This window comes from Impatiens glandulifera, chromosome 4, assembly GCF_907164915.1.
Source record: "Impatiens glandulifera chromosome 4, dImpGla2.1, whole genome shotgun sequence".
Taxonomy (NCBI): Eukaryota; Viridiplantae; Streptophyta; class Magnoliopsida; order Ericales; family Balsaminaceae; genus Impatiens; species Impatiens glandulifera.
The window spans coordinates 53,095,795-53,167,883 of NC_061865.1; the positions used below are offsets into that span (position 1 = coordinate 53,095,795).

Below are 72,089 nucleotides of genomic sequence, written 5' to 3' on the forward strand. Positions count from 1 at the left end.
AAAAATCTGATGATGATGAAAAAGTCTTAAATCGGAATTACATGAACTATTGTTTCAAGAGAATTTTCGTAATAAAGAATTTTGGATGGTATAATTTTGATTACTTGGTGTTTGTTTGGATATTTTGGTACTCATTGGTGTTGATTTAGATTACTTGACATTTGTTTGGATAATTATATCGTATTGTTTAGATTGTTTATATGGGATGGTTGAGAACCTTATCAATTGCATTTTGTGGACAATTTCTGTCACTCACAGTTTTATTTAGTTTTGTACCGACACTTATTTAACTAGATTATCAAATTATCGACCGTTTTACCCTTTCACATCAATGTGGATGTTTTCAGTCAAAATTAAACTTACGATTTCAAGTATGACAATAGTTTAATTAGATTTGATCTTCACATTCTTCCAATAGATTAATTGATTATTTGTAAGGTCAAAGCTATTTTATGGACAATGATCAAAACAAAGGAATTGATATGGCATTAAGGTGTAGTCTTTAAATTAGATTGTGAGAAAGTACTCCATTTTAATTTCTAGAAAGGTGTAGCACTAAAAATAAGTCTAAATAGTTGAATTCAATTTGTTTGTACACTAAAATGCATAATCAAACTATTGACTTAGGTTTGAGTTCTAAACCCGACTGCTTCAGTTTATTAGTCGATTAAAAAAATGGTTTCATCCATAAAAAAATATTACTAAATAATATATATATATATATATATATATATATATATATATATATATAATCTACTTTAGCAAGAAGAGTAATAATCAAAAGTTGTATATAAATTGGTTAAGTATAAAAGAAAGTCATTTTAAAAAAAGAAAGTTTTTTTTACTATTATTATTTATATTTTAAAATATATTTTTATTTAATAATTGAATAACTTAATTATTAAGAGATCGAGTTCTAAATATTAATTATTGGTTCTGAACTAATTAAGCAATGTAGAAAACTAACAAAATGATGTTTAACGATTTGACTGTCTCTAAATCAACCAACATAACCCGTTTAGTTTGTCGCTTTGATTATTTTTCAATTTGACGATCCAATCATTTTATTTAGGTGTTAGCACATCCTTGCACAAGTTTCTTTATAAGTGTAAAGAAAAGTCTTTAAATAATTTGCAAAGAACATGATTTCTTAGTAAAGTGTTATTTTGGGGGTTAAAAACATGGAACATGTGTTGTGGTGGATGATTTGGATTGGGGATAAGATCAATCACACTTTTGAAGAAAATAAATAAATAAAAGAATTGTGATTATAAAAATGCAGTGAGTTGTTAGCGGATTCATGAGTAATCCAGGTAGACAACATTGAGAAGTAGTAAAGTGGATACTATGATACTTAAGAGGAAGTACGGGTCTCGCTTTGTGTTTTCGAAAGTCAAATATGGGTTTGGAAGAATATATTGATGCTGACAATGGTGATGATGTTGATAGTAGGAAGAGCACAACAGAGTACATTTATACTCTGGGAGGTACTGCAATCAGTTGAGTTTCAAAATTGTAGAAGATTGTTTATTTGTCTATTTATGAGGCAGAGTATGTTATTGTGACATAGGCTACTAAGGAGATGATGTGGTTACAACCCTTTTTGCGAGAATTGGGTCAAGACTATGAGGGAAGTGTGTTACGATGCGACAGTCAGAGTGTCATTCATTTGGCAAAAAATCTTGTTTATCATAGCAGGACAAAGCATATACAGGTTCGTTATCATTTCATCCGGTCAGCTTTAGAAGATGGAGTATTAGCTCTCTTAAGAAGATTCCCAGGAGTGAGAATCCAGCTGATATGTTGACGAAATCTGTGACAAATGAGAAACTGAAATTGTGTGCAACTTCAATTGGTCTTCTTCGTTAAGATACCGAATAGAAAGCCACTACCGATCGAGAGATGATAAAGTTAGTCTCCAAGTGGGAGATTGTTGAGTTATGGAGCCTACACTTATAATAAACTCTACATTGTTAATTAGAGTTTATTGAGTTTTCTTTTTGTTTTTGGGCTTGGGCCTGACTAAAGTTATTTAGGTTTATTACCTGAATGTTTACCCTATAAATATGTGATTATTAAGGGTTTACATTGTTAAGACAGAATTTTAGAAAGATAAAGTGTGAGGCAAAAACTTTGTATTCATTCTTCTTTACAGTGAAATCCCGTGGTAATTGGAGTGAATTTAGCTCAATTTGAGTAAAACACTATAAATCTGTGTGTTTTTGTATTCCTCTTTCCTGTGTTTTTTTACAGATTGTTTCAAGCTGATCGGATTTGGGAGATATAAATCCTAACAGAAATGTCAAAAAGTCTTTTATTTGCTCTGCCGACTATAGTTCCGAGTTCATCTTCAACGGGAAAGTGGTTGATCGGTGACCGCCGTTCTTTTGGAAATACCAATCCGTCTTTACCTCCTCGCCACATAATGCAGCCGCTATCCCGGAAAGTTCTCCGACCCTTTCTTCCTCCAGTCTGCTGTAGTAACAATCTAACTTTGGAATTCAAGAGTGGTCAAAGTAACAATCTAACTTTGGAATTCAAGAGTGGTCAAAGGTACTTGTATTTTCTTCCTAAATTAATTAGCTTTCGTTTTTTTCTTCTGCAATTTACCTGAATGAAAGGGTTTTCAGTATGCATGGATTCCATGAAATTGAGCTACAAGTGCGAGACTACGAACTCGATCAATTTGGTGTCGTAAACAATTCTGTCTATTCAAGTTATATTCAACATGGTAACAACTATCATTGTTCAATCAATCTAATTAAATATTGCTGTGTTTTCATGTATATAATATAAATGGTTTGTTATTCCCTCCTCTTAAAGGAAATCACGAATTGCTGGATCTGATAGGAATAAACCCAAATGATGTTGCTAATTCAGGCGAGGCCCTAGCTTTCTCTGAGATGACACTAAAATTCCTCAATCCACTAAGAGTAAGAACTATATATGATGGGGATTTTTCGAAAATTGAAAAGTAATCTGAATGACCCTTAATCAATGTATATGTTATCTAGAGTGGAGACAGGTTTGTTATCAAGGTGAGAATATGGAATTCATCAGCAGCCCGATTATACATTGAAAACTCCATCTTCAAGTTGCCAGATTATGAGGTTTAATTTCTTCAATACATGTTTGTTGATTAACATCTTTTGTTCAATAACATGAATCATGCTTAATTTGTTTCTTTTCTTGTTAAACAACAGCCTATTCTTGAAGCGAAAACAACTGTAGTTTGGCTTGGCAAGAACTATCGACCTGTCCGATTCCCTGCAGATTTTAGGTCCAAATTCGTCAAGCTTATTCGACAAGAGGATCAATCCAACTAAAACTAACATCTGCATACTGAAAAAAGAGCTATGTTATTAATTTCATTGTATTAGGACTGAAATATTTCAAAATAACATCATCTATATTAGGATTATAAAGAGAATTGTAAAACAATAGGATTACAAAAGATGTGTGATATTTATCTGGATATTGAGAATCTGGAGATATTGTCTTGATTTAGTTCTGACCTGTTTATTTTTGTATTGTCTTCTGGTTTAAGCAATGATCATTGATTAAAAGGGATCAATTTGGGTTTGAATTATTGTGACACATGTTGAAGATCATTTGGGTTTGCATTAAATTGCAAAGAAATGGCTGAGGAATATATTTTTTGGAGTATAAACCAATTCAGAAACCCAAGGATACAAATTCAAAGGATCAATGATATTGATTAGATTATTTATTATTATACAGTCTTAGATAAATTTGGCAATAAGTTATAAGTCTTTTACCTAAAACATCAAATTTCTCATTTTTAATAAGAACTCTCTTATATGATTTAAAAGGGATAATGCTGACCACTTGAGGAATAAATCTGATGATGATGATGAAAAAGTCTAAAATCGGAATTACATGAACTATTGTTTCGAGAGAATTTTCGTAATAAAGAATTTTGGATTGTATAATTTTGATTACTTGGTGTTTGTTTGGATATTTTGGTACTCATTTGGTGTTGATTTAGATTACTTGACATTTGTTTGGACAATTATATCGTATTGTTTAGATGTTTATATGGGATGGTTGAGAACCTTATCAATTGCATTTTGTGGACAATTTCGGTCGCTCATAGTTTTATTTAGTTTTGTATCGACACTTATTTAGACTAGATTATCGTATTATCGACCGTTTTCATCTTTCACGTCAATGTGAATGTTTTCAGTCAAAATTAAACTTACGATTTCAAGTATGACAATAGTTTAATTAGATTTGATCTTCCCATTCTACCAATAGATGAATTGATAATTTGTAAGGTCAAAGCTATTTTATGGACAATGATCAAAACGAAGGAATTGATATGGCATTAAGGTGTAGTCTTTAAATTAGATTGTGAGAAAGTACTCCATTTTCTTTTCTATAAAGGTGTAGCACTAAAATTAAGAGTCTAAATAGTTGAATTCAATTTGTTTGTACACTAAAATGCATAATCAAACTATTGACATAGGTTTGAGTTCTCAACCCGACTATTTCTTAAAAAATTGATTTCATCTATAAAAAATATTACTAAATAAATAAAGTAGATTAAATATATATTTATATATATAATCTACTTTAGCAAGAAGAGTAATAATCAAAAGCTGTATATAAATTGGTTTAGTATAAAAGAAAGTCATTTTAAAAAAAGAAAGTTTTTTTACTATTATTATTTATATTTTTAAAATATATTTTAATTTAATAATTGAATAACTTAATTATTAAGAGAGTTCTAAATATTAGTTATTGGTTCTAAATTAATTAAGCAATGTAAAAAAATAACAAAATGATGTTTAACGATTTGACTGTCACTAAATCAACCAACATAATCCGTTTAGTTTGTCGCTTTGATTATTATTCATTTGTTGATCCAATCAGTTTATTTAGGTGTTATCAAATCTTTGCACAAGTTTCTTTATAAGTGTAAAGAAAAGTCTTTAAATAATTTGTAAAGAACATGAATTCTTAGTAAAGTGTTATTTTGGGTGTTAAAAACATGGAACATGTGGTTTGGTGGATGATTTGGATTGGGGATAAGATCAATCACACTTTTGAAGGAAATAAATAAATAAAATCATTGTGATTATAAAAAGATTTGTGACATTGGATATTTATAAAAGAAGGCCATGAAGCCACGTTGCTAGTTAAAGTATTTTAAACTCCATTGGTTACAAAAAAAAATATTAACTTTTTCCTTTGTTGTTTTAGTGGGGTTGGACTTTCTAGTTTCTAGCCTAATAATTAGGTAGGAGAAGGGATTCATGTTACTTCATATAATTGAGGTGTTTTGAACTCTAATTAATTTTGTATGCTTAATGGACTGTTAATTATAATTAATGAATTAATATAACCTCCTATTTAATAGTAAAATTATTGACTTAAAGGGAATGTATGATAGTTGTTGTGCAAAGAACCAAAATCATAGTTAAATTCCTGAACTTTAGATATTTGGTGTCTTAAATAACTTTAATATTAGTGTTGTCACAAAACCGGTATCACATATGTTGTGTAACATGTGTTTATTCATGCATTACCTGAAAGATGTGCACATGCATGCATTGAAGCGCATAGCGCTACATTCAGGGTACTCTTGAGTCTTGACCATGGTCTTCACTTGTATTCATCGTATACGGATACTCTAGTTTCGTATACCAATTTTGATTATGGTGAATGTCTAGATACCTAACTGTCCACCTCGGGTTATTGTGTATTTTTATGAGATAATTTAATCTCTTGATCCGCTAAACGTCATACAATCTTATTGTATTCTAGTGTAGAGGTTGAGTACAAAGAGTGGTTTCAGAATCATGTTAGTTGAGGAACCTTCTAGAACTTCATTGTCTAATCGAGAAGTCTACCTTTTGTTATCGTGAAAATGTTAGTGCGGTGTATCTTAATGAAAACCTGAATAAGCATCAACGTATTCAGTATATTGAGATTGATATTCATTTCGTTTGCAAAAAAATGGCTTGTGTTCAAGTTCGGGTGTTACATGTCCTATCACGTTCTCAAATTACCGACATCTTTATTAAAATTCTTCCAGTTGTATTATTTGAAAATTTTTGTAACAAACTCAGAGTTCGAGGACTCCCCATTTTTCATGTATACATATATAAATTGGACATTTGTTTAATTTTTTTAAGAAAATACATAGCAACAATGACATGGAATAATGAATTATTAGATAAATGATGATAAAGATAAAAGAGAGATTTTAAAATAGTCACGATAACGTTATTTGTGTCCTAAATGTGTGATAGGGAATTGGCCATGATTCTAGAAATATATTTATTGCGTACAAAAATATGTCACGGCAGTCGTATAAGGGATGGATGGACCATCAAAATAAAGGTCTTTCTCCAAAATAAATATATAAAATTAATCTTCCACGTGGACACATCTGAGTGGTCGTTCATTCTTCTACAAACCGATTACCACAAACAATTACTTTGATTCATTTAGGATTTTATCGATCACACACCGTCCTCGTCGTCTTTCTATTTTTATTTATTTCCAAAGATTTATCCTCCACTCATTCATTTTAATCAATTATAATAATAAAAACAAACAATGGGTTTCTTTATTTTTAATAATTAAGAGTATTTATTTTTATTCATAATCACATTTAATTAAGAAATTATCAAAAACATAATCTCATAATTATATTTTTCTCTTTAATTTAATTTATTTTAAATTAGAAATTAATTTTTGAAAATGTGTAAAAATTGAATATATTATAATAATTAATTGACTCAAAGATCTTAATATATCCAAGAAGAGCAATAAAATCTTCACACGAATACATAGGTTTTTCGAATCTAATTTCAGACATCGTTATAACAATGAGATTGTGAATCTTTAACGGTCTATTTTCACTGTTAAAAGTTCTTCGATTTTTTTCACAAAATAGTCCACCAAAAAATTATAAAAATATAGACTCATCGTAAAAATATTATAATAATAATTTTTTTCAATTATAGAGAAATAGCATAGCATGACGCCCACAATAATAATATTTCACTTTCATTAAAACGTTTTTAGTGATAATCAAACTCGTGATATTTTGTTCTGTTATGTCAACTCATTATAAAAAATAATAAATTGTATTAATATAAAATATATTTCTAACAAAATCTTATCTTCTCCCACTTTTACTCTTCATGATTAGTTAGGACTTTGAGATGAGATATCTCTTATGTGATAACCCAACAAACAACAAAAATACAATTAAATTATTATCTATGAATCAACTTAATTAATTCATTAGTATTTGTAATGTAATCTCTCTTTTTTCTTCGTTTTCTAAACTAAATTTATTAAAAACACTAATATTCATATTTGTTTTCTAAAACTAACTATTTTATATATAAAAAGTTGAGTCCACATAAAATATCTTAATCCTTGATTATTGACATATGCTATAAGAATTTATTCATTACACTTAAATTTTGTTATGTTTATTTTGAGAAACCCATAAATTATGTCATGACTAATAAAAACTTGAACTAAGACTCAATATTAACTCACTTCAAACAAGACCTTACAATTAAAAAAACATGAAAACATATATAAAAAATAATTATAATTATTGTATACAGATCAACTTGTCTTATGATTGGATACACGAAGAGTGCTGACTCACCAATCCCACCCTTAAAATAATAATTAATTAATTTCTTAAATAAATAAATAATCTTTTCCAATTCCAGCAATTAGTGACGTGTATAGGTAATGTTAAGGAAAGCAGCCAATAATAAACTTCACGTAATATATCTAAACTTATGTATTTACTTTATTACCCTCATCTTCAACCTTTCACCATCCCACCACCACTATAAATACACTTCATTCTCTCTCTCCTCCTCTTCCCCTCTCTCTCTCTCTTGTTCTTGATTTTGTTAAATTTTCAACTATGGAAATTCCTGAGCTTAACCTAATAAGCAATTTTGAAGCGGGTGTTAATTGTTTACAAAACCCATCTCTTTTTTCTCGTTTTCAATCATTTCCAGAAAGTTATAGTTTTTGGAAATGGGGTGCACTTATTCTTGCATTATTAGCAAGTTTCAGATGTATAATCTTTAGAATAAAGTTTTTAATAATAGCTATCTCAAACAAAGTTAAACTCTTTGCTGCTTCTCAACCTCCGATCCAGCTTTTTGGAGACGATTTTGATTCTGACTCCGGCGATGATGATGATGATTCCGGTGACGATTCTGGTGAGGATTCAGACGACGACATCAACTCTTTCTATCGTGTTCCATCCGATGAAGATTTCTCTGTCTGGGATCGATTCTCGTTATCAGATTTAGCTTCTAGCAAAGGGGTTGTGAGATTTTGGGATAGTTTAGGGTTAGGACTTGATTTTGAAGATGATGATTTCTCTGATAATGTTGTTTCGGTTTGGGATCTGAATAAAATTGATAATAGCCGGAAAAGATTGCAGATTCCGGCGACGTCGATGGCGGCGCCAGATGTGATTCTTTCGGGTTCATCGTACGATAGACGGATGGGATTGAATACTTCATCGATATTGGCTGAGTGGTCGCCGGCGACGGTGACGTCGACGGCGGCGCAGTCACTGCGGCGGCGGAGCAAGGTGGGTGGGATTGGTGAGGAGGATTCTGCTTTAAATGTAAGCGATATGAGAAACGTTAAGTCGCCGTTAAAGAAATTGACGGAATCTGACGGTGAAAATTGGTGGCGCTGTTAAATTAATGTTGACAGTTGACTGGAGGGTAAAATTGTCAATTTAAATAATTAGGAAATTCATTTACTGTTGTTAAAACAGACAAGGCAATGTAAATACTTCTTTATTATGTTATTATTATTATTATTATTATTATTATAATCACGTCTTTTACTTTTCATATTTTTTCTTTCTCTGTTTGTATTTATTTTTATTTATTAGTTCGTAAAATTAATTAATTATAAAGTATTTAAGACTTATTTTGAAGGATTTTTCAGTAAAGGTGTTGTGTAAATGTCATATTTTATTATAATAGAGAAGTTGCTTTTTTAAATGTATTTTGACCAAATTATATTGACTCATTTAATACTTTTTTTTTTTTTTAATATAATCAAAGATAAAATTCTAAATAAATTTAATAAAAGCTAATCAAATAAATTGTTTTTTAAAAAAAAAGAGTTAAAATCTTGTAACTATTTTATTTTTTAAAATATATTATTTAAATATTAATTTAAATTAAATATTATTATATAATATATTAATACGTTTTTCATTCAAATTAAATTCTAATGCAACACTAAAACAAAATAAAAATTAATTAAATTTTTATGGATGAATTATTATTATTGAGTAATTTATAACACATTATAATAGTTTAAGGGAGAAAAATGATTTTTAAGAGTTTTATATGTAATATTAAATATTTTTAATTTTACTAAAAACGTCTTAAATTAGAATGATAAATCATATTCTCATGTTGTAAATATGCAAAATCATCTAGTTTTATAAAAAAATTAATTATATATATATAAATGTTAACCTATTGAGTTAATGAATAGTAATTTTGTTGTTTGGTTTAGTTATATGGTTGTTTATTGGATTTCTAAGGATATCTTCATTAAATCAATTTATGTCTTGTATCTACTACATTAATGATGTTTAATAGACAATTTCAATCATTCATTAATTTATTTCCTTTCTCTTATATTTTATATTTATAAATATGAACTTTAGAGTACTGCAAAGACAATTATTTGTTTGTTATTTTAATATGTTTCGGACCAGCTCCAGCTGCACCGGCCAAATCAAACGTCAACAACACTATTATTGAAACTTAAATTATAAAGAAAGTGATATGTCTAGGCTTTATTTGATCTTTGGGTTATTTAAAAAAAAAACTTATTTGATATAAAATGGATTATAAATAAAATCACAAATGTATATATATTGAATATTTAATGATATGATTAAAGAAGTGATAATTGATTAAACAGCATATTATATTTGATTTAATTAAACTTCTATTTAATAAAAGAAGAAATGTGATTTAAGAATTTAAAATTAATTTAATGATAACATTAGAAGTACAAAGATTTAAAATAACACAATAATGTAACTAATTACTAATGTTAGGTAAATCCTTTAAAGGCAGTTAGCAAGCATGGGGAACACAATAGAAACATAATGATTATTGAAAAATTATTGTTTCTTGTGAATTATAAGAAAGGGAAAGTTCAATGTATTAATTGGTTAAATTATCTTCAAGTCATAGGTAGTTTAGTGTAAAAGCTAAAGAAAATGAGAACCAAAATTATGATTACTTTTTATTTTATTATTTTTTGACATATTTATAGTCTTCTATTCCATTCCCATATGAACATTTATTTGGAGATTGTAAAGACTTTGATTTTTATGGGCTTTTGACTAAAAATTATATATGGGTCAAAACTTTGAAAGTAATCACATTATTATGATAACTTTCTTAATATAAATTTTAATATTAATATGATAATTTTGTTCATGTTTCTTTATGGAAGAGGTTGTGTTTATGTTTTCTATCATAATTTGAGACTTTTTTTCCTTGATGGTAACTTATAAAGTAATAGCTTCTACTCAATTAATTTTTGTTGGGTTCTTTTTATATTTTTGGGGACAATTACAATAAAGGTTGATAGATGAAATTGTTATATTATTTAAAAATATAAAAAATAAATGCCAAAAATGAGTTCATATTTGCCTTGGTCTTAATTTTTCCTACTGGATACATCATAAAGGGTTGACACATTAGTTTCAACACTAAAGTTTTAAATTGATTAAAATTGAGTTCAGACTTTTTAAAACTAAATTATTTTGTTATTGTTTTTTAAATTAACTTAATTTACTGTTGGAACGTAGTTATTATTATTTTTTCTTTTTATATTTTAAAATTTTTATTATTAATATGATTTATTATTAAAAAAAAATAAATTCAATTATTTATATATTTAAATTATTATTTTTATATAATATAATTATTATTATAATTTTAATTATATTTAATATCTTTATTTTATTTTTTAACATTTTTGAAATTTTAAATATATAATTATTTTTATATATTATATTAAGTTATATTTATATTATAAAATAAATATTTATTATTTTTTTTTATTAAATTTACTGTTAATAAATAATAATAGATATACAAAATAATAATTTTATAAAATAAGTCCATACATTTTTTTAATAGTTTAGTTCAACTTTCTCATTATTTGTCTCTTGATATTGATCTATCTTTATGTATAAATATGAAAATTTGATATACCTATTTTATAAATATTATTATTAAATTATAATAATAAAAAAAATAATATTTTATAACCAAAAGAGATTAAAAATTAAATTAAAGTTAATTATTGTGATAATTAAATTTTAATTATAAAAATTAAATCAAAATCTAAAAATAATTTGAGGTTAAAATATTGTATTTATTTTACCCAAATTAAATCCAAAAGGGTCTTGAAATTATTTGATTGCGATTTAAACATAAATTATGGCTTAATACAATTAAATAAATACTCCAAAATATCCAAAAAAAAATAATGAACATAATTTTTATTATGTTTCTAAAAATATTTTTTATGAAATTTTTGCTGAGGAAAAACACAAGAAAGAGATTAAAATTCAATTTCAAATAATTCTTTAATTAAAAATATAAAATGATAATCATGTGTAGCCAAAATTATGTTTAATTGTTACAGCAGGATTCAGAGCATCGAATCAGCTCTGAAATTTCATTTAGAACCCAAAAACACACCACGCATTCGGATGTAACAGAACACGCGTACGCCTGGGGCCACACTAGATTGACTAACGGGACAACTAACCCCGTTAGCCCAAACGCCAAACGCCATTGAAACACTGACAGACTTCCAACGATGCATTTTGACTAATCAAAACGACGTCGTTTTGATCGTCTTCTTCGCAATCAAAACGACATCATTTTGATTAGTGATCAAATTGAAGTTGAATTAGGCTAGGATAACTGACATAGTTAAGTATAAATACTCTCTAAGTCCTCATGTTCCAATCTATCAAATAAAATCCCAATCTTACAACCGAATTGAAGAAATTCCAAAATTTCAAACAAATTTTTTTTTTGTAGAAGTTGCTCAGGCGACCTAAACTTCTATCCAGGCTTCAGGAGAGCTACATCATTGGAGTGTTCTCCAAGTGTTGGTAAGCTTCCAGATCATCTGTATTTTAAATTGTGATTGAAAACTGATTTTTTTTTTCAAGTTTGATCGATGTTTTCTTTGTTTAGAATCATTCCTTAGATGATATATGAACTTTCTGTTGAAAGAGATTTGATAAAATCAACCTAAAACAAATAAAAAACGAAAAATTGGTTTGAAAGTATGGATTTTTTGAATTTGATGTTCTTAAGCTTTAAGCTTGAATTTTTTTTATTCAAATAGCTGCTAAACATGTTAGGAGGTTTCAAGATAATTATAACAACATCCCCATCATGTTTGATCCAACTAAAATTTAAAAAAAATGGATTTGAATTTTGTTTTCAAAAGTTATTACAAAGAGCTTGAATGATGTTATTGTTTTGGTTGTGCTCGACTATGTTCATCATTTCAAAGCTAATGGAACAAAAATTATGCATTGAGATGACCTAATTCAAAAGTTCCAAAATTTGACCTAAAAACGGTTTTGAGAAATTGATCTTTGTATAGATCGATTGATCATGATTAGGGTTAGGGTTTTTAATCCCTACAATTACATGAGTTTATTGCAACTTAAAGATAATGATTTCATGATCTGCATCAAAAGATACAAGATATGCAATTCTTGACCAATTCAATAACACTCGGTCCCCGGCGATCGAGTCATGTAGGACTGGGACCAAGAAATAAGACCGAGAATCCTTGGTCCTGACTGAAACCATGGACCGAGAAAATTGACATAGGACCGAGACCAAGGACTAGTGTTCTTGAGTCAAGACCGAGACTTAGGACCGATGTTCTTGAGCAAGGACTGAGGAATCCGGCTGAGGTTTCTAACCTCGAACTGAGAGGTCTGACCTGGGACTGAGCCTTCTAGGTCCACGATCGAGGAAGCTAGACCTAGGACCGAGCCTCCCAAACCTAGGACCGAACAGTTTGAATTCAAGACCAAACCTCTTGAACCCTAGGACTGAGCCCTCTAGTCCCTTGACCGAGCATCCCAAGCCCTGATTCACACCTTCCCGGTCTAGATCGAGCCCGTTCGAGCCCAAATCGGTATGACCGGACCCAGACCCTAGGACTCCGGTCCTAGGCCTGTTTGGTTCCACTTTTTAAAATCTAAAATTATTTTTATAATTTTGGAACCCCAATCAGTTTTTAAATAATCCCGAAAGGTCAAAAAATAATATTTAAATGTTTAGAATATTTCCTAAACAAATATATTAGATAAGGCCCCGTTTGGAATTTATTTTTAAATTATAACACTTTTCTGATATTTTTCAGAGTTTGTACTCAATTTTAAATCAATGCAATCACATGTACACCATTTAAAATAATTTTGTATAATTGATTATATAATTTAAACATATCCTTGTTTAAAACACTCGAACTTTAATTAAAAAAATAAATGTTATAAATAAATCTTGTAACAGACAAACTTTGCTTTAAAAAATAAAATTGTCATTTGACGGGCCCGGATGACATAGAGCGGAAACTCTTTCTCGAGCATAACAAAAAATCGAACCCTTATAGAAACTCTGGTATAAAGTATGTTTATACGCGTATATTTTACTGATTTTTCTAAAATTATTTGGCGACTTTGTTTTCAAATAAATAATATTTTAAGTTAATTATGTTTGATTAATTTAAACTGGGCTTTAATCAAATTGTTATTTGACCATAGATTAGTAAAATTTGAATAAAATTAATTATTTGTATATAATTAATTTCTAAAGTTTTCAAGTATTTAAATTTTTTTTTAAAATAATGTTTTTTCTTTTTAATGCAAACCAAAGTTGAAACGTATCGAATCTGAGTAATGCGTCGTCCACACGTGAAAGAAAATCATGGGATTAGTATGAAGCAAGAAATAACAATCAATGAGGTTGTTTAATATAAGTTTTTTTTTGTTTATTTTATATAATCAATCTCATCGACCGACGCCAAAGCTGCGGACAAGGGAATTACACCGCATCAAAACATGATCTAGAAATTTTCAATTACAAACATCGACATCTAAAATCAACTTACTAGCTAGTAGTCTGGTCACTAAATCTGTGAATATGAAGACAAATATGTCTTAACCGAAGTACCGAATGCGATGAACCACGATTATACTAAAGCTTTCTACATCGTAGTCAGTTTCACAAAGAGTGTGAGACAATAAAGAAGAGTAAACAAATAGTTTACATTCTCTAAAAATCCGAATCCACAAAGCCCTATGTACAAAAAAAAAAAAAGTGGTTTCTCTACTCATTTTGTCATAAATAAATTGAATAAGTTTTTTCTTTCTTTCTATACTTTTTTCCCTATCAATTTGAGTTCATATAATTAAGGTTTTTGTGTTTGAACTTGTATTTTAAATAATTACAAATATTTGTAAAATAACATATAAATTTGCTCTTTTGGGAGCTATAAGAGAAAGAGAGGGATCTGAGTGCACTGGTGAAAAAGGAGTCAAAACCGAGAGTAAAAACTCTCGGTTTTGACCCTATAACTTTCGGTATAGACACTTTACCGAAGGTTTTGGTAACTCTCGCCATCCCTCGGTATTGACTCTCTCGTTAAAAATAATTGGGCAATTACCGAGAGATATCGTAGAGTTTTCGGTTTAGATACCCTAGAGTAAAACAGAGAGGTAATTGAAAAACTTTCGGTTTTTCTCTTTGTGGAAAAACCGAGAGTTTTACAAATAACTCTCGGTTTTCTTCAAACGGAGAAAACCGAGAGTTTTCAATATTACTCTCGGTTTTCTTCAAACGGAGAAAACCGAGAGTTTTCATATAACTCTCGCTTTTCTCCATTTGAAGAAAACCGAGAGTTATTAGAAAACTCTCGGTTTTCTTCTAATGGAGAAAACCGAGAGTTATATGAAAACTCTCGGTTTTCTCCGTTTGAAGAAAATTGAGGGTTATTATAAAACTTTCGGTTTTCCTCTTTGTGGAAAAACCGAGAGTTTCCTAATAACCCTCGGTTTTTGTCTTTGGGTAAAAACCGAGGGTTTGTCATATAACTCTCGGTTTTCTATTTAGGTAAAAACCGAGAGTTTTCTAATATTACTTTCGGTTTTCTCTTTGGGTAAAAATCGAGAGTTTTCTAATATTACTTTTGGTTTTTTCCCGTAAATTTTTAAAAATGTGCGGATTATTTTGTTTGCAACCAAAACCTGTTCAGCCAAACCAATATATCAATGATAAAAGAAATGCCACATCACATTAATTGATCATTATCATTACAAAATTCGAAACCAAACGAATAATCCGAACAATCTGTTATAAATTCAAATTGATACAACTATTAATGAAAACATGTTTTGAATCGAAACAACCTTAGCTTGTGGGGGGAGGAGGTGGTTGTTGCCTCATATACAATTCGATTCTCTCCATTCTTGCGTTCATCTCTAACTTCTTCCTCTCCATTCTTGTCACAATTTCTTCCTTTTCCGCTTCCATTTCTTCCATTCTGCGCCTTCTTTCTTCATCTCTCTTCTCCAGTTCCTCCAGCTTGAGCTTCATTATTTGATTATCTTCTAACAATCGCTCATTGTTTCTCCGTGAACTGTTTTCACTTCGACGATCCTCACGAAAGTGTGTCGGTCGGACGCCTTATCCCATTCCGAACACGACCCCGTGTTTTTGTTGTCCGAACACCCTCTCCGTCAATTCGAAATCCGATATTTCCGGTTCGTTACTAACAACCTCCTCCATCTCAACCTGCACAATGCAAATAAAATATCATTTCTATAATAAAAAATTATGCATATTCAATTCACTTACAATTTTCTCTTGCACGTGTTCGTCCGGGACGGGTGTTGGGTTTTCTTTTGTCGGTTTTGGGGTACGGGTCCTCTTGAATACTTCAATTACAGACGGTGCCCGTCCCATTTCAATCGCCTGTTGAAATAAATGATTTATATAATTAATAACAATCTTTAGATTAAGTTATTACAAGTAATTTACTTACCAACTCGTCTTCAATCTGTGCAAACGGTCTACTTCCCGTTCGATGCGGGAATTTCAGCTTCTTCCTGTTCTTCATATTTGTAGAACTGTTTCTCTGTATTTGAAATAAAAAATGAAGTTAGATTAATTAGTATCAAATTTTATTTGAATTATGAAACCGTACCTTAAATGTTTCTGTGAAGAAATGGTTGCGACACACAAACTCCCAATCATCTCGATCGTAGTCTGGTGGAGGATTAGCCAGTACCGCCGCCTCGTCTCCTTTGTGGACGCGGATATATGTCTTGTTCAAATCCGACCGCCATCTATCCCATATCTGATTGGCGTGTCCCAATCCGGTCTTTCGAAAAGACTCAATACCACCATTAGTAGCTTCGAACGGATCCTGAAAAAAATAACATCCAAATGTTAAAAATAATTATTTAATGACGTAATGTATAATCAAGTAATAAGTATTACCTTGATAGCAGTCCACAGTGAATCCAATTGGTCTGCACTTAAAGCCTTCCACTTTAGAAGACGGTGTGAGACGGCTGCGGGGTCCCGGATAATCGACCCCACATGTCTAGACCACCGTGTTCTTCCCACGTCTGTACCGCCTGGCCTACCATCCTTCTCTCTAAACGTGAGAGGAATCCTTGTCCCCGCTACCCTCTTAGACAACACAATATTCTTGTTCTTCCCCCGTCTCTTGCGGGCAGAAGATTCTTCAAAATTATCAAAATCATAATTAGATATGTCAATCAATTGAAACACTAACTAATTTGTAAACGAGTTACCTGTCGATGATGGGTCGGGAGTGGTCCTGGGCTCCTCCTCGCCATCCTGCTCCTCGATAGGCTCCTCGAGACCCTCGTCTTCAGCCTCATCGCTATCCACCATATCAGCAAATGTGCTCTCTATAAACTCTTGGAGCTCACTAGCCTCAACATCCTCGTCTGTTGGGGGAGGCGCAGTAGCTATCGGGACCACAGCAATAGGTGGTTGGTCTGTAGAAGACGATCCTCGGAGCTTTAAGGACTCGGATTGGGCAAGTAGGTTTTGGTAGCTTTTATCCAATTTCTTGGGTGTCTTCCTCATACTCTTCCAAGTTGTTTTAGGACCTTCAGACATTCTTAATTCACACCATTAATAAAATTGAGTGAATAATTGAAATAAAGTAGTAATAAGAAAATATATAAAGTTAAAAAATATAAATCTACCTAATTAATTAATCTGAACTATATGTTTGTAAACCGAGGTTTTATTTTTGTCACAATCTTCCAACCGGGTCGGGCTGACATATCAGGGGCGTAGAATACTTGTTTCGCTTGACTCGCCAATATATACGGGTCTTGACTTTGGGTTTTCAAAATTCGGTTTACATTTACACTTACGAAGCCATATTTATCCACTTTCACTCATAGTTCCCCCGAGTGTGTATCAAACCACTTACACTTGAATAAAACAACTCGTTTGTGAGAATAGTATTGTACTTCGATTATATCCGTTAAAACTCCGTAGTATGACATGGTTTCAAATCCGTTAAAATCTATGATTATCAATAAAACCTAATATAACTTAAAATCAAATTCAATAACAATCAATCAAACTAAATAACAAAAATAACACCTAAATCAAAATCAATATAAACCAATTTATAACCTTTTTTCAAACTAACCTAAATCAAAATCAATCAAACCTAATAACCAAACCTAATAACCAAGCCTAAATAAAACTCTATAATCATCAATCAAACCTAAAATAACAAAAATTAAACCTAAAATCAAAAATAAAACTAACCAGATAACGCAATTCATACCTAAAATCAAAGAAAAAACCTTCAAATGCAGGGATGGCGGTCGGAGATTGAAGCGGATGGCGGCCGCAGCAAGAGCTTCAGTCAACGGCAGTTGCGTCTTCAATCCAATCGGCGGCAGCAGCAGCGACTTCAATCCGATGGAGGGAGCGGCGTTTTCAATCGGCGACGTCTTCAATCGGTGGCTGGCGGTGTCGTCTTTCCAAACGGCGGCGTCTTCAATCGGGCGGCGCGGCGGAACGGCTGGAGGGGCGGAACGACTGAAGGATCGGGGAGAGAGAGAGGAGCGGAAAGAAATGGGGGAGAAAGAAGGTTTTTTTTTGTTAATTAAACAGGTTAATTCCGAGAGTTATATGAAAACTCTCGGAAATTAAATAATGAAAACCGAGAGTTTTCATATAACTCTCGCTTTTAATTTATTAATGAAAACCGAGAGTTTTCATATAACTCTCGGTTTTTATATTAATGAATTCCGAGAGTTATATGAAAACTCTCGGTTTTCATTATATAAATTCCGAAAGTTGTATCTGAATCTATCGGTTTTGACATATATTACAATTAAATTTAAATACACAAAACCGAGAGAATTTGGTAAATCTGTCGTTTTTTATGCATATTTCCGAAAGTTATATATTTAACTTTCGGTTTTACAACATGACAAATTGTTAAATTAATTGGTTTCTCACTTTCTAATAACGTTGAACAACATTAATTTAACACATTTGATATCCTTAAAATATTTCCCAATCCATATGATCAAACATTACACAAATACATAGGATAATCCTACATAAACATTCATATACACTTCTCTTTATGATCAAACACATTCTTGAACATTTTAACATTAAACACAATCTAAAATTTTCAAATAAAACACACACTTGATAATATTAGTTAGGAGTCTAGATTATAACAAAAAAACCAATTAATTTAACAATTTGTAACATAGCAATTCCGAGATTTAATCATAAAACTCTCGGTTTCTATGGGTATTTCCGAAAGTTTTACTCTAAACTCTCGGAATTACCATTGCACAAATTGTTAAATTAACTGGTTTTTAATCTTCTAATGACTTTGAAAATTAATAATTGAACACATTTAATAACCTTAACACATTACATAAGCCATATGATCAAACTTTATACACATTCATGTCATGATCATAAACACAAACATATAAATACACTTCTTTATATAATCAAACACAATCATAAACATTTTAACATTAAACACAATCTTAATTTTTAAAAAACAACACACACTTGATTAGATTAGTTAAGAATCTAGATTGGAATATATCAAACCAATTAATTTTACAAATTATGATTTGGTAACACCGAAAGTTAATAGTATAACTTTCGGTTTTTATGGGTTTCACCGAAAGTTTTAAGGAAACCTCTCGGTCCTGACCTTAAACAGGAAGGGTCAAAACCGAAGGTTTATTTGAAAACCCTCGGTTTTGACCCTTCCCCATACTTAGAAAATTTTCAGATTTTTTTAAACTAGGGTCAAAACCGAATGTTTATTTGAAAACCTTCGGTTTTTACCCTTCCCCATATTTAGGAAATTTTCAGATTTTTTTAAACTAGGGTCAAAACTGAAGGTTTATTTGAAAACCTTCGGTTTTTACCCTTCCCCATACTTAGAAAATTTTCAGATTTTTTTAAACTAGGGTCAAAACCGAAGGTTTATTTGAAAACCTTCGGTTTTTACACTTCCCAATACTTAGAAAATTTTCAGATTTTTTTATACTAGGGTCAAAACCGAAGGTTTATTTGAAAACCTTCGGTTTTTACCCTTCCCCATATTTAGAAAATTTTTAGATTTTTTTAACCAAGGGTCAAAACCGAAAGTTTTCAAATAACCCTTCGGTTTTTACCCTTCCCCATATTTAGAAAAATTTTAGATTTTTTTAACCAAGGGTAAAAACCGAAGGTTTTCAAATAAACCTTCGGTTTTGACCATTGGTTAAAAAAATCCGAAAATTTTCTAAGTATGGGGAAGGGTCAAAACCGAAGGTTTTCAAATAAACCTTCGGTTTTTACCCTTCCCCATATTTAGAAAATTTTTAGATTTTTTTAACCAAGGGTCAAAACCGAAGGTTTTTAAATAACCCTTCGGTTTTTACCCTTCCCCATATTTAAAAAAATTTTAGATTTTTGTAACCAAGGGTCAAAACCGAAGGTTTTCAAATAAACCTTCGGTTTTTACCCTTCCCCATATTTAGAAAAATTTTAGATTTTTTTAACCAAGGGTCAAAACCGAAGGTTTTCAAATAACCCTTCGGTTTTATCCTTCCCCGTATTTAGAAAAATTTTAGATTTTTTTAACCAAGGGTCAAAACCGAAGGTTTTCAAATAAACCTTCGGTTTTTACCCTTCCCCATATTTAGAAAAAATTTAGATTTTTGTAACCAAGGGTCAAAACCGAAGGTTTTCAAATAAACCTTCGGTTTTTACAGGGTCAAAACCGAGGGTTTATTTGAAAACCTTCGGTTTTGGCCATGCTGTTTTTTTTTTAAAGTGAAAAGTAAACAAAAATAACATATAATTAATTAACAATATATTAAAACCAAACCAAACCAATCCAAACATAATAATAATAATTCATGAAAATTAAAACAAAACACATAAAAATATTGTCATCGTCGTTCGTACGGAAAAACAAATAAACACATAATTAATCTAGAAATTATTAGATGGGGTGGGAGGAGGGGGTGGTTGATTCAGTCGACTCATCAACAATACAAGTTCCTGTTCGAGATTCTCTAATCTCTGGGCCATTTCGGCCCTGTCCGCTTTAATTTCACTGAGCAAACGACCTCTTTCCGCATCCCTTAATCGGATTTGTTCCATTTCCAGCGTCATCTGTCTTACTTCTTCCTCACGTGCCGCAATTTTTGATTGTGCTATCAGATTCTGGTAACACGGATGCAGTTTCTCCGGTGTACGCCGAAGTCTCTTCCATGAATCACCCATATCCTAAATGCATTTCAGATATATATATATATATATATATAAATTAATCAAACAAAATAACGTAAACTAGCATAAATCTAGATAATATATATATATATATAAACTTAATTAAGAAATATAAATCTCATAATAAACAAATTAAATAAAAAAAAAAACAAATGAAACAAACCTGAACGAGAGAAGAGAAGAACCGGCGTGGAGGAGGCTAGGCGGCTGCGGCGCGGGAGAGAGAGAAAGGAGAGATGAGTGGAATGAAAAAGAGAAGGATTAGGGTTTGTATTTATAGAGGTAGATGCCGAAGGTTTTCATATAACCTTCGATTTTGATATTAGTCAAAACCGAAGGTTTATTAAAAACCCTTTGGAAATAACCATTAACAAATTTAGAATTTTTTTTAATTGAACAAAACCGAAAGTTCTTTGTAAAACTTTCGAAAAAGAGAATTTCAAAAAAGGTAAAACCGAAGGTTCTTTGAATAACCTTCGCAATTAAAAATCCCCGGGATTTCAAAACCGAAGGTTTTTGTAAAAACCTTCGCAATTAACCCACATCCAACACTTGGATTTTTTTTTGGTTTTTTGGGAAGGTAAAAACCGAAAATTCTACAAAGAAATTTCGGTAATAATTAATAAACCCGAAGGTTTTACACCCCCTCGGAATCTATTTTTAATACCGAAGGATTTGTTCCTCTCGGGAGTATTTAGGAGAGTTTTACAAAACTTTCGGGAAAAACCGTCGGTAAAGGTCTTTTTTTACTAGTGGTGAGACTTGAAAGTAGAGTTTATCGGCCATCCCTGGACAGAATATATCTTTTAACTTTTTTTAAAATAATATTTATTTAGTATTGCACTTCTATTTTTGTAGCTTTTACTATTACAAAAAATAAATGTCAACTGACTAATATTTTATATAAAATGTCATTTTAAAAAATATTTAGAGACATTTTTTTTTCAACAATAATTACACTAATTTCATGTCCTTTAGATCATTTTAGCACTTTTAAGTTATAAAAAAAATATTTACACTTTAAAAAATATATATCATTATCATAGTCGTAGTTGAAGAATAAGATACTTAAAATAAAAAGGAGGTGTGACATACATGTAATGTCCTATATACACCTAATTGGAATCTTTCGTCGGCTCTTGTGAAATGATTAAGTGAGGATACACAATTATTGAAATTTATTAATATTTAATGTTAGAATTAGTAAAGTTGTAACAATGCTAATTTTAAATATTTCGATAATATCTATATCTTTAGTAATGTTAAGAAGTCAACAATAAAATCACGTTTAATTTTGTTATTTTATTTTCAGGAAATTAAAAAAGTTATAAAAATTTAGAGAGACATTATATCTCTATATCATTACTTGCTTCAAACAAACATTTTATTAATATGAGTGATTTCACTAGGGGTATGGAATTTATTTTACTCTTTAATTATTTTTATCACATTTAAAAACAACTTAAAGTTTAGATGCAAAATTTGATTTGATGTGAGAATAAAAATTGAATTAGATACATAAATATTTGCTTTAGCTTTTTTTATTATTATTTTAAGAGATATAATTTTTTAAAGAGAACACAGTTTTACTAATTCATATATTTGCACAATAATTAATGTATGAAAGTCCAAAGTTAATAATTTCTAAATTAAAAAAATATATATATATTGAAATGCAAGTTAGGATTTCAATATATGTAAACTAATTCTTACTTTCAAATTTTTGTTTTTATTTTTGAGTTTTAACAAACAAACAAACTTGATTATTTAATTGCTGAAAAATATCATATTTAAATATAAATAAATAATGGGTCTATTCTTTCTTCTAAAATAAAATATTCTAAAGTACTACTTTTTTTTTTCTCTTAATTAAGTAGAATTTATTACCTAGTCCCACTCAAACCTAATTCCACAACTTGATAAGAAAGGGGGAAATGACTACTTTAATTATAAAAATGGTCTCAATGACACATATATATGGTCCCAAAATTATTGAAGGCTAGCCAAGGTTCAATATTTTTGGTGTCTAATATAATTATTTTATTTTTTCTTGAAAAAAGAATGTGTAAATTATTTTCTCGTTCAACATGGTATATTTTTATATAAGGAATTTTTTTCAAAAAATAATGATTTTGCAACATTAATTAAGAGGTGGGTTGCTTGGTTTAGGTTATTTGAAAATTTGAATCTCTCTAAGGCTAAACTTAGATGAGGTAGAGAGCATATAGAGTACCTTTTTTTTTATCTAAGGTATAATTAGGATTGAAATTATAAATATAACTATAATTTGAATTTTACAAGAATTAGGATTAGAAGTACAAATATTTAATCTTACTAGAATTAGAATTGAATTATCCTTCAATTTTTATCTTTAGAAAAATTATAATTTTAAATTAAGAAAATAAATTTTGAAGTTCCAAATATTATATATATATATATATATATATATTAATTACAAATTTTAATTATTTATTTAAAATAAACTAATTAGAATATTTCAAATAATATATAATATTATAAGTTAAGTGAAAAACTTGATTCTTAGGATCAGGCTAACTTCTTTAAATATATATTTTAAAGTCAAATATAAACAGACGAATAGTTTTTTTAATTAATGACTCAACCAAACATAAGCTAGATTAATCTCAATTTATATATATATTATTATTTTTTTAATATTATTTGAAAGATTCAATTCTTAGTTTGATTAAGATTTGAAATCCTATTTGAATAAGTATTTAGAAATATTATTATTGTGTTCAATCAATTCAATAAAGTTTACTCTACTATAATATTATAAATTACTTAGAGTTTTCTCTTGAATTTTTCTTATTTAGTTTATTTATGTTTTTGTTGTTTAAGCTAGATAGTGTTCATAACCACTTAATTAGTGAGTATGTTGTTTTTTCTATTGTTAATTATTCGTTTTATTTTAAGTGTGTTTCTTGATATTTTTTTTTGTCACTCATATATATATATATATATATATATATATATATATATATATATATATATATATATATACTTTATTTGTTTAACTATATTTTGTGTCCGCTAGTTTTGTAATGTGTTTTTATATATTTTATCTTAAATAATTGTTATTTTTGTTATGGGTTGATTTTTTTTGTTATATTGTTTGTTTTAAACTTTATTTGTGTAACTATCTTTATTAAATGATAAACTTGATCCATTTTCTTATCAATCCAATCCAACAATATTGGGGAGGCACTAGAACATGAGTTGATATAATCACTTATCTCCTAGTCTTTAACTGGCTCCGGTATCTGAATATCTTGAGAAGTCTTATTTGATGACTAGCTAGTTAATATAGTATGAATGGAAGGGTTGCTCTAGCAACCAAGGGTTCTGGAAGAGGTATGACGAGATAGATGAGTTGTCGAACTGAATAGATGTTTATCGTTTGGTTTGATCGGGTTAAAAGATCATCTCTATCGGTGGTTTGATAGGTTAATTTGATTCAAAATTTATTTACTAAATAATACAATTATACTCCAAAATTATTTTAAAAAACAAATATCATAAATAATTGTAGTTGTAAACATAACTTGTAATTAAATTTTATATATTTAATTTTAAGTAGAATGGTCACGTTTCGACTTCCCTAAACCTACAAACTAAAGATTTAATTCCTCTATTTTAGTTTAGCAACAAAAAAAAAAATGTGGATACCTCTATCTAATATAAACTCGAGCTCATTATACGACCTATCTAGTTAACATCTAATCTAGTTTAATTTGTTGAGTGTTTTGCGGGCTAAATGCTTAATCTGCGGAAATTAAACACACTACACAAGAGTTACGAAACTAGCGTTTAAAAAAATCATTTTGTTTAGTTTAACAATTTATATACCATTGAACATTCCAATTTTCACTTCGGTTCAATTTAGACAGTTAGATTGATTTTAAATATTTGAATAATTACAAATAAATACAAAATAATTGTAATTTTTTTTTTTTTACATATAAAATGTCAAAAGTTAAATAAAATAAAATGAATAAACCTAGATTAGAATCAAAGAAAAATTATTTAAAATAAAAACAATAAATGAGATGAAATCAAAGGATTGAAATAGAAAAATGATGGATTTGCAGCAAACTGTATACATCACTCTGGATCATTTCATAACATCAATGAATTCCCTCTTGACATTAAATATTGAAGAAGATGAAGATGATGATGATTCCATCTTTCCCACGCTTGGAGAAAGAGAAAGAAAATCACCATATCTATGAAGAGGATGAGGTTGTTGAGCTGCTGGAGACAAAAACAGATTATTTGAAGTCGGAGTAAACAAAGGAAAATCAGCCAAAAATTCATTCGGTCCATTCTCCTCCTCCTCCGCCGCCGTAGGGCTAGCACCAGATCCTTCTTCATCTTCAGATTCATCTCCGCCGGCGACGCTTACCTGCCGCCGTTCAGCATTTTCTCGATGACCCGTTAACCTCTGAACAAGAGCCATGAATTCATGAGGTTTAGTATGAATGATTTTTGGAGATTCAGTATAGATTATAACTGGCCCTTCTTGACGCCGCCGATGCTGTTCCGCCGCCGGAGGCGGCTGTTTCTTGATGGGTTTTGATTGATTGTTGATCATCAATGGAGAAGGACGAAGACCGTTGATCATGATTGATCCTTTCCTATGTTCTTCGCCTAATTGATACTTTGCAGGCATGTTGTTGGATTGAAATGTCAACTATTGATTTTCTGATGAAGATGAAGATATATATTATAAAGAATCTAGAGAGAGAATGGGGACATGGAAGGCGATGGGAAGGAGAGAGATAGAGAGAGATTTCTGACCATTGACATTTTTGAAAAGGAGAGAGAGAGGAGAGAGAGGAGAGAGAGTGAGAGGTGCAAGTTGTGAAGGGGTTGGTCGGCTGCAATGGCGGCTGCCGGCGGGAGGAGGTATTTGTTTGATTGACTAATGGAAGTTGGAAGAGTAATATTGAATATTTGAACAATAATTAATTAATTAATTAATAATGTTTGTTTTCGTCAAATTGTTGATATATTTATGTCAAAACATGACACATACATCTTACCTAGTTTTCAAATAATTATTAGGTTTATACATTTCTTTATTAATCTTTTATGACCAACTTATTTGACACACTTTCGTGGCACCTCAATTAACCCTACAAAATTTAAGATAATATTTTATTAGCTAGATACTAAGGTTTGGTTGGAATTGAAGTTTTTAAAAAAGCTTAATTACTTATAAATAAATAATCTGTGATTATTTTGAGGAAGTAAATTTTTTTTAACAAAATAAAAAAAAGTTAAAATAGAGAGTTTTTTTATTATTTTGATTAATGAATTACGTGATATAATAGAATTAGAATAAAATAATGTTTTTTGAATTAATTTATTTAAATAATCAAACCAATCAATACCTAATACGTTTCAAATAAAGTAAGGTTGTGTTTTTCCTTTCAATTCAATTCAGATAAAACTTTAGAACTTTTATTTACTTAAAACTTTAATATTTATGGATGAATGAAATTAAGAAAATATGTGTTACACTATAAATGAGATGAGGATAAAGATTAAATAGACTTGTTCTCTTTCCTAATTTAGAGGATCAATTAAATCAACCAAAGAATAACCTATTTTTTTTAAGAAATAGATGAGTAAAATGAAGCTTAAAAGGGTTGAAATGTAGGAAGAATTATTGGCGGATTGTAGGGGTTGCAACTTCCAGGGCTTTAGGATAGCAATGGTATCTATTTTTGTTGTTTATTAAAATATCTTGTATCTGAATTCCATTTTTATTTTACTAGACAAATCTGAACTTGACGAATAAAAATATTACTTAATTACGTATTTATGTTCTAAAAGTTAAAAAAATGATAATTTTGTGGTTAGTGGAGTCTAATAATAAGTTATATGATAAATGTTAGAAAAAGATAAATTGAAGATGAGTAAGATTGTGGCATTTACTTTGTATAAACCCATTCCCCAAGTTTAGAAGAAAAAAAACACTTATATTTTTCCACATTGACCAGTTACACTTATTTAATATAAGTAGTAATTTCCTGATAATAAGCTGTTTATAATATACACTTAATTTGAATTAAGTAGAAATTGGACCTTTTAAGTTTAAAGTGTTCTACCTAGGAATGGGTCTACCCAAGAGAATTAATTAAAAAAAAATTGGTTAAAATAAATAAGATAACATGTGTAGTGTGAATAAAAGTACTAAATATGTATATTTTTATATGTATTGGGATGATTGATATGATTTAGCATATGAGAAGTCATATTAAGCATTAGCAAACAAAAAAAAATATATAATTTTTTAAATATTAATATAGTTGGTATCGGTTTTGAATTTTGCACACTCTTTATTTCCGACTTTGAATTTGATCGGGTACCTTCTTCTCTCTAATTTCCAAATTCGGACCCGATTTAAAATACTGGAACATGACCATCGGATATCCACATAACAAGTTTACGATTATCCATTATCATCCCTAACTACACTTATAAGCCCAATGTCTTTTTTATTACCCACTAAACTTTTTTATGTCCATTTTTTTAAAAATAAATTATAATAAATTAGTAATATAGTCGTTTGAAAATAAAAATATATTCTTCCAAATGCATTTTTTTTTATTGAAGCTATAACTTTAATTTATGGTTGCCGTCCTAAATAAAACGATGACCAAATCAAGAAATAACAAATGACTTGAGGTCATTTCAATAATTTGATCACGAATTATACTCTTACTAAAAACGCTAGTTGAAAGTCATTCATTGCGAAATCGTGTTAACTCTTTAAATTCAAACATTCACGTATCTAGTATCTTTCTTAAACAAAGACTTGTCATAAGCATGTCTTTAAGCATTTAAATTTCTTTAACAAACAAAAAAGTCAAGAGTTGACAACTGATTTGAACCTTGTATGTTTGGACTAGAAAACAATTTAGGTCAAGCCCAATAAATTGTGTTCAAAGAAGGCCCAAGCCTGATAATATAGGTTGACATTAACATCAAAGGCCTTTTAAGTCCAGCTAGAAGATAGAAGAGCTGCAAATATTGAATTTTTTCTTTAGAAGACTCTCATATTATACATTATCAAAGTTTCTTTCATTTTCAATAATAACATCACTCCTTGTAATATATTGTAAGGTTAAAAACAATATAGTATAAGATGGTACATAAATAATGACTTTCATAACATAAGAATAACAAAACAAAAAAAAATAATATCAGAGCCAGGTTTCGATCCTGGGACCTGTGGGTTATGGGCCCACCACGCTTCCGCTGCGCCACTCTGATTTTGATTTTATAATTGTAAATATTATATATTATTCCTTTTTCTTAAAAGACCAGCAGATTTTGAATTTCTTTCTAACTAATAATAATGATCGTGATATCGGTTGTGATTATATATATATATATATAAATCCATTCGTATTTAAAATTATATTTTTTTGTTTCAATTTTCATCATAATCGGTGTTACTCTTTGTTGTTTCTCATGATATTTTTTATTATTATTGTGGTGTTAAATGTTTATTATTATGTTATGAGTAAATGCAGATTTTGATGTGTATATATTGAAATTTGAAGTTAATTTCCTATACTTATTAACTGGTCTAAACTCTCATATGTCTTGAACCATGTTTTGTCAATACCCAATTTGAAACCTTTGAACTTAGTTTTCAATACCCATTTGTCTAATCTCTCATATGCCTTGAATTTAGTTTTCAATAGCCATTTGGAATCTATTGTCCATTTCCTTTTAGAAGCTTACATACATGATGACATAACATAAGGATATATGGGTATAGTATATTTGGAGAAAATGTATACAAGTAGATAATGTTTTACTTGACCAATCTGTTATTAGTAGAGAATTTTTAGGCAAATCATCATGTTGACCTTTGAAAGTAAATTAGTTTTCATAGAAAATAACATCTTTGCTAATAAATACTTCATATGAATAGACTTTAAACAAGAAATATGTTTCATAACATAGGTATCTTTTCTTAATTGCCTCTATTAGAAACATTGACTTTCTAACAACAAAAAAAAAAGAACATGGACATCTTTTTTGGTTTTCATAGATCATGTTTTGTTGATGGAAGAAGTAGACCTATAACTAAAATTTGATTCCTTGTGTGATCAAATTACTCATTAGTGTCCATAGAAAACTACATGTGCCTATATATATTAAAGAATTAAAACATAATCATATTGAACTAAATATATACATATTGTAGTAGTTAATTTATTAAAAACTATGGGTGTTTTGATCCCTCACAAGTCACAACATAATAAAGTGTTTGGTTAAAGATCAATTATGGTGCCTTTATCCATCCAAATGAAGATTGGTGTAGTTTCTCAATCAAAAAGTAAACACTTAAAAGAATATGTGTTCTCTAATGATGACTATTTAGAAACCTAGTCCATTAGTATTGATCATGATCAACATCTATTCATTGGATTATTTAGAAATAATTTCAAAGATGAAAAATATATATATATATCAGAGCCAGGTTTCGATCCTGGGACCTGTGGGTTATGGGCCCACCACGCTTCCGCTGCGCCACTCTGATTTTGATTTTATAATTGTAAATAATCTTTAATATTCTTAGTCTTAGGTTCCTTTTTAACTAATAAAGATGAATATGGCATGTGTAAGTCCTAAGATCTGTCAATTCGTGTTCAAATCACATTTTTGATGGTTTCAATTTTCATAAATCATCCTGATCTATCTTTAGTAGTTTGTGTTTAATTTTCATTTTTATGTAATCTTTGAATTCTTAATAAATTATTTTCTTGTTTCGGTATCGAATTATTTTTATCGACTTTGAACTTAGTTCTCGATATTTTAAATAAATAATGATATTGAAATGGAAACATTTCTTGATTAATTCAAGGAATTTGTGAGCATATCATTTAGGTGGATACAAAATGGGTAGAGGAATTTCAGCAGGACAAGGAGGAAGCTGTGGATTTTGAATGAGGGGTCAGTAATCAAAATAAATAGTCAAATATTTTCAAACAACTATATTATCATTATATATCAATTCTTTGTAAGTAATTTTATAAAAATAAAATCAATATCAATCAAATAAACCTTTGACAAAACAAGCTATGTATTTCTATTTTTTATGTGAGAATATTGGGATGGAGAAATAAATGTAAAGCTTCCATTCTTCCTTAAAACTTCTTCCTAGGGTTAAACATTTGGTAGCCATAAACTAGTTTCACCCGAGAATTGGGTTGTTTCATTCCATGTAAAATAATGTTAAAAATTATTTTGATGCCGTAATTTTAGCTTTAAAAAATTATTAAAAAAATAAATTTTTTATTTTGAGATTTGAACAAATAATCATTTTGTTTTCATCTTAAACCACTGACCTACTCAGTCTTATGTTAAATCTAATAAACTTCACTAAAATCATAATTTTTTTTATTAAATGGGCGGCCAAGGAAGTGGGCTGCCCTAGTATGTGGGTTTGCCGGGCTTACCCTGGGTTGACCCTTATAAACCTCAAGGTATTTCGCCAAGAAATTATTTGCTTAAGCCCAATATAAAATCATTTTGAGATATTCATAATTTACAAAAGATATTCAATTTTAGTAAACTAGAGTTTATAATTAATTGTATTTCAATATTCAAATTCGAATTCAGATTAAGAAACCAAAATATTTACAAATAACTCAAACTCAAACTCGGCAATTAATCTAGATAAACAATGTTCCCCTTTCGACCCTTCTTTCCGTTTTTCTTGTTAGAGTAAAGTTTAAAGTTTCAATTTTTTTTAAGAGATTAAATATCTCAAAGTTCAATTTTTGTCAAAATATTTTAAATAAGGTTGTGAGGATTGGCACATGCCTGTCTAGAAAACCTTCTTATTAAGAGTCTATATTCTAACAATATTTATCTTATTAAATGAGATGTTGGGAAAAAAGGTTGAATGGGTTTTATTTAATGAACATATTATCTCTAAAAATATAATTAACAATTAAGAAAACCAACATGGAATAAATAAATTAAATACGGTTGACCTAAAAACAAAGCACGTGCATTTGGAGATTAGAAAAAAAGTAACCAATGACGCATTGGTTGGATACCTAAAATCGCTATCGTGCAAATGAAAGCGAATACATCAAGCAGTGGGAATCCATTTCTACTTTGAAATATGAATCAGTCTCTTTTAAGAATTGACTAATTTCATTAATTATTTCAAAAACTCTTTTTCATTATTTTATTTTATTTTATAATATGTTATATAAATATTCTTATTTTGTGTTTTTAAATTAATACGATTCTTGATCGTGCTCGTGCTTTCTAAAGATATGTGGTTCAAGGATTGACTAACTATTTTGATTTTAGATTTGAATTTTTTTTCTTCATGGTGTGTTATCTCTACTGTACCCAGAAAAATAATAATAATAAAATGTCTTACATATTAAAAAAAACAGATAATGTTAGGTTGACCAGGCTAATTAATTCATGTATTGACAAATCCAATTTAGATTTGTAAATTTTGTAAAAGCTAACTAAATATTACATAGAATTTCTGTCTATAGGAAAGTATTACCTAAATTTGGATATAAATTCACTACTCACTTCATTTATTTTAAGAAGTGAGAATCAAATTCAAAATTTTATTTTATTTCAGTTATTTGAATGGATTAAAATGAATTGTTTATTATATAATTAGTTGGTATTTTTAATTATTCAATTTATTTTGAGTTATTAATATTTGAGTTATTTGAAATAATAATAATTTTTTTTAATGTAGAACATAATCTTTTAAGGTTGTAACATTCATTTCAACTGAGTGAGAATCGAACTCGTAACATTTGGTCTCTAATTATGAATAAATCTTGACATTAGTGGTAACAGGTTAAGTTATTTTGAAATAATTATTATGAATGAAAGAAGTTTAAATAGCTACCTGGTTCGATTTTAAATTCAATTATAATCAAATATTATTTAATACAGCTTTTTCGGTTTCACATTAATTAATTTATTAATTAAAATACTAAACTAATTTTTAGGGTAAATTTGAATCAGCTTCTTCGCTTTATCTTATTCAATTTATTCTTATGTACATTTAATATAATTCAGCTTATTCGTTGGAAGGCTAGAAAAAAAAAATTGCATTTAAAAAAAATGTTTAATTAAAAAATTTTGTGTATATTATGCAAAATTATTTTAATTAACAAATTATTAAACTTATAATCCAAATTAAACGTAAATCAAACACATGCACACTCTTAGTTAATATTATATTCACTTAAACTATCACCGGTGATTATTAAATTATGAGTTGATACTATAATCTTACTTCCAAACACATTAAGATCTTCTCTCTCAAAGTACGATATGATATAATGATAACTTTAAATTTGAATAATATTATAAAAAAAATATATTTTTACATATTTTAACTATATCGATTAGAATATTTATTATTTTTATTATTTATACATTTTAAGTCTTTTATTTAATAATCTAATTTTTCTTTCAACTTTTAAAAATTATTTAAATAGACCAAAAGGCCTAAGTTGCTCTTTTAATGCAAATTCAATTTTAGGAACTTGATCTTTGAGTTTTTATTTTATTTTAAGTAGTTTCAAAAACATATATTAAAAATAATTGAGTTATTTTGGAGTTATTTGATTTTTATAATTAATAGGTTTTATTATATTTAGAATTGAATTTATAAAAATGAAGTATTTTAATATTTTAATTAATAAATTAATAATTTAAAATATTGACAATGTACATCTGCTTGATAGACAAGGAAGAAGGTTAATTATTTCTCATCTTCTTGATATATATATAAGTCTTCCCTAATATATTATTTTATCATGAGGAGCTCATGATTTTAAATGAGATCTTATCTAAATTTATATTTAGATAAAGTATTTCACATAAATAAATTCAAATTCACGGCATCTCACTATATTCAGATCCGGTTTAGATCCAATTACATATTAAAAATATGCTTTTAAATGTTTTAAATAAGTTTGTGTTTAGCTATATTTAAATAATTTTATCTATAAATATGTAATTTTGATTATTGTAAAAAGAGCAGAAGATATTTGTTTTCTATTTTTTTTATTATCATCTGAAGCCTATTTTTAGTCTAATCAGTTTTTTTCATATTTATATCCGATATTTATATAGGACATCGTGTTTTAGTTGAAGCCCAATAAAACGATCACAATTATTGTCAACTTCATATTTATATCAGACGTTGTCACTTGCTCGAGCCGCTTTGAGATGTCTTACAAATAACTTCTTAGCCACATCAAAACTATAATAAGCTTCTCATTGATGGAGTCCATCATTTCTTGGTTTTACACCGAGTTAGTATTTCTCGTATGCTTGTTTATCCGCAATGCATTTCTCCATTTACATGGTAGGTTGTTCTAGCTATCTCGTTTTTTCGAATATAATAAAAAATCTTCAAAAAGATATAACAAGGCCGCTTCAAGTTTGTTTAACGTACCAAACGTATAAGACATTTGAGGAGTGTTATCCATTCTTGTCTTTGTATTTGATCTTCAGTTAAGCTCTAGATATTGAAGTTGTGGGTTACGATCAAGAGATCTTGTCATGAATTGAAAGATGGTGAATAAGTGTGACCATCTCGAGTCACGTATTTGTCCTTAACATCTTCGCATACTTGAGTTGTTTCGAGATGTCAATGTTTATATATGGTAGCATGTGATAGCTCCATCAAACTAAAATAGGTCTTCCATCATGGAGTGCATCATCTCTAAATTTTTACATCGATATATATATTCATAATGTAATGCATTGACACATGGTTAGCTTTTTTAGTTACATCATTTGTTTGAATTAAATAAAAAATTCTTCAAAATGATAAAATGGACTTACGTCCATGATGTTGAGCATACATATGTATAGGACTTTGAGGAAACTGTTTTCATTTTGCGTTTCTCATTATCGTTGTGTGTATCAAGAAATTTCTTCGCCTAGATAACATGATTTTCCTTATCTTGAAGCAAGGAAAAGTCAAAATGGCATGAACACGTCTTATGGAGTGATGACCCTTCAATGTCTATATGCAATGCAAATGTTGTGCATGTGAAGCCTAATCAACTATGTGACTTTTATGATGATTCCAATAAATGGATCTCATTTTTGGTTCGTCATAAAAACTTGTAGATCTAGAAAGTTGGTTAAGACGAGAAGTCACACTAGTTATATGACAACCCGTGTCGTCATTTATGCATGTACGTATCCTAAGAAGAAATATGCGCACACTTTCCAACTCATCATTTTTATTAAAATGAAAGTATTTAAATGTGGGGGTCAGTAGTAAACAAGATCAATTGTCACAAGTATTCAACATCGTCCTCACCTTACGAATGCACACAATGTTTTGCATAGTAGTATAAGAAAAGGTTTACGTTCAATGGATATAAAAATAATATCGAGTCTTCTTCGACCTCCTCTTTCCTCATCATTTGATATTTCATCTTCTTTGTTTGCTTTGCATTCCTCTTGTAGAAACTCAGTCATAAATGTCAAATCTTTTTCTTGTTGAGACTATCGTCGTCTTGTACGTGTTGTTCCGCTCAAAAGAGTAAGAGGCTTATGGCTTGTGGTTGATCATGAACTTTGTGGCTAAGTCATTTCCACAAAGGGCGTTATACTGTTTAGCCTTAACATGTCGTTGTCCAGCCCAAAGTGCTCATGATGGATGGCCCAAATCGTCAAGAATCTTGACGCCAAGTGTAGACCTACCTATAAGACAAACATGATAGTTTTTGTTTTTGAAAAGTTAGAATGTACTCGTGAGCGTCTATCTAACTATATGCATACACGTATTTACATAAATATAGTAGACACATAAAGGCTTCTGTTAGGATCTAGGTAGCCGCTGGAGGACCGGGGGTTGGACCGGTTAGCGGTTCTCACTCGAAGGGTGGTGGTTAATCCGGTTAGAGATTAACACCGGGGTTTCAATACTACACAACCTGTCACAAACCCTTGAACTAGGTTCAAGCACGGAAGAGGTTTGCTTTCAGGTTGAAGCAACACACTTATATGATGGACAAGGCCGGTTTCGGATGATGGAGGTTTGAAAATGGTGGGTCGGTTTCGGTAATCTGGAAATTCGGTATGGATAATATAGAGTCAGTTTAGGGCGGTGTAGTTAAGTTAATGTAAATCGGTTAGACAATGGAGCCGGCAGAAAGTAAATAACAAGACCGATTTTATGGATGTTCGGAGATAAACTCCTACGTCACCCCTTCCTCTCGAAACCGCGAGAAGGATATTCACTAAGGAATACAAATACAATCCGATCGAGACTTATTTCCTGCTCGATAACACTCTTACAATTTATACCGGAATTGTAAGTTAAACACTTCAACTTTTACACTAGGCTTTCTAGAAGAGCACACTGTTTTCACTTGCAAATTCAATGCTTGCTATATCACACTTTGTCCCGCATTTACTCTTCTTCAACTGCCCCTTTTATAGGTGAAATATGCCAACAGTCATATTTCACTGCCTTGAATCTGATTGGCTGAGCAGGAGTGCAGTGATTCAGTGTTTCAGAGATTCAGACCTACGGTCGTTTCCTCAGACCTGATGGTCAACCTCAGACTTGGCAGTCTGTTCTTCCGGTATGTAAGACAAACCTGCTAGGTTTGTCTTTTACTCAATGTAGGCACTGTCTGTTGGACAGTTGTCTGTACTTGGAAGATCTTCTTTCTGACTTATCCCGAAGTGGAAAGATTCGGTAGTACTGTCTTCTGCAGCCTGCAGACTTTCCTTAGACTTGTATGGATATGGAAGTATTCAGTCTGTTCCTTTGGTATCATTCTCAACAGATACCCGAATTGTCTTCTTGTACTGGTCGGTCATTTGACTTAACCGGATGGCTTTCGGTATAGGTGATATAACCGGACTTCTTCCGGTTATTCCTCTGCCTTGTGGCTGATCGACTGTTTGATGATTCCGGTTTTAAGCTTTGGCCGATCCTTTCTTTGTGCGGTCACGTTCCAAGTATTCTTGGTCGGTTTACTAACTTGACCGGTTAATTTTCTTTAGCCGGTTCTTTTGTTTGTCCGGTCCGGTTCCTTGTTCCTGCATGGAAAGTTTATTTAAGTTAGGTTTATTTGAACCGGTCTGATTTTATCTAACAGCTTCTGATTTGGTTTTATCGATTGGAACGACGATCGACGACTCATGAGAGTAGTGTCCGGTTTTTGTGTCCAGGTAAAATCATAAGAGAGAGTTAGTCCTCGATATATCAAGTGAAGTCGTCAATGTAAGAGAGAATACCCTCAATCGGGAATTTTTTCCCGCATTTTAGTGTTGCCTCTAAAAGGCAAACACACTAAAAATGTGGAAAAGGGGATCAATCCCAGTACCTAAGTCAAACTCACGGAATATCACTCAATCATTTAGAACAGGTCGTCATTCCTGTTAATATTTGCACATAATATTATATGTGTACAAATGACGACGCACAACACACATCATGTACTAAAGAGCGATGTGCCCAAGATTAGAATCAATGCACGTAGAAAGGCAAAGTTTGGTGATGTATCCTTTTACGCCATTATTTATAAAAAAGATTTTTAAATTTTTAGATTTTAGATTTTTTTGATTGAAGGTGTAAAACATTATATTTAAAATGACCAAAAGTTTATTTCAAGTTAAGCATTGACAACTCCTAATAGAGTCGCCAAAAAAGTTGCAACGTAAAAAATCGTCCTTCCCGAGAAAGGATTTTTGTTACTCGATTGTCACACCCAATAACTCACCTTCCTCTCGAGTGAGACAAGGAACCAAACTGGTAAACTTGACTAGAGTGCATTCAAAAACGTCGATTTGACTAGATTTGACTTTTTTAGAGTCGTCATCTAATTTACTTCTCGACAAATTAGTATTGGAAAATATTTTAGTGTTTAAACGCATTTTAGATATTCTGTTTTTGGTTTGGTATTTGGTTACACATGAAAAAAGCTATCGCGATATGTCTCACATACCTGTCACATTATAGTCTCTACTTTAAACTTTTAACCATTTAAAAAATATTATTCTACACCTTATTTATTTATCCAATCATAGAACATGCGTTCACAGATAATTCAAACCTAACCATGTATCTAATTTTGTATCATTTTGTTCCTAGGGCATGCGTCTATGTCATGATCTTAAATCTAAAACGTAATAAAATAAAATAAAATGTTAGTACTGTTGGGTCTTTGGGTCCAGCCCAAACAGACATTTAATTAAACAAGCAAACCCTAAGAATATTGGTCATTCTATCACTGTTAGAGAGAGATAACATTCAGCTAAGAAGAGAAGAAACAGAGGAAGAAGAAGAGAATGAGGCAGTAGCGATCTCCTTACATTTTTACCCTCCAGGTTAAGAGGGTTTTCTACGTAAATCTGGTGTTGTTATGTTGTGTGCTTGATCTCTTATTTTAGATTTGGATAACCTGTGTATTTACCCATCTCACATCGATTGATTACAGTATAAAAGTATCATTCGTTTCAAAATTCCCAACAAGTGATATCAGAGATTTTAGGTTTATTTTTGAAGAGTGCTTTTGTAGGTTGAGATGGAAGATAATAGCACAATGATCAGATTGACAAATAATAACTGACAGATTTGGAAATCCAAAATGGAGGATATCCTTTATTGTAAGGACTTGTATGAGTTGGTTGAATGAGATAGTGCGAAGCCAAAAGATATGTTTGACGGTGATTGGACAAAATTGAACCGAAAAGAAACAAACATAATCAGATAGTGGCTTGATGATAGTGTGTACCACCATGTAGCAAGTGAGAAGAGTGCACATGAGTTGTGGAAGAAGTTGGAGCCATTGTATGAGCAGAAAATAGCAGGTAACAAAGTGTTTCTGATTCGAAAGTTAGTAAATCTGAAATTTAGAGAATGTGCATGTGTTATTGAGTATTTAAATGAGTTCTAGAGCTTGATTAATCAATTGTTAGTGATGGAAATGACCTCATAAGATGAGTTGCAAGATTTATTGCTATTGGGATCATTGCCCGACAATTAGGAGACATTGGTTGTGACAGTGAGTAATACAACTCTGAATGGTGCTCTTACTATGAGTATATTTACTAGCAACTTGTTCTATGAGGAGACAAGAAGGAAGTCAACTAATACAAATAGTGCATAGGCCCTTGTCATAGAGAACAGGGAAAAAGATGAATATCAACAACAATCAAGATGCCATAGTAAGTCGAGAGGTAGATCAAAATATGAGGGAAGACAGTGTTATCACTGTGGTAAAGAAGGTCACATGAAGAAAAATTGTAGAGCCTAGAAAAGACTACAGAATGAAGACAAAAATCAGAATAAAGATGATGAGAATAGAAATACCACAGCCACATTAACTGTAGATGATGTAGTGATTCTTTCTTGTGAAAAAGAACAATATCTACATGTAGAAAGTCACCAAGGAGTTGAGTGGATAGTTGATACAGGTTCTTGCAATCATGCTACACTAAATAGAGATTTCTTCACGACTTACAAGGATGGAGATCTTGGTACATTGAAGATGGGTAATACTAGTCACTTGAGCATTATGGGTATTGGTGATATTTGTTTGTAGACAGAGATGGACATCAGTTAACACTGAAAGATGTGCAACATATTCCTGATTTGCGTCTAAACTTGATATCAGGTGATGCATTGGACAAAGATAGATTCAAGAATTACCTTGGTAGTGGAGAATAACAGCTTAGTAAGGGATCAATGATTGTAGCAAAAGGAAAGTCGTGGTACTCTTTATACCGAACACATGTGAAGATACTCAAGAATGAGTTGAATGCAGTACAAGCTGAAAACCCTTTAAATCTGTGACATCAACGTCTCGGCCACATGAGTGAGAAAGGACTGCAAATTCTGGTGAGGAAGCTTCACATCCCCTCAACCAAAGACGAGGTTCTGGATCTATGCGACTACTGCCCATTTGGTAAGCAACACAAAATTTCTTTTAGTCAAACATCAGAAAGGAAACATATTGTGTTGAACTTGGTTTATTATAATGTGTGTGGTCCTTTTAAGGAGGAGTTATTGGGTGTCAATCGATGCTTTTTAACATTTATTGATGATGCATCTAGAAAGGTGTAGGTTTATTTTATGATAACGAAAGACCATGTATTTAATTAATTTCAAGAGTTTCATATCATGGTAGAAAGAGAGACAGACAATAAGCTAAAATGTCTTCGCTCTGATAACAGGGGAGAGTATACCTCCAAGGAGTTTAAAACATATTGTATAAAATATAGAATTCGACATGAGAAAATAGTGCTTGGAACTCCACAACACAATGGTGTGGATCGCACCATTGTAGAAAAGGTGAGATGCATGTTGAAGATGACAAAGTTGCCAAAACAGTTTTGGGCAGAAGCAGTTCACACAACTTGCTATCTCATAAATAGGTCACTCTCTGTTCCTTTGAAGTTTGAAATACAAGAAAGAGTATGGTCTAAGAAGAATATTTCATACTCGCATCTAAGGGTGTTTGGATGCAAAACGTATGTGCATATTTCAAAGGAACAAAGATCCAAGTTGGATGATAAAGAAATTCCATGTATTTTCTTTGGATATATAAATAAGGAATTTAGGTACAGATTATGGGACCAGAAAAGAAGAGAATTGTTAGATGTAGAGATGTTGTGTGTTCTTCGAAGGTCAAAACGGGATAAATCCAGAAATCAATGAGAAGTCAGAGAAAGTTGATGAGTCCATAGAACTCATACCAATTCCTTCACATGTACAGTCAACAGTAACAAATGAAGATGAACATAATGAAGAAGCCACTAAGAAAACCTCTAACATGGGTGACAATAATGATGATAAGATTGTTTATGATGCTCTTGAGCAAGGGGAGCAACATCATCAAGAGGAGCTAGAAGAGCCCCATCAAGAAGGTCTGAAATAGAGCATCAACCTTTTAAAAGGTACCATTCTTCAAAGTATATCCTATTGACAGAAGAAGGAGAGCCAAAAAGTTTTCAGGAGGCACAAGTAATAAAGACAAAGCTAAGTGAAAGAATGCAATGAAAGATGAGATGAAGTCATTGCAAGAAATGGGCACATATGAGCTAGTTGAGCTTCTTAAGGTCCGTAAGGCATTGCGAAATAAATGGGTGTTCAAGCTAAAGAGAGATGAAAATGGAGAAATTATAAAGTACAAAGCTCGACTGGTTGTAAAGGGTTTTGGACATAAACATGACATCGACTATGAGGAGATTTTCTCACCAGTGGTAAAGATGACTTCCATTCGTACAATGTTAGGTCTACTAGTTAACTTATGCCTTGAACTTGGGAAACTTGATGTAAAAACTGCTTTTCTTTATGGTAACTTGGAAGAAGAGATCTACATGGTGCAACCAGAGAGATTTAAAGTGAAAAAAAGGAGAACTTAGTTTACAAATTTAAGAAGAGTCTATACAATTTGAAACAAGCTCCGAGACAGTGGTACAAGAAATTTGACTCTTTTATGATGAGTCATGGGTACCAGAGAACCAAGGTGGATCCGTGTGTTTACTTCAAAAGATTTTTTAATGGAAAGTTTCTAATCATTTTACTTTATGTTGATCATAGGACATGATGCTCAGATAATAGTCATGTTGAAGAAGGATATGTCCAATACATTTAACATGAAGAACATGGGTCAAGCACGTCAGATATTGGGAATGAAAATTACTCATGACAGAAAGGCTAAGAGACTTTGGTTGTCACAAGAGAAGTACATTGAAAGGGTGCTTGAGAGATTCAACATGCAAGGAGCAAATGAAGTAAGTTGTGCACTTCCTAGCCATTTGAAATTGAGCAAGAAGATGTGTTCATCAACAGATAAAGAAAATAATGAAATATCAAGTGTGCCATACTCCTCAGTTGTAGGGAGTCTGATGTATGAAATGGTTTGCACTAGGCTAGATATAGCGCATGCAGTCGGTGTGGTAAGTATATTCTTCTCTAATCTAGGAAAACCACATTGGTAAGTAGTGAAGTGGGTTCTTAGATATTTAAGAGGCACTTCTAGTTTGTGTTTGAGTTTTAGAAATGGTGAAATTGTGTTAGAAGGTTACACAGATGCTGGTATGGCTGGAGATCTCTGGATCACAGAAAATTCACTTCGAGTTATATGTTTACTTTTGCAGGGGGAGCCGTGTCATGGAAATCCAAGTTGCAGAAATGTGTGTCTTTGTCAACAACAGAAGCATAATACATTGCAACAACTGAAGCTGGTAAGGAGTTATTGTGGGTAATTAGATTTCTCCTAGAACTTAGTTTGCAACAAGAAGATGCAATTGTTTTCTGTGATAGCTAGAGTGCCATAAATTTGAGCAAGAATGATACATATCAATATAGAACTAAATAGTGTCGACCCAATATGTTTGAAGGCCTTGTGCGAGATATCAAATGCGGCCCTAAGTACTCCAAAAAAAGAAAAACACCAAAACTACAAACATAATATTATAAATAAATATCTACGCATACCAACAATTAAGATCACAACAACAAAAAGATTAAAAAAAAAATCAAGGCAAATTTTATGATAAAGCTTATTGAATTTACTTCAATAACAAATGCTCTTGTTACATTGTCTTCAAAAGGAATGACCAAAAGTCTGAATCTATTACAAAGACACGACATGCAATACAATTCTACTAGAACTTTACCAATTTGAATCAACACACCTTATTATCAATGTCATTTGTTCTTTCTTACTTATGTTAGGAGTACAATCGAGTATTACTGAAAAATACATGGCTTCTTTTATTCTTTTCAGGATTGTACCTTTGATTTTAAAAGCTATCAAGAGTATCAACTCGTTTTGAATTTTGTGACTGAGATAATGAAACTGAATTTCATGATTTTGTTTTCTTCGTAAATGCTCATTCAAGGTCGAATCCCATTCAGCAACCATTTCAACTAAAGCCATAAAATTTCCATTGCTTTCATCATAAATCTTCTCATTAGTTCCATGAAACGCCAATCTTTGTTTAGCTAAATATTTCATGACTGCAAACAATCTTTGTAGTACTTTTCATCAATGTTCAGTCTCAAAATTAAATTTGATCATGCAAAACATTATCTATTACTTGATTAGTTTTTAGTCGTTCACGTAACTCAACCCAAATAAAGTATAAAGTTATATGGCCATAACTTCGTTTGCATCAAACTGTGAGAAAGGTGCCCCCAATGCCTTATTCCATCATGTGCTAACTAAGAAAATTGTCGTTTGGTCTTGAAGACTTTACAGCAGAAGCAGAATACTTTGTCAAGATCCTTACAATACACAAGCCAATCTCGATGATGCTTCTGCCCATTTGATAAGTGCATAGTATAGAATTCAGATGTGAAACGCTTGTTATTTGATCCATTTTTCGGACATTTTCCTGTCAACACATCTCTTAGAGGACCTTTTTTCACCAATAAATCCCTCAATTTAGGAGCAAGATTTTCCCAATTTTTAGGATCAAAGATGTTAGGAATATCATCATTCCCTTCCAAATCAGGCTCCATAGTTTCTTCTACATTAACATCAATATCTACTTCAAAAGGTTCCTCCATTTGATTCTCTATATTTTCTTTTAGGCCAATATCAACATCTTCCTCAGAAGGTGTTTGAGTCTCCATTGATTGCTCCACATTTTCTTCTACACCAACATTAATGTCTACATCTACCCCTATATCCCCTGAACATTGTGTTTCGTTCCCTTTATTGAAAACAAATTTATCCATAGCCCCTAATTGACTTTGAATAAATTTGTCTCGTTCCTTTATTCTTTTGCGTTTGGAACTACCCGATTCATACTTTCTTATAGTTATAGGAATCATTCTAACATTTCAAATTTCATCACATTAATAAACATAATTGACAAATGACAATGACAATAAAATAAATTGTGATGGAAGAATAATTAATTGATTTTTAAAATTGTAATGATTAAAGCTAAAATTCAAGATGTAGAGATTACCAACAATTGAGGAGATGAGACGATGGTCGAACGTTGGAGTTTGGAGAGAGGACGGGGTTGGACTTTGGAGATAACCTTCGGCTGATCACAATTCACAAATTGGGTGCTTGCCGCTTGGGTGTGTGGTGTTGGAGTGGATGGGTTTAGCTAGCCGGCCCTAGGGTTGAGCCTTATTTTTTTTTAATATATATCATATATGTAATTTTTTTACATATATGTATATAATTTTTTTGGTGGGCCTACATTTTTTGTGGCCCTGTGCAAGTGCACATCTTGCACAGCCAATGAGCCGGCCCTAGAACTAAAAATATTGATGTGAGATTCCATTGGTTAAGAGATGTAATAGAAAACCAACATATGAAGCTGAAGAAAATCCACACGAATAAGAACTCGTCAGACATGTTTACAAAGATTGTTCCAAAAGACAAGCTCGAGCTATATTGTTGGTTTGTCGGCATGAATACCAGGTGATGATTTGAAGATCGATGTGCCTCTCTCCGTGGGCTGGAGGGGGAGATTGTTGGGCCTTTGGGTTCAGCCCAAACAAGCATTTAATTAAACAAGTAAACCCTAAGAATGTTAGTCATTCAATCACTACTAGAGAGAGAGATAACATTCAGTTAAGAAGAGAAGAAACGGAGAAGAAGAAATAGAGAAAGAAGAAGAGAATGAGGCAATAGCGGTCTCCTTACATTTTTACCCTCTAGGTTGAGAGGACTTTCCACGTAAATTTGGTGTTGTTTTGTTGTGTGTTTGATTTTCTAGATTTGAATAACCTGTGAATTTACCCGTCTCACATCAATTGATTACCATATAAAATAATTTGTAAAATAAAAGTCCAAGATAAATTAATTAACAAAGTTAAAATTTATTTGAAGTCCATTTTAATTTGTAATATTTTTATTTTATTTAAATAAGACCAAAAATTTAATTATAATCTTAAGTTGTAAAATATGGGTGTCTATAATTAACTTTTCAAATTTCACATTCTTCAATATAACAAACAAGTTAAATATTCGAGATTAGGCCCAAACATCATGCCTGCCCATAATAGGATAATTTGTAACTTTCGCATCACATAATTAAACAAGATCTTCAAAATCTTCTAAGATTTTAAAACTTCTCTAAGAAAAAGTTGGTGTTTCCTTTTTAATTAAAAGTTACAATAAAATATTAACAAAAAGAAAAGAAAAAAACACTTCTTTCGTGGATTATGGAGGGTGATGTCGTGGACGCAAGAACTAGGTTGGACTGGTCGGATGATGTCTTTGTCCTAACTAATTAATTAATCAAAAACTAGACATCTCTCATTTATATATTTAATATATCTCATGTGGTGTTGGGACGTATATTGAACTATATTATTCCAATTACCTAATTTCTACATCTTTTCATTTATTTTTAAATGAACAAACATTACCGTATAAGAAATTGTACGAATTAGAATGATTTAACTAGAAAAAAAATATATAATGATCTTGATCTAACTTAAACAAGATCAATCTAAAAAACAGAGAAAACTAACAATATTATCATTGTCTAAGTTACACTAGAAAATTAAGTATGGTTAGCTAACCCTTTTGTAAGTATTTATTTAATTAAAATATATTTTATTTGTCATTTTCAAATAATCTTTTAATTAATGGTGACGAATGATAGTAGGTTGGTTCATTTTAGAGATGTGAAAGAACCCCCATACAATATCTAAATTAAATGTCCTTCCAACCTAATTCCTTCTTAATTATACTATTATTTATTTCCAAAGGCCAAATTAGGAAACTTCTCTACTGTACGTAGTTTTGATTCTTTCAATAATTTTCATTGATATTAATATCTACTGTATGTATTAATATGTACAATTTCATATTTTATTTCTAATTTAAGAACATCATTATCTTTATCTTTATCTCTCCATCTCTTCCTTTTATATATATATTTGTCATTTTTTTCCCACACATAACCCTTAAAAATATATGACTAACTAAGAAATTATGGTTAGTCATTTTCTTTTCTATTAGTTATTTTCTTTATTATTATTATTATTATATATATATATATAAAAGATAATTATTTGAAGATATCACACTAGTTTTCTTGAAAAAAAATATAATAATAATAAGTTATGATTTTAAATATATATATATATATGAAATCATATTTAACTCTTATCTAGAAACTCGATAGCAAATTAAACAATTTAGAAGCCTAACCCACAAGTTGTATAATGAGAAAACATTAATTTCTTAATTTGTTTAAAATTTTTATTTTTAAAAAGTAAAATATATTTTTTTTAATCCATTTAATTGCGAAGAGCGAAATCTAATGGTGAAACCTTTCTTAAAAAAATTAAGAATAAGTTATTATCATAAGTTATGAAAATGAAAAAAACATTTTAGACAAAATAAAACCCCATAGTCCCATACTGATAAATCAAGAAAATAATGAAACATCACATTCATACCAAAAAAAAGTATGAACCTAAAGATATGTTACGATCCGGGTAATAAAAAATAATTATTATTTGAAATCTTATTTGATAATTATTTTTATTACATTACTTTTAACTGTTTCAATAATAATAATAATAATTGTTAAGTTGTATATTTTAAACTAATTTGTATTTGAAAAAAAAAGTTACAATCAAGAAAAAAAAGATATTCAAAATATGACCAAAAAAAACAAGTAATTGTCAAAAAAAAAAAATGAATATCAAATTAAATTTTAAATATTTTAATTACATTTTTTTATAACATGTGTAAGAAAATCATTTTCAGTTTTACTTTAACCATTTAAAAAAATAATTGTGGTTGTGATGATAATTATTAAAAATGTATATACAAAATATATTACATCTTTTATTGATTTGTCCAAAAAATAATCTACTTTTTAAAAAGTATTTTATGACTCATAAGAAAAACTAAAAAATAATCTATATTTGAATCAAACAAAAATATAGTTCAAAATTTGTGCAAAACTTTAAAGCTTTTTTTCATCAAAATTTGGTAACTTTTCATTAAAATATTATATTTTCTTTAACTTTTCATAACAAAATATACACAAATTATTCTTTTTTTTTTATATTCCTAATAAAATACTAATTTTTAAATAAACTCAATTACGTTTTGGTTGGATAAGCAATGCTTGCTTTTTCTACCCACTTTGAACATATATGATCTCAGCCATTAACCACCTTATTAATTATATATATATATATATATATATATATATATATATATATATATATATATATATATATATATATATATATATATATATATATATATATATATATATATATATATAATTTAAAATAATTAAAATTAAAATTAAAATGCTTTTAGTATATTTTAAACTTAAAACTTAACAAAAATAGGTACATCTCTTTAACCAATTAGAGTCATAAAATTTTATAATTTAAATCCAACACCAAATTTGATAAACGTGAGACATTTTTAACAATATAAGTTTAATTTTTTAACTATATATATATGCTTAATTTTCAAAATGTCTGGATTGTCGGGTCGAGAGCTATGATTAATTTGGATATATATGTGAGAGTAAATTGGTACTTGAGTCGGATTGTAGGTTGACCCGCCCATAAACTTAAAACGGTTATGTATGTTTCGAACTTGAAACTTAGCCAAATAAGTACAACTCTTTAACCAAGTGTAAATGAGATGTGATTTGCCGATGAATAATAAGCCGGTACAATTGAAAGTGGCTAAAAAATTTAAATCAAATATTTGATTAACCAAAATGTGAGGTCATATGCTAAATATTAAAAAATATGAATAAGATATTTGATAAATCAAAGTGAAAATGTAAGATCACGAGATAAGATGTTCATTAGAAAAAAATATATGTGATGAGATATGTGAGAAGATGAGTTATTTTACCGAAGGGAATAAAATTTGAAATGAGAGTGTGTAATTTTTTATTTTAATATATTATTCGTAATTTATTAAAAATTAAAAATTTGAATTCATATTAATATAATATTTTATAAATTTATTTTGTTTATATATTTTATCCATATATATCGCACGAGAATTCTCCTAATGATCCCTAATACATGTTATTAGAGAGGTAATTTATATGTTAATTATCTTATATTAGTACATTTTCATTAATTTTTATTTGTCAAAAATAATTTACGAATACGCGTCAATTTTTTAAAATCTCATTATAAGGTAGTTTTAACCGTTTTAACATAATTTAATTCGAATGATATATTAGAATTCTAATATGACAAATTGAAATTCCGTAGCTTGATTAGTTTGTTTGTCGTTTCTTATATAAATTTATTCGTTTATCGTTTCCTAAATAAATAATTTGTTTGTCGTTTACCCGGTTTTTATTTTTATTTTTTTCTCAATTTATCGAATCCCATTATATAGTAATTTTATCCATTGTAACATCATTTGATTCGAATGATAGATTAAAATTCTAATCTGACCAATTAAAATGTTGTAGCTTGATTAGTTCGGTTGTCGTTTCCGATATAAATGTATTTGTGTGTCGTTTCCTAAATAATTAATTTGTTTGTCGTTTCCCCGGTTTTTGTTTTTATATTTTCCTCGATTTATAAAATTCCATTATAGGGTAGTTTTATTCGTTTTAACATCATTAGATTTAAATGATAGGTTAAAATTCTAATCCGACAAATCGAATTGTCGTATCTCGACTAGTTTGTTTGTCATTTACCCGGTTTTTATTTTTATTTTTATTTTTTTCTCGATTATCATAAATTCATAATGAAATAAGACACAAATTTAAAAGTTTGAATTTTCAAATTGTGTAACAATGAATGAGAGGATATGTATTCCACAATAAATTAGAGTCGGTAACTGTAATATAAGTCGGTTGCACATCCGTTAGAGATATTATTTTTTTATTACCTATATATTCCTATCTTCTTAATACAATAAATATCCGTTACTATTATTATTTCTTTATATAAATAAAATAATAATAAGTACGGAAATTCACGCATTCTGCATTTATTTAGTTATTCTAAGCCACCGTCTTGTCTGGCCAAGAAAATATAAATAATAATAATAATAATAATAAATAAATAAATAATAAATATTACTGCTGGCTTTTGCAGGTATCCTTGTCTCCTCCACACTTTCGCTACTCTCTCTCTTCTCCTCTCCTTTTTTCCTTGATTCCTTCTCTCTCTCTAAAAACTTCAATTCTTCTTTGTATAAATTCAAGCCATCCTCTTATTGTTTGCCTTCGCTCGTTCGAGTTTCTCATCCTCTTCTAGGAGATTCATTCATTCAAGAGCTCTTTTGTGAGGTAACTAACCTAATCTCTCTCTCTTGTTTGATGTTATTTAGAGAATTTTGCTTTTGTTTCGTTGATTATGTTTCGTTTGATGTTCATGATGTGGAAATTGTGATGATATGTGTAGATCTGAATGAATAATGTTCGAATTAGATAGTTTTTATGTTGATCTGGTGAGAAATTGCGTTTTTAGATGATGTATGTTGTTTTGATTGACGGTTATTTAGTGAATTCATGCTTTTCTCGCTTTAGATCTACCGGAAATGAGATTGTAATCTGATTGTTTTCTGTAGATCTGAAGTTTGTTTTACGATTTGATCGAGGTTGAGGTTGAGGTTGTGTTCAACTGTTTCTTCTACTGGTAGAATTAGGTCTGAATTTGTAGATCTGTTTGAGTTTTAGTTTTCTTGTAAGAAATCTTCTAGTTGAGAGTTGGTTTGATATATATATATATATATATAATATGACTTTTGTTATATTCGAATCATCATGATCATTAGATTAAGCAGTGTTTTGAACAAGATCAGATCTGTTCGAAGAAGATGAATCAATATGCAGTTCAACTGAACAACTGTACTAGCTATGAGGAGATTAAGAGTTCTTTCTCCGGTTCCGTTTCAATCATATCTGAACGCCGCGTTGAAAGGGAAAGCGTTTTCTGCCCTAAGCCACGCCGTTTCCCTCTTGCGAATTCCGCCGTCAATGATCCGATCAGACCACTGAAATGGTATCAAAGGTAATAATTAAGATGATTTCCTCTTCTTCTTTTAACTATTTCATTCAATTATTAATGTTTGATTCTTTGAATTTACAGCAGTAATCAAGTTGAACCATGTGAATCAAGAGTAGGAATAGATCTGTTGGACATCATCCTCCCCAACTCCTCCAAGGTGTGTAAAATCATTTTCATTTTCATGTTCAAGTTCATATCATTATCTATATGTTCAATCCATTCATGTCTGGTTATGATTTTTACAGGCCGGGGTTGGTGTTGGAGATCAATTGTACAGTCAGTTAGGTTCGTCGCCCCCATTTTTTTGTGGGTCGCCGCCGAGCAGAGTATCTAACCCATTAATCCAGGATGTAAGATTCATGGACGAGAAGTTCACCCCAATCTCGCCACCAATTCAAGTTCCAGGTGGGTCGTCGTCGCCGAGGAAAGGAGGGTGCATGATGATAACGAATTTTGGTAACAATCCAACTGTGAGAGTAGAAGGGTTTGACTGTCTCGATAGGGATCGCCAACGCAACTGTAGCATCCCTACCCTGGCTTAGAACCCTAAAACCAGAACCATCAGGACCAGAAAGAAGAAAATAGTAAATACAATAGTAGATTAAAGGAGGAAGAAGAAGAAGAGGGTTTGTGTATAGTTGTGAAAAAGGGTTTGTTATTGTAAATGGATTAATCAATAGTAGATTAGTAGTAAAATCAAATCAAATGAAAATCAATAAAATTGTCAATGTTGAGACTTGTAATTATGAGATAGAAAATATTTGGTCTTTTTTTGCAAATTCCATTTTGGGTTCTTACTTTTTGATGGATGAAAGAAAATGATGTTTAAAGATATAATAATCATACAAAGTTGTGACATCAATATTATGATTAAATATTGAATTATTAAAAGTAGAAAAAATGGGCAAAATGGAGAAACTAATAAGCCGTGAAATAAGACTACTAAAAAGAGATGACCACCGACTAGAGAGAAAGTGATGGAAGAAGTGTAGTATTTAAGGCTTGTATGATTGAGTTTATTTTATTTTATAAACAATTGAATTATTTGACTACATTATTAAAATATAATTTGATAATTTAGAATATTTGATTGATCAACAAGTTTTTTGAATATTTTTTATAATACACTACACATCTTAAAAAAAATTATAATAATAAAGTGATTTTGGAAAGTTTTGATTCATTAAATTTTCTTTTGAATTAAAGAGAATTAATATTTAAAATAATAAAAAGTAAAATATAAAGAAAAGAAAATTGATAAGAAATGACTTTATTATTATAATAATATTTTATATGATTTTGTAAATATAAATTATTCACTTTATTTCTGTAATATTACATAAATTTGTAAAATTAAAATAAAGTGCTTTGGAATTACATGAATCTAGTGAAGAGTCATTAATAACGTTTCAGATTTGTCTCTGTTGCTTTTCAAAGGTTGGGCAGCTTGGCCCTTCGATGTCTCGATCTTTGAGCCTATAAGCCTAATTCAACAGTAAAATTCTATCCGGTCCGGTCCGGTCCAGACTAGTCCAAAAGTCTCATTAAGCGGTCCATTGTCATGCTTCCACGTCCCACGTGACAGACTAGCTTCACTAGACCGGTTTCATCATCAATATATGTAGCTATAGCTGACGGACTAGAACAATTCCCAGTAAAATACATGCATTAAATCCGGTCCAACTTCCAACTAATAAAAATAAATGATAAAACCCAAAAAAAAAAAAACCAAAGCCTTTACACTTGGTGAAAGGGTTTGAATTGCATGTCTTTATAAGTAAAGAAACAGTCTTTCTTACCATTTCATATTAAAAAAGAAAAACCCATTTTAAGGTTTTGAGTGAGTTCCAAGATAGTTATGAAGAAACAAAGAAAGGCTGTCATGGGAAAAAGGAAAGCGGCCGTGAAGAAATCGCCGCCGGCAAAAGAAGTGGTGGTGGTGGTGGATGATGCGGCGGTGGCGAAGGAGAAAGCTGAGGAGGAATTGGTTGAAATGGAGATGGTCAAGAAGAGAGGAATGGTGGTGGCGGCCATGGAAATGGAAATGGATGAAAGGTTGTGTTTATGGAGGGGTAATGTGGATGAACAAATGTCAATGAGTAATAATAGTAATTGGTATCATCATCATCATCCATTTGGGGAAGATCATCAAGAACAAGAAGGATCATATGACCTTGTTTGGGATTATGATGTTTGGGGGCCATCATTTAGTAGTTAATTTTAATTATGTGACTTTATGTTTTAGTAATATGGAGAAAAAAAATGGGTTCAACTTTGAACTTCTCTTATGTTTCTTTTGTAAGCTAGAATATGGAGAAAAATCCAAACTTTTAACTAAGTCATTTTTTTATTTCTAGTAACTTTTATCGAATGAAAATTTCAATGAATCATCTTTATTGGCTTTTCCGATTGTTTGTTCTTCTTTTTATCACTTAAATTTGAGTTTATTTAGATTTATTATTTATTTAAATTAAATTTATCATTATAAATGTTTTTATCTAATACTCAACCTTAGTGTAGATCGAAAAGATGGATCGTATGTTGTTCATTGTCTCGAGATTTTGTTAGAATCAAATAAGGCAAAATAATCTAATCTAAAATTATTTTTCTTATTTGAAATAAGAGTTTTCGTAGAGGGACACTTGAATAACTATCTTTTCATAATTTATACTAGTTTTTCCCTATTTTATTCTCGTATACATGTAATATCCATTATTATATATCATGTAAAACTTATTTCTCGAGACTTCAAAGGATGTATTTTAAAACGAATGATGTGAATTTTAAATTTTGAATTCCAAATCCACATATATTTCAAAATATAAAGTAGATTAATAAAATTTGTGAGAAGGTTGATAGATTTATACTACTAAATGTGAGTTTGGAGTTACTTAACAATGTTAGCTTACTTCTCTTATCTAGAGTCAACGATGCAACTTTTTTCGTCAAGGGAATTGTTGTGCCATTGGAATGGACGACTTCTTGGCTTAATGTCTTAGTTCATTCTCTCAAAATACCATTTTGACGGAAATGCAAAAGCTCGACCCGGAGAGCATCTTCCAAAAACAGGGGATATCATAACATTTTGATTAGTTATTTTGTATTTTTAATAAAGTTACTTTAATAGTTTGCATGTTGAATCATATACCTAATGAGCTGGTTTAGATTGATCTAAATGCTAGATTTCTACAGGATCTAACAACTTCATAAATTTTGGCTAATATAATTTAATATTTAAATTCTCAATTATTTAATATAATTTATAAATTAATTTCGTATATTTATATTAACTAGTTATTTCAAACAATAATATAGTTGTTGTTTGCAAGAATCATCTCAAAGCTTTTGTTTTAATTTGAATTATGCATTGTCTTTTCTACTATCAAATTTCAGATTCAATCCATAATAAAAGGTACATGTTTACATAAATTAGATTAAATACTTGTTCATCAAATGCATAGAAAAACGGTGAGGAATTCAATTTTTTTTTTTCTAACGAGAGATTATATGTCCCTTCAATTATAATAATAATTATTATTGTTATTTTCTTACATTTCCAATGGCATTGGATTGGAAATGAAGACAATTGAGTTGTGGGTCTCAATTAGAATGGAAATGGTTGAAAATGCTATGATTTTGTATTGAAAATTGTACCATTAGAATTAAAAAAATATTTTTGTTTTCCACTAGAACGCCCAAACGCCAACGACGTTGGACGGACCACCAAGGGAAGGACCCAACACGCATGAAACGACATGGCAACATTATTCATCGCAATGCCAGGGAGATGAGATCAAAGACCCATCTTTGATATTCCATTTTTGGAACTTCCTCCTCAGTCAACATTTTTGGTTGATTCAAAAGTTGAAATGATCACCCTACTTTAGTGATCATTTCTCCTACTTATATAGGGGTGATTTGTCTATATATCTCCAAGTTGACTCAAGAACAACCAAAACGTCATTAATACTTTTAGATAATTTAGTCCACTTGAAACTTCCAACGACTCAGAGATGTTATAAATAAATCTCCTGAGTTATTTCGAAACCAAAAGATAACTTGTCAAGCCTTGAATATAAGGTTTTCGAAAATCCGTCATTGAAGCTCAAAGTTTCTGATTTTTCGAAAATTTCGTATAAGGTCTCAAAACTTGGATCTGAGCATCGCAAAAGTTTTCCTAAGGATCAAAAAGTGTTCTTCAATCCTCGATAAAGTTCCAATCACCCTTTTCATATTTACAGTTTGAATTTGAAAGTTTTATTTTTCAAATTGCGTAAGCTTGTATGTTTGTTGTTTATGGTATTTTATGGTTGAAAATCCATCCTTGGATGATTATGAACTTTTTGGATAGATTAAAAACAATCAATCAAGCTAAAACAGAAAAACTCAAATTTGATTTTTTAAAATCAAAAAATCGTATTTGCTGTTATTGGGCTAATTCTCTTGAATTACAGCCTAAAACACATTCCAACATGATTGTAATCATGTTGGATAACTGTTTGGATCATGTTTGCTCAAAATCAAAATTTTCAAAAATAATTAAAATTTTAAGTTTTGATTTGGTCAAAACGAAAAACGAACTGTCAATGTTCTTGTTTTAGTACCAATCAATTATATGAAATATAAAGAAGCTATTTGATAGCTCATTTCTCCTCAAATCAGTTTTAAAATCGAAATTTTAATCACAAACTATTTTGAACGATTATCCGTGTGTTATGTGGTAATAGAATTTTTTTTATAGAGCCACTGTGAGAACAAACTTGATTGTAAATTGAATAAAGAAATGTTATAAGCTTTGACATTGTCATGGATAAAAATCTCCGTAAAATTATGATATTTACATATAAGATAATAATGATGTACAAGATGATAATAGTTTAAAAGATGATATGAATAATTGTGTAAAAGATGACCATGATAATAACTTAGAAGAAGATGATGTTGAAGATGATTTAGAGGTTTCCAAACCTTCGTGATATTAGGAATAATGAAGAACCACATTAATATGTTAAGTTTTATTTTTTATAAGATGTTAAATGTTAATGTTTCGAATGAACCTTTTGTTAAAATAATCAAGGATTTAAAAAACATCAACATTATTAAAGTTACCTCACCTCAAAAATATTGGACAATAGACACATACATCATTTAACATGTTGCTGAAATTGTTGAAGGAAAAAATATTATCGGAAAATGTCAATCTCCAAAATTTATATTACGAGTCTATAAAGTTTCTTAGAGATATTAATTTTTCTTATAAAAAAGTAGATTGGAATAATAGTGGTATGTTATATGAGAGAAAGACCTTTAAAATATACAATATTATAAAATGTGTGGATTTTCTAGATGAAAAAATACAAATATGAAAATCTCGCAAAAAAGTCAATGAAAAAAGATCTTATTATTTTCCACCAACACCAAGGTTATATTTATGTTCAAAACTACTCATTCTATAAGATGACATAAAAATATGAGAGTTTGATAATTAATTTTTTTAGACATCCAACTAAATTTGTTACTTAAAAATATTACACAAGATTATATAGATTTTTTTCTTAGAGCATCATAACCTGAGATTTGCAAGGTTATTCTGTACAGTTTATCACTAATTTTATTTTTCAATGCTAATTTTTTTATGTTATTTGATTTATGATATAAATTAATATAAACTGTCTTATTATAAGATAAGATGCGTGAAGTTAGACGAGAAAATTCTTTCATTTCTAATTTAGATTTGACATAAAAAGTATTTAGCCTCAAAATCATAGAAATGTGATTGAGACGAGAACATAGCGTTAAATTCAAAATTTAGAGGTGATTAATGGAAGAAAACCCTTAGCCAAGAAAACGCTTATATAAGAGATGCAGTAAAAAAGTAACAAATACAAAGTGATCTAAAAGAAATTCAAGAAAAGTTAATAAAGAAAAGGGTTAATTGAGAAAATGATACAATTACTATACTTAGGTTATTCATCTCCGATGCAAGGCCTACACCAGTCGTCCAATACCACCTACTCCATCGCCTAAATTATGTTTGAATATCTTAACTGGATCAACATAAAAATTACAATGTTAATTAATGATATTTTCTTTGGAACATATATATATTCTATTATATATAATCTATTAATATTTATTCTGAATATATAACCTTATTTAATTTAAATGTCAGTTTCAGAATTTTAAAAAAACTTAATTTTTAATAAACATAAAATATATAATATTTTTTAACAAACAACTAATAGCGACCATATTTATTGTGGCCTTTATTAATCCGCAATAAATATATATAAACGTTACTGATTAATACCGATGTATTTACTGTGGCAGTTACTACTGACTAATCCGTCGGTATTTATTTCGGATTTATTTATCAATAACAGTAAATACGACAACGACGATATTGATTAATAAAGACCGAAATAAATACAGACGGGTTTGAAATAACGTCAGTATTAATTTTCTGTCGCATTTATTGGTAATCAGTCTCGTCTTCTATCGTAGGAATACAGTAGAGTTCCTTTCATGATGGGTGCGTGTTTTTTTTATAATCTACCCTACTTTCTTGTAGTATTATCGGATAATTATCATTTAATTACTGCTCTGCTTCTATTAGTTAGAAATACCCTATAAAATAGTTAACCCGTCAAAAAATAAAGTTGTAAACCCTAATGATCTCATTTTCTTAGAAGATAAAGAAGTGTGAAATTTTGTTTTGTATTTTTGATTGGTAAAGAGTTCTAATTTGATACAAATCTATATTTTTTTTTAGGAATTTGTTAGAATGTGTAATATATATAGGGTTTTGGTTTACACTTTCACACTTGACACAACCCAGAGTCATGATTCCCCTTGATTAGCAGTGTTGGTTAGTGCAATCGAAAAAATATTTACAGACGGTAGAACATCATTTTTTTACTAGTGATTGTGAAAGAATAACTACTTTGTATGAGCTAGGTTTTTGTTCATTATATTGTTATCTTGTCTTAAATCAGGACATGGCATTATTTTGTTTTATTGTGAAAATCTTCAAATACTATATTGTTTTCTTCAAATAGTGTGCCATTCCTTCAGATTCATCATACATGATTCTTACAAAGAAGACAGTCGTCATTGTCAACACATGTTGCATGTATTTTTCGATGAAGAAATTCTTATATCTTTAATTATACATTGTCGACCATTTATGATATGTTTTGGAGTGAGCAATTTCAATTGGATATTTTTTTTTTGTTTGTTACATCTCTTTCTCTCCTTTGTTTGGAATGATTCTTTTGTATCTCGATTCCTCAACTATTTATTTTCTTTGATGAAATAACCTTCTAAAATGTAGAACATTAAACTTCTTTACGGTTAAGAAAATACGAAAAATACGAAAAAAGAGTTAACTTAGTGAGACTAAAACATGTACAAAACCTTATTATCAAAATATGACCAAAGTGTAGATTACATAGTTGAATAAAAGAATGGCCAAAATATAAAGTGGAAGACACCAAGCTTGAAAGTGATATTGATGCATGTTAAAAGAAAAAGGGAAATCATCTTCAATTTGAGAGGTTATAAGAACTTTGATTGATTTGAAGCTTAGTGTTTGTTCTTGCATGTCTTGACATTTGATTTGAGTGATGAAGGACCCAATATGCTAATAATTGATTCAATGATCTAGATATTTTTATTTGATATTTAGTTGTAGATCTTATTTGATTTTGAATTGTTTTTTATATCATCAAATCATTCAATATATCAATTAAATTTGAGAAGGTCTTATAGTGAGTTATGGTTCAATGCTTCTTCTTCATTTACTCACCCTGATTTTTTATTTTGTTAAAATTTGTTCGTGAGTTCTTAACCTTTAAATAAGGTGTCATTATCACTGCGTTTACTATTTACCTTCGATTTTCTAAGAAGTCAATACTTCGTAAACTTTAATATTAATGAATTATTGTAAGAAAACAAAATAAAATAAAAAAGTTTAAATGAGTTTATGAATTGCAATTTGAACAAATTAAAGGAGAACAATGATAACAATAACAAACAAACATACATTGAACTTCACTTAAAATGGTAAATACAAAAACACATAGAATAGAGTACAAATCATCATCAAACTAGTGACAATGATTCAAATAACAGAAGGAGAATACATATTGGTAATTGGTTGAGACGAGTTTTATCGAAAACATAATAATTCTCGTTTGTAGCTAGTGCATATAAATTTATTTGTAACCGTCGGGCTTGGCTGCAATGAAGGAGATGCACTGGACTTGACGCTTGTTGTCGAATCCAATGATACGCACGAATGCAGATGGGTAAGCCTTCTTGGCCTCGGCTAACTCCTTCAAAACTTGACTCGAGTCAGTGCACCCGAACATGGGTAGCTTCCACATTGTCCAGTATCTTCCATCATAGTATCCTGGGGAACTGTTGTATTCTCTGTGAACAAATCCATTCAATTCCTAACAACACATAAACATTTTCATCAGATCACTAACAACTAATGACCAAAACTTTGTTTATATAATCTATCATTCAATTTATTAACCAAAACATTTAATATTCTTTCTTTTCTTTCTTAATGCCTTACGTAGAGTTTAATGAGTTGTACTAGTTTCCTTGATTCATTTTACCAATAAAACACATTATTTCAAATTAACATATATCAAGATTTAAAATATCCAAATTTATTCAAGCAAATCAATTATGAACAACCCCTTGGATTCATTATATTTCATTTTTTTACTTTTTTATTATACTAAACTGTGTTTACCATAGTTTTACAATTTTCTCAAAAGAAATATAGGGTGAAATATTATAACCTCCAATTGGAATTCAAGGCAAGGAACCCAATTGTTGCGAAGAAGGTAATCCACTTCCTTGGCCAATTGTTCTTCGGTCAGAGGTGGCAAGTACGATAATGTCTCGAATTTCTTCAACCCAGTTGTTGGCCACACCTAAATATTAAAAATAAAAGATTACATACATGAGTATGACCATATAATTTAAATTTAAGACGTTTTTAAGTGAGAATTGAACTCGTTATATTATATGTACCTGAATATTAAAATCAAAAGATTATATACATGAGTATGATTAATTAATTAAATGAAGACCCATAAATTTAAAACTTAAGACGTTTTTAAGTGAGAATTGAACTCGTTATATTATATGTACCTGAATGCATTGCACTCTTCCTCCGTTGGTGGAGATGGAGGTGAAATCGTTCTCGGACTTCTTGATGGCTGGGAAAGCGGCGGAGGATTTCAAGCCATTGAAGGGTGCGACACGATTAATGGTGGTAACTGCCGCGGCAGTTGAGACCATAGAAGTAGAAGCAGCCATGTTTTTTTTTCCTTCGCTAGACTTGATTTGTTTTGGTTTGTTGAGAGAAATGAGATGACTGGTGAGGATTTTATAACAAGGGAGGTGAAAGTCTTATGTGATATTTCTTTCTATTTCATTGGTGTACAATTGCCTTATGGGTTAGGGACATTTTAGACCTTATGAATATAGGGGGGCTTATCTGTAAGGATACCTCAGAAAATAAAATTTAGTTTTCAATTTCGAACTCATTCAATATTTTATTAGCTCAAACAAATTTATAATTTTTTAATTTGAAAACTTGAATTATTTATCAACAAACTCGGACGAACTCCAAAGCTTGACCTCAACTTACATTTTCAAGCTCGAACTCAAATTCAAACTAAATTTTATTTTAAAATGAGAATATCAAACTTCCAAACATATTAAATATAAACATGAGAAAATATGAAATCATCGTAACTATTCAAAACACAAAACATGATATATAAAATAAATCATCTTATTTTTGTCGCCAAATTTCCTTGTACAAATAGATATAAGCAAATAGAAAGTGATTTAAAAGAAATTAAAGAAAAGGAAACTAATGAAACAGAAAAGTAAGCTATTAACGCTGGAATGAAATGAAAAAAATTATGCAAGCTAGGATACTTAGTAACTTAGGTAATTCATCTGTACCACCTACTCCATCGCCTAAATTATGTTTGAATATCTTAAAACTGACCAAAGGATGGAGTAGATCTATCATGAAAACTGAAGCAACATATAAATTACAATGTTAATTAATGATATTTTTTTGGAACATATATATATTTATATAATAATGTTTAAATTTAAATGGAGGAGTCAAAGTATTTGGCATATGGTCAAACCATAAGAAAAAATGAATAATTTTTTTAATATTCTTACCTTCATTTAATTCTTTAACTAATAAATTAAATATATAATAAATTAATAAGTTTTATAAATACAATTTTAATTATATTATAATAAAATAATAAATATTTATTATATTTTAAAAAATACATATACATATATTTTAATAATTAATGATATAAAATTAAATATCTATAACTTAGATGAAATATACAAACTAATGCAAAATGCAAAAATGAATAAATTTTAAAAATAAAAATTTAATTTAATTATATTAAAATAATAAGTGTTTATTATATATTTAAAAAAAAATATAAATACATATATTTAAATAATTAATAAAATTAGAAGTTGAATATATATATATATATATATATATATATATATATATATATATATATATACATATATATATATATATATTTATATTAAAAGAGAGTTTAATTAATTAATAAATTAAATATATAATAATCTTAACAATACAATAATTAATAAATTTTATAAATAAAAATATAATTACATTATATTAAAATAATAATGTTTATTATATATTTTAAAAATGCAAATACATTAAAAACATTTGTATTCTTTATCTTATTTAATTCTATAACTAATAAATTAAATATATAATAACATTAATAATACAAGAATTAATAAAATTTATAAATAAAATTTTAATTATATTATAATTAAATTAATAAATATTTATTATATATTTTAAAATTACTTATCTCATTTAATTCTCTAACTAAAATATTAAATATATAATAACATTAATAATGTAAGAATTAATAAATTTTAATTATATTATATTAAAATAATTAAATATATAATAATATTAACAATACAATAATTAATAAAATTTATAAATAAAATTTTATTCATATTATATTAAAATAATAATTATTATTATATATTTTAAACATACAAATATATTTAAAACCTTTTGTATTCCTTCTCTTATTTAATTCTCTAACTAATAAATTAAATATATAATAATATTAAAATAAAATAATTAATAAATTTTATAAATAAAAAATTTAATTATATTATATTAAAATAATAATAATTATTATTATATATTTTTAAACATACAAATACATTTAAAACATTTTGTATTCCTTCTCTTATTTAATTCTCTAACTAATAAATTAAATATATAATAATATTAAAATACAAGAATTAATAAATTTTATAAATAAAATTTTAATTATATTATATTAAAATAATAAATATTTTTTATATATTTTTTAATAAATATTAAAATATATATTTTTTAATAAAAAACTAATAACGACCGTATTTATTGCCGCCTTTATTAATTCACAATAAATATAGATCCGTCTATATTTATTTTGGATTTTTTTTATCAATAACAGTAAATACATACAATATTGATTAATAATGGCCGAAATAAATATTTTACTAGTGATATAGGTTGCAATAATAATTACTATTGTATGAGCTAGGTTTTTGTTCATTATATTGTTATCTTGTCTTAAATCAGGAAATGGCATTATTTTGTTTTATTGTGAAAATCTTCAATTACTATATTATTTACTTCAAATAGTGTGCCATTCCTCAGGTTCATCATACATGAATCTTACAAAGAAGACAGTCGTCATTGTCAACACATGTATGTATTTTTTCCATGAAGAAATTCTTATATCTTTAATTATACATTGTCCATTTATATATGAAATATGTTTTGAAGTGAGCAATTTCAATTTGATGTTTAATTTTTTGTTTGTTAAGTCTCTTTGTGTCCTTCATTTGGAATGATTCCTTCTTGCATCTCGATGCTTCCTCAGCTATTTATTTTCTTTGATGAAATAATCTTTTAAAAAGTAGAAAATAAAACTTATGATTTTAACCGGTATCGGTTAAGAAATATTAAGACAAGTAAGTTAGAAAAACACGATTCATTACCTAACAAATTAGTAGGTATGTGAAAAGTGATGACAAGTTTTCGTGTTAAAATATTTTATCTCAATTTACATTGCGGGTGAAAATTAGATTATTAAAAAAAAGTTAAAAAATACAAAAAGAGAGTTAACTTAGTGTGGCTAAAAAATATACAAAATCTTAATATCAAATTATGACAAAAGTGTAGATTGCATAGTTGAGTAAAATAAATGACCAATAAGAAAAATATATTAAAAGTGGAAGACACCAATCTTAAAATTGACATTGATGCATGTTAAAAGAAAATTCAACTTCAATTTGAGTGGTTATAAATTTTTTTGATTGATTTGAAGTTCTTAGTATTTTTTCTTGTCTTGACATTTGATTTGAGTGATATGAAGGACGCAATTATCTATATATTATTATTTGATATTTACTTGTAGAGCTTGTTTGATTTTGAATTGTTATTTTATATCATTAAATCATTCAATATATCAATTAAAATGCAATAATACATTTACTTTATTTAAAAAAAATTTAAATACAACAGTATATTATACTAATTCAAGCAATTAAAAAATCACAAGCCTATTTTCTCCTGCATCAAACAAAGTCTTATATATAGTGAGTTATGGTTCAACACTTCTTTTTTACTCAACCCCATTTGTTTATTATTTACCTTTGAATTTTTCTAAGAAGTCAGATATTTGAAAATTTGCTAATGGTGAATTATTGTAAGAACACAAAATAAAATAAAAATTTTAATGAGTTTGTGAATTGCAACTGGAACCATTTAAAGTAAAACAATGGTAACAATAACAAACATACATTAAAATTCACTTAAATTGGTAAATACAAAAACACTTAGAATAGAGTATAAATCATCATCAAACTAATGACAATGATTCAAATAACAGAAAGGGAAGACATATTGGTAATTGGTTGGGACGAGTTTTATCGAAAACATAATAATCCTCGATTGTAGCTAGTGCATATAAATTTATTTGTAACCGTCGGGCTTGGCTGCAATGAAGGAGATGCACTGGACTTGACGCTTGTTGTCGAATCCAATGATACGGACGAATGCGGATGGGTAAGCCTTCTTGGCCTCGGCCAACTCCTTCAAAACTTGACTCGAGTCAGTGCACCCGAACATGGGTAGCTTCCACATTGTCCAATATCTTCCATCATAGTACCCTGGAGAGCTGTTGTATTCTCTGTGGACGAACCCATTCAGCTCCTAACAAACATAAACATTCTCGTCAGACCACTAGCGACTAACTACCAAACTTTGTTTATATGATCAATTATTCAATTTATTAGTCAAAACATTTCAACCTTACATAGAGTTTAATGGGTTGTACTAGTTTCATTAATTCATTTTACCAATAAAATTTCAAATTAACACCTATCAAGATTAAAAAATCCAAATTTATCAATTATGAACCACCTCTTAGATTCATTATATTTCTTTTTTTTTACTTTTTTATTATACTAAACTGTGTTTACCATAGTTTTACAATTTTGTCAAAAGAAATATAGGGTGAAATATTATAACCTCCAATTGGAATTCAAGGCAAGGAACCCAATTGTTGCGAAGAAGGTAATCCACTTCCTTGGCCAATTGTTCTTCGGTCAGAGGTGGCAAGTACGATAATGTCTCGAATTTCTTCAACCCAGTTGTTGGCCACACCTGAATATTAAAATCAAAAGATTATATACATGAGTATGATTTATTAATTAAAGAAAGACTCATAAATTTAAAATTAAGATGTTTTTAAATGAGAATTGAACTCGTAATATTTAATTGATTATTATATGTACCTGAATGCACTGCACTCTTCCTCCGTTGGTGGAGATGGAGGTGAAATCGTTCTCGGACTTCTTGATGGCTGGGAAAGCGGCCGAGGATTTCAAGCCATTGAAGGGTGCGACACGGTTAATGGTGGTAACTGCCGCGGCAGTTGAGACCATAGAAGTAGAAGCAGCCATGTTTTTTTTTCTCTTCTAGACTTGATTTGTTTTGGTTTGTTGAGAGAAATGAGATGACTGATGAGGATTTTATAACAAGGGAGGTGAAAGTCTTATGTGATATTTCTTTCTATTTCATTGGTGTACAATTGCCTTATGGGTTATGGGACATTTTAGACCTTATGAATATAGGGGGCTTATCGGTAAGGATACTTCTTCAGAAAATAAAATTTAGTTTTCAATTCTAGCTCGAACATTCAATATTTTATAAGTTCGACTTCAAACGAGTTTATAATTTTTTAATTCGAAAACTTGAATTATTTATCTACAAACTTGGGCGGACTCGAAAGCTTGAACTAAAATTACATTTTCAAGCTCGAACTCGAATTCAAACTAAATTTTATATAGGATAATGCTTAGTTAATTTGGATCTTTGCGTGAGTAAAAATGAATATGCCCGTATGGGTCAAATCGTGGAGGTCGTTTTTATTAGCATTTTAGACTTTTACTTTTATATATTTTATTTTTTAGTCTCTTTGTTTGCTTATATATAAGTCTTCCATTGTTTTCTATTTCTATATTATTTATCAATAATAAAATCCTAGTTTCTCTTTTCTCTATTCTCTAACATGGTATCAGAGCCACCATTCATTTATAGGGCTTGATTTGTTGGGATCAAGGGTTTTGCAACGATTCTTATGCTTCTACACCGAATGATTAATTTGTTACGGTATGTCTCTTGTTTTGCTTCAGCACTGATTGATTGCAGCTCCTAGGGTTTATTTGTTGGCTTGTGAATTGGGGATTTTGTTTGTTTGGTTCCTTTGTCGCTTGGATCTCGTTTGCTTGTTCGTTATGGCTGTTCGTAAAGACGATTCTCTTCAGTCTATTAGTGTACAGTTGGATGGGAAAAATTATTTGTATTGGAGCTATGTAATGAAATTTTTTTTGAAGGGAAAATCAATATGGGGTTATGTTACGGGTACGAAAATGCCACCTATCGATAAGGCTGCAGAGACTTATGCAACAATGCTCGATGTTTAGGAGGCCGATAACTCGAAGACTATCACGTGGATAAACAATTCTGTCACACATTCGATTGGGGTTCAGTTGGCAAAGTACGATACATCCAAGCACGTTTGGGACCATTTTGCTCGTCTTTATACACAGTCTAATTTTGCCCGACAATTTCAGTTGGAAACAGACATTCGTGCACTCAAGTAGAATGATTTGTGCATCCAAGATTTTTATTACTCCATGTCTGATTTGTGGCATCAGTTGGCTCTTATCGAGTCCGGGGAGTTACAGGTATTGGCACCTTACATCACACATCGAGAGCAACAACGCTTAGTTCAATTTTTGGTTGCTCTTCAATCTGATTTTGAGACTTTGCGTGGATCAATCTTACATCAGAATCCTTTGCCTTCAGTTGATTCGGTTGTCCATGAGTTGATAGCTGAGGAGATACGAATCAAGACTCGACCTGACAAAGAGCATAATCCAACATCTACTTCATTCGTTCTAGCAACTCCACATAATCCCTCTGGTAATCATCCAAATAGATTGAACTCACGAGTGGCTATGGATGAATGGGCTTTCTGTACGAAGAAGGGTCACTGGAAAGACCAATGTCCTTTGTTAATCAATAAAGGTAAACAACCGCACCAACAACAACAATCGCAACCACAACAACAATCTCAAAGATTCCCTCCACAATCATCATCTCATTTGCCCCCATGGAAACTTACAAGTCAAGCATTCCAAGCTAGTAGTGTATTGACTCCACCTCCTATAGATCCATCGATGATTGAGCAGTTTCAAAGGTTTCTCGCTTCGCAACCTCATGCCATGTCAACGTCTTCTCATGTCAATTTGTCTTCTTCCAATACCTCTGCTTCCTCAGGTATATATTTTTCTATTTGGGTTCTAGACTCTAGGGCCTCTCATCATATGTCTCCTGAATTGTCTTCTTTTGATTATTTGTCACCAAACTCGTCTATCTCGGTTGCAACAATCGATGGTACCCATATGCCATTAGTATGAGTCAGTTATATTAATGCACACAATTTAACTCTTTCAGATGTCTATTATATTCCAAGTCTTACCATAAATCTTGTCTCGGTTAGTCAATTGTGTGACTAGGGATATTCCGTCTTCTTTTCTAATTCCACTTGTTATGTGCATGATCCACATTCTCAGAAACTGATTGGGACAGGCCATAGGAGAGGATTATTATATGTGTTGGATGAACTTGAAGTACCAAAAATAGCTACTAGTGTTGCTCCTACTGTGGATTTGACATCTTTTTCATTTGAGTCGCTCTTCTTCTACCTTTTATTTATGGCATTCTCGTTTAGGACATATTTTGGGATCCCGTTTAAAATTTTTGGCTTCTACTGGAGTTTTAGCTGATTTGAAAACTGATGATGTTTCTGATTTGAAAACTGCTAAGTCTTCGGCTTTGCCTTTTAAAACAAGTTTATTTTCATCTTTTGCTCCATTTGATCTAATTCATTCTGATGTGTGGGGACCTTCTCCTTTACCTACAAAAGGGGGTTCCCGCTATTATGTTTCGTTTATTGATGATTGTACTCGTTATACTTGGGGTTTTCTTATGAAACGTCGTTTTGAATTTTTAGGTATATTTCATACATTTAGAACTCTTGTCAAAACTTGGTATTCGTCTGTCATTAAAATGCTTTCGTTGTGATTTAGGTGGGGAATACACCTCTAATGATTTCTCTAGTTTACTTTCTTCTGACGGAACTCTTCACCAGAGTTCTTGTTCAGACACCACTCAACAAAATGGCATTGCAGAAAGAAAACATCGACATATTGCTGAAACAACTCGCTCTCTCTTATTGTCTACCAATGTTCCTAGTGTCTTTTGGGGTGAAGACATCCTCACTGCTGTACATCTTATTAATATGATTCCAACATTTCACAACTCAGGTTTGTCAACGTTTGAAAAGCTTCAAGGATATGCTCCTGCTTATTCCTCATTACGTGTCTTTGGTTCTGCTTGTTTTGTATTACGTTCACACGTTGAGCGTAACAAATTGACTTCACGATCTGTAATGTGTATTTTTTTGGGTACGGGATAGGACATAAATGTTATCGTTGTTTTGATCCCGTCAGTCAAAAATTATATGTCTCCCGTCATGTTTCGTTTCTTTAGCATATTCCATATTTTTTCATTCCTATAAATTCTCATGATATGACTCACCTAGACTTTGTTAGTATTGATCCTTTTACGGTTGATGATGAGGTGACACCTCTTACTACAGATTCTAGTACTACAGAGGTGGCACCTTCTACTACAGACTCTAGTACTACAGTTCCTGACATATATCTTTCTCCCTCCACGGTCTCTCAATCTCCTCCCGATTATGTGGATCTTCCACCTCGTCAATCTGATTTTGAACCCGAATTTCTCTCTTGGTTTATTTGAGATTGTTCCTTTTAATCGTAATCAAAGATGTTTTCTTGTCTCTCCTTTCTTTTCTGAACAAATCGAAGAACCTAATGGATCGAACTTTAACTTCCGTGTGACTGGATCGCCCCGGCGGCTCTGACGCAGAGGGCCCTGAGAAGCCGTCCACTGATCCTTTAGTAGGTGATGGGGCATAGCGTTCCCCGGTCTCCCTTGGCTTTTCTTTCTGTCTTGATGAGTAGGAGAAGTAGACGAATTAGGATATAACTACTGGCACCGACTGCGCAGGAAATTGCGATCCTTAATCTCGAATCTCTGGTACCCATTCTTTCTTCATTTTTTTCTTAAAAAGTTTGAATAGCTACTCTTTCAACAGTTTGATAGGATCAGAAGGAACCGCTATAATGACAAATAATCTCGTACTTTTTTTAATATTAATTCTGTCATTTTTCTGTTTTTGATAAAAGAAGTTCTTTATTTCTCATCTATTTGTTTGTTTATTGTCTAAGACTCCATTTATTTCTTTCTCTGGATTGCTAATTTTGCATTTTGCCGGGGGCAGTGGGGAACCCATTGACCATTCCGGGCCTTCTAATGCGGGGCCTTCACTTCAAATGTGGCCCCTACTGATTCTCCTCGGGGATCCTTTCCGTCGGTGCCTTCCTCGTTAACACCCATACCGTCAGACCCTTCGTCGCAAAGAACGTATTTGTCCACAACTCAGACAGTTCACTTTCTAATATCGACAACCTAAAAGGTGACATCTAGCTAGCGACTTCTCTGTTAATTCCATCTCTCTCTCGCCCTTAGCCTGAGCCTATTCTTCTTCACGTGAAAATGCCCTATCTCCTATTGAACAGAAAGCCCTTAATGGGCGGGTCAATCAGGTTCATCCCTTAAACAAATTGGCCTACTTGCCTTTTTTTTTCCTTACAGCCATATAGACTGAGGGCATTCTCGCAGCTACTTTTTGCAAACAAAACAGCCTTTTTGTCTTAACTGCGCATTTTCAGCTTCTTATATAAAGAGCAGCTAGCCCCTTGGTTGGGTCGGTTCCTTCCAGAAAGCATCTTTCCCTTTTTCCCTCTTCGATTCTCATGTCGGTTCATTCTAAGGGACTACCTGCGCCCTAACTGAACACTTAGCCGCTTTCCTCCCCTGGCTTGGTCGTTCCCGACACATTTCGAGCTTATATCGCTAACTTCGTTCGTTCCTTATCCTCTTATTAGATATGCTATGCTCAGTCGCTTCAGAAGATCTAGAAATGTCCCAAGACACCTTCTAGTCAGAGGAATCCTCTTTGATGGCTTCGATGCTAGTGGTTCCCTACGCATGCCAGAAAACAACGACTCTTTTGCTATCCCAGACTTCATACCATCTCAAGAACAAGTTATGGGCTTAGGGGCCCATTCCTAAAGCTTGGTCAGAAAAACGTTATCCTAGACTATATTGAGGAGTAAGGAAAGGGCTTCCATGACAATGAGGTCATTCTTGCATGGGCTTGCTTTGATGATGGGTAGGCTTGTTGTGCTTTGGCCCTTCTGTGGGCTTTCATCGAAACAGGCCCGATCATTTGTAGGACTTTCTTTGTGATGGTTCATGTAGGCTTGGGTCTTTCATTCGGGCCCTATTGGGGCACCCTGTGGGCCAATGCGTATAAGCTTGGGCTTTCTTAACGTGGCTCATTTGACGACTCAGTACATGGATGTCACGAGTCTATTGGCATAGAATAGGGAATCTTTTTCACGTAAGCTGGTTGTACAAAGTTTGTTTGTTCATACAGGCAGCGTGGTTATAGTAGTAAGAATTGTGCCAGCCATGCAATTCGTACTGCATGGCGATATTACTCTACCACTCTATAAATGGAGGCTCGATAAGTGTCTTCACTTCATCAAATTAAAAAAAAGATTACTAGCACGTATGGCTATGGATGCTGCAAACAGGCTTTCTGCAATTGCTGCCGAAATGGGGCAACTGCAAAATGAAATTCAAGAGCACCGTAGAGTGCTAAACTGCCTTTTGAGAAGTGTTAGAACAATGGATCCTGCAAGGAAAGAAGCGCGCATTCGCGCTACCAGAGAGCGCATAGAGGGTTTGGAGACGAGGCAGCAAGCGCTGCGGGCGGAGCAGGAAGACCTAATTGTGCGTGCTGTCACCCGCGGTCCCCGGGGAGACTAGAATAGAAGAGTCCGTCGACTCTTTTTAGTTTTAGAAGGTTTAAATTAAATAAGTAGTTTGCTTACAAAGGACTGAAATCCTAAGACATATGAGTAACTCACACTATCTTCACAAGTCTCACTTCAACCTTTCCACAAACATTTCCAGAAATCATGCTTTGGATGGCAGCAAAGCTCCAGAAAGTACCACTAGACAGCAAGATAAATGGATAACCTGAGAGCACTAGGTATTCCACATTAGTAGGAATAGTTGCTTAAACACCTCCAGCGTCTCCACTGCCCACAGAACAATCGACTAGAAGACAGAGCAGCTCCGAGACTGAAAGTCTTTCATGTTCCAGAGCAAAAGTAAGTAAGGTTTAGAAGAACCTAAAAGCTATTCTCTGAATATAAGGAAGTTCCTACTATAAGCTAAAAACTATATAACTTTACGGAATTTAGAATCAGTCCATATGTTGTACCGGTCGCATTCGGTAGACATTTGATTTGACAACAACAAAAAAGTAGTGAAGGTTGTCTTTCGCCTTCCAATAGTGCCCCTTCTACGCTACGAGAGAGCACAAGAAGTAGATGAAGCCAAAGGTAGCGCGATTCCGTGCCGACAAAAATATCCGATGAGTAAAGGCCGATCGTTGATGCTCAAGCCGAATAAGCGGGAGATTCGTTCAGGTTTCCAAAATTCTTTACTAAACTGGGTATTACCATTTCTAAATATAAGCTAAGCGCGGGGAAGTCGAAATCCAGCTACAAGTTTTCAGTCTGGTATATCAGTCCGGCCAAGCCGTACAAGGAAGGGTGTGGGTGGGGCTACAAATTCCTTAAAATCTGATCAATAAATTGTACTTTAGACCCTTACTCTGCTATTGATTGGACTCAGTCTTTATTAAACTCCTTAACCGCCCCTATGTGAGAGAAGGGGGCCTATGAATGGAAAAATTAATTATTCTTTCTCCATTGGTCATCGAAAATGTAAACTCCCAAAATCATCGCTCCGTCTTCCACCTTACTCGGTTCAGTCAGATTCTTCAGTAAGATATGGAAAGATGTTTGAGGCCTCGCTTCACTAACTTCGGTTACTCGTGAACTCCGTTAGCTAGGCTAGGGTCCTTCCCCCTCCGTCTAGTCAGTCTTCTCTCTTGAGGAGAAAGCCTTACTCTCGTTTAGTTCGAATGTAGCCCGCAGGAGTCAAGGGGTTGTAGAGGCGACTCCAGAGAGAATTACGGCGAAGAGAGCTTATGGCCCGCAGGAGGTAAGGCCTTTACTGGCCTTACCTACATACATAGGGCCATAAGTCTCTTTCCAGCAGCCCGTCGGAAAGCCAAACCCCTCCTATTAAAAAAATAGTGCAACCTTCTTTAAGAAGGAAAAAGAGTTAAAGGTGGTGAACCATGCCGAGTTTGGCCAAGCGTAGTACCGTGCTGATCCTTGAAAGCCAAGGTTGAGTAAAGTAATAAAGGAATGGAATTTTTCCAAGGCAGCCGCTGCAGCGGATCCCCCCTTCTACTCTCTCTCCTACCTACCACGAGAAAAGAGGATGAAGTTCTTTTAATTTGAACCTAATTCCTTTCGCTTTAGACAAGACTGAAGGTGTAGGAAGAAATGCCATATCGTCAACCGGCTGAAAAGTGGATGCAGAATTACCGGTCTTAGCAGCACTTAGCTCCTTCCTCCTCAGATTCATAGGCTGTCACTGTTCTAGACTCAGCTGTGGCACTTTCTTTCTCCATTAGGTAATAAGGTGAGAAATGTAAAGCTCAAATAGTATAGGTCGGATGTTTCCGTGAGCAGTAAGCAGCAGATCTCCCCTTATTTTTAGAAAGCTGGTGGCCACGTTTGAATTCTTTCAAGGCAAGGTGCGGCCTGATTTGACATTGTTGTTTACTTTGATCCGGTCGAGGTGGTTTTCGTTTACCAGCACGTAGGTGGTATAAGTTCCTATGACCGAGTCTTTCTGGCCCCTGTGAACATCTTTTCTTAATGTATTAAAGAGGGCTTCTCTAACCGGTGAAAAGTTGTGGGTGTCCACTAACGGCCATTCCTGGCTCGGCTCCGATAACGCAATTCCGGGAGGAGTCGGTAGTTGGGCACTGGATCCCTTCGGACCTGGAGAATTTGTGACGCTGGGTCGGGGTTTGGTGAACCAACTGGTCGCTCCTATAGTTTTCAGTATCGGACCCCTTTTTTGTTGCCTAGGTTACACCTTCGGAATACCCCGGAAGGGAATTTAGCTCTACTTCCCCCAATCTGAACTTTACGCCACACCGACCCCCAAACGTCATAAGGCGTGGAATTAGACCAAGGGGAATCTTCATACAATTGAACTAGTCCCTTAGATTTCGCACATAGGAGATCGAGACAGAGCCCCACCCCAGGGCTATGGGAAAGATGTAGACGCCCTAGATAGACGCATAGAGGGTCTCTACAAGTCTATATATTCTTTCGTTCCCCCCGTAAGATCAATATCACAATCAATGAGGTCTGCAAGTTTCACATCTAAGTAATACCCGTTGGAGATATAGATATTTATTTAACAACATTATAAAATATATATATATCGGTAGTTGTCCGGTCGTACCCAAATAATAATAAACCAGAGGAAAATGCACCTAAGATCAAATATTTCGAGCCGGCTTCCGTGGAAAATTCAGACTTTCTTTTTGATGCTGCGATCACATAAAAACATAAACTTTGAGGCTCAATAGCTAAATACATGGCAATTGAATCATAAGCCGAGATCATAAAGAGCATACTGCGAGTAGGAAGTGGAATTAATACAATGGATTCAAAAGCATCAAACCTCTCTTGTTCGGAAGAATCAAAACACATCGAAATGGTACCAGCCGTACTTAATAATAGAAGGATTTGACAGAAATATGTAAAATTGTCCCTCCTAATAAAATTATTCCAGAATAAATGGGCAATAGTTAGGAGAGGTGCGCCAGCGGCGAGCAGAAGCAAGGTTATTAGATACCTCAGGAAAGCCCGGCCAGAACCACACGTGCAAGTTTCCCTGCATGTGGCTCGTCCATGATAACTTCTGAGGATTTGCGTGAACTAGCAGACCGATCACTAAGTGGGGATGCTCCCTCCAACATGACGAACCTTTTCGGAACTGGTTAGGAATAGGCGCTCCCAGCCCGGATCCAGCCAGGTTCTATTGATCATGTCCCCTTCTCAACAGTTGTACCTTGTCTTGGGGCGTATTTAGCTTTACGAGATAGAGCCCGCCGAAGAATAAAGTCTTGATCTTCCCGTCCCGGGTCATACGTAGGTGCGTCCACAGAAGAGGAAATCGCAATGCATCTTGTTCAGCAGGCGTAGCTTGGAGTGGGAGTGTAGCGGGAGTAAGGTAAGGAAAGTGGCCTAATGAGAGGAAGCCCGGCCTATTAAGCGCAGCTAAGCTAATATGCGCCTCCGAAGGCAGGTGCCATAGG

General features: G+C 31.1%; 7 protein-coding genes and 2 non-coding genes across 9 annotated transcripts; 3 read left to right on the top strand and 6 right to left on the bottom strand.

Annotated features, from left to right (window-relative positions):
* The first annotated feature begins 2,299 nt into the window (after positions 1 to 2,299).
* Positions 2,300 to 3,326, top strand: LOC124935372 (acyl-acyl carrier protein thioesterase ATL3, chloroplastic-like). The gene is made up of 5 exons (XM_047475809.1): positions 2,300 to 2,553; positions 2,631 to 2,731; positions 2,824 to 2,933; positions 3,015 to 3,110; positions 3,204 to 3,326. The coding sequence occupies exons 1-5, from the start codon at positions 2,300 to 2,302 to the stop codon at positions 3,324 to 3,326; spliced, it is 684 nt and encodes a 227-aa protein (XP_047331765.1).
* A 4,604-nt stretch (positions 3,327 to 7,930) lies between these two features.
* LOC124935373 lies at positions 7,931 to 8,728 on the top strand. The gene has a single exon (XM_047475810.1). The coding sequence runs from the start codon at positions 7,931 to 7,933 to the stop codon at positions 8,726 to 8,728; it is 798 nt and encodes a 265-aa protein (XP_047331766.1).
* A 16,305-nt stretch (positions 8,729 to 25,033) lies between these two features.
* Positions 25,034 to 25,642, bottom strand: LOC124933492 (VQ motif-containing protein 8, chloroplastic-like). The gene has a single exon (XM_047473900.1). It carries the CDS (start codon positions 25,633 to 25,635, stop codon positions 25,078 to 25,080), a length of 558 nt encoding a protein of 185 aa, XP_047329856.1. The 5' UTR covers positions 25,636 to 25,642; the 3' UTR covers positions 25,034 to 25,077.
* A 2,533-nt stretch (positions 25,643 to 28,175) lies between these two features.
* On the bottom strand, positions 28,176 to 28,247 carry TRNAM-CAU. The gene has a single exon. It is a non-coding gene; the product is annotated as a tRNA-Met (tRNA).
* A 1,210-nt stretch (positions 28,248 to 29,457) lies between these two features.
* TRNAM-CAU lies at positions 29,458 to 29,529 on the bottom strand. The gene has a single exon. It is a non-coding gene; the product is annotated as a tRNA-Met (tRNA).
* Positions 29,530 to 42,198: 12,669 nt separating this feature from the next.
* LOC124935374 (zinc finger MYM-type protein 5-like) lies at positions 42,199 to 42,717 on the bottom strand. Its single transcript, XM_047475811.1, has one exon. It carries the CDS (start codon positions 42,715 to 42,717, stop codon positions 42,199 to 42,201), a length of 519 nt encoding a protein of 172 aa, XP_047331767.1.
* A 5,377-nt stretch (positions 42,718 to 48,094) lies between these two features.
* Positions 48,095 to 49,711, top strand: LOC124936352. Its single transcript, XM_047476847.1, has 4 exons — positions 48,095 to 48,254; positions 48,743 to 48,978; positions 49,057 to 49,132; positions 49,221 to 49,711. The coding sequence occupies exons 2-4, from the start codon at positions 48,785 to 48,787 to the stop codon at positions 49,515 to 49,517; spliced, it is 567 nt and encodes a 188-aa protein (XP_047332803.1). The 5' UTR covers positions 48,095 to 48,254; positions 48,743 to 48,784; the 3' UTR covers positions 49,518 to 49,711.
* A 7,276-nt stretch (positions 49,712 to 56,987) lies between these two features.
* Positions 56,988 to 58,362, bottom strand: LOC124933738 (ribulose bisphosphate carboxylase small subunit, chloroplastic-like). Its single transcript, XM_047474174.1, has 3 exons — positions 58,147 to 58,362; positions 57,792 to 57,926; positions 56,988 to 57,431 (listed from the first exon to the last, which is right to left on the bottom strand). Exons 1-3 carry the CDS (start codon positions 58,312 to 58,314, stop codon positions 57,192 to 57,194), a joined length of 543 nt encoding a protein of 180 aa, XP_047330130.1. The 5' UTR covers positions 58,315 to 58,362; the 3' UTR covers positions 56,988 to 57,191.
* A 3,522-nt stretch (positions 58,363 to 61,884) lies between these two features.
* Positions 61,885 to 63,113, bottom strand: LOC124933739 (ribulose bisphosphate carboxylase small subunit, chloroplastic-like). Its single transcript, XM_047474175.1, has 3 exons — positions 62,899 to 63,113; positions 62,633 to 62,767; positions 61,885 to 62,314 (listed from the first exon to the last, which is right to left on the bottom strand). Exons 1-3 carry the CDS (start codon positions 63,064 to 63,066, stop codon positions 62,075 to 62,077), a joined length of 543 nt encoding a protein of 180 aa, XP_047330131.1. The 5' UTR covers positions 63,067 to 63,113; the 3' UTR covers positions 61,885 to 62,074.
* Between the last annotated feature and the right edge of the window lie 8,976 nt (positions 63,114 to 72,089).

What these genes read in the sequence shown, in the direction of transcription:
- LOC124935372 (XM_047475809.1), top strand. Translation starts at nt 2,300, where the DNA reads ATGTCAAAAAGTCTTTTATTTGCTCTGCCGACTATAGTTCCGAGTTCA. An exon ending in TTCAAGTTATATTCAACATG is followed by an intron (nt 2,732 to 2,823) that starts GTAACAACTATC and finishes CTCCTCTTAAAG; the next exon opens with GAAATCACGAATTGCTGGAT. An exon ending in TCAAGTTGCCAGATTATGAG is followed by an intron (nt 3,111 to 3,203) that starts GTTTAATTTCTT and finishes GTTAAACAACAG; the next exon opens with CCTATTCTTGAAGCGAAAAC.
- LOC124935373 (XM_047475810.1), top strand. Translation starts at nt 7,931, where the DNA reads ATGGAAATTCCTGAGCTTAACCTAATAAGCAATTTTGAAGCGGGTGTT.
- LOC124933492 (XM_047473900.1), bottom strand. Translation starts at nt 25,635, where the DNA reads ATGCCTGCAAAGTATCAATTAGGCGAAGAACATAGGAAAGGATCAATC.
- LOC124935374 (XM_047475811.1), bottom strand. Translation starts at nt 42,717, where the DNA reads ATGGATAAATTTGTTTTCAATAAAGGGAACGAAACACAATGTTCAGGG.
- LOC124936352 (XM_047476847.1), top strand. Translation starts at nt 48,785, where the DNA reads ATGAATCAATATGCAGTTCAACTGAACAACTGTACTAGCTATGAGGAG. An exon ending in CCACTGAAATGGTATCAAAG is followed by an intron (nt 48,979 to 49,056) that starts GTAATAATTAAG and finishes TTGAATTTACAG; the next exon opens with CAGTAATCAAGTTGAACCAT. An exon ending in TCCTCCCCAACTCCTCCAAG is followed by an intron (nt 49,133 to 49,220) that starts GTGTGTAAAATC and finishes TGATTTTTACAG; the next exon opens with GCCGGGGTTGGTGTTGGAGA.
- LOC124933738 (XM_047474174.1), bottom strand. Translation starts at nt 58,314, where the DNA reads ATGGCTGCTTCTACTTCTATGGTCTCAACTGCCGCGGCAGTTACCACC. An exon ending in GAAGAGTGCAATGCATTCAG is followed by an intron (nt 57,927 to 58,146) that starts GTACATATAATA and finishes TTTAATATTTAG; the next exon opens with GTGTGGCCAACAACTGGGTT. An exon ending in GCCTTGAATTCCAATTGGAG is followed by an intron (nt 57,432 to 57,791) that starts GTTATAATATTT and finishes ATGTGTTGTTAG; the next exon opens with GAATTGAATGGATTTGTTCA.
- LOC124933739 (XM_047474175.1), bottom strand. Translation starts at nt 63,066, where the DNA reads ATGGCTGCTTCTACTTCTATGGTCTCAACTGCCGCGGCAGTTACCACC. An exon ending in GAAGAGTGCAGTGCATTCAG is followed by an intron (nt 62,768 to 62,898) that starts GTACATATAATA and finishes TTTAATATTCAG; the next exon opens with GTGTGGCCAACAACTGGGTT. An exon ending in GCCTTGAATTCCAATTGGAG is followed by an intron (nt 62,315 to 62,632) that starts GTTATAATATTT and finishes TATGTTTGTTAG; the next exon opens with GAGCTGAATGGGTTCGTCCA.